At 33.9% G+C, this 69102-nt stretch overlaps 12 protein-coding genes and 1 non-coding gene across 18 annotated transcripts; 7 read left to right on the top strand and 6 right to left on the bottom strand.

Moving 5' to 3' along the window:
* The first annotated feature begins 10200 nt into the window (after positions 1-10200).
* Positions 10201-13965, top strand: LOC140865435 (uncharacterized protein ycf23-like). Its single transcript, XM_073270085.1, has 9 exons — positions 10201-10635; positions 10851-10916; positions 11474-11548; positions 12069-12131; positions 12246-12305; positions 12485-12574; positions 12670-12777; positions 13323-13445; positions 13560-13965. Exons 1-9 carry the CDS (start codon positions 10420-10422, stop codon positions 13689-13691), a joined length of 933 nt encoding a protein of 310 aa, XP_073126186.1. The 5' UTR covers positions 10201-10419; the 3' UTR covers positions 13692-13965.
* A 2120-nt stretch (positions 13966-16085) lies between these two features.
* Positions 16086-19498, top strand: LOC140863442 (3-oxoacyl-[acyl-carrier-protein] synthase I, chloroplastic). Its single transcript, XM_073266871.1, has 7 exons — positions 16086-16623; positions 17410-17841; positions 18048-18221; positions 18603-18716; positions 18841-18942; positions 19082-19148; positions 19239-19498. Exons 1-7 carry the CDS (start codon positions 16162-16164, stop codon positions 19304-19306), a joined length of 1419 nt encoding a protein of 472 aa, XP_073122972.1. The 5' UTR covers positions 16086-16161; the 3' UTR covers positions 19307-19498.
* A 3250-nt stretch (positions 19499-22748) lies between these two features.
* Positions 22749-24479, top strand: LOC140863315 (uncharacterized protein At2g34460, chloroplastic). Of its 2 annotated transcripts, XM_073266657.1 has the most exons (5): positions 22749-22868; positions 23063-23263; positions 23622-23741; positions 23837-24109; positions 24207-24479. In XM_073266657.1, the coding sequence occupies exons 2-5, from the start codon at positions 23063-23065 to the stop codon at positions 24369-24371; spliced, it is 759 nt and encodes a 252-aa protein (XP_073122758.1). In that variant the 5' UTR covers positions 22749-22868; the 3' UTR covers positions 24372-24479. The 2 variants fall into 2 exon arrangements, with proteins under 2 accessions (XP_073122758.1, XP_073122757.1); XM_073266656.1 differs by lacking the exon at positions 22749-22868 and having other exon boundaries at positions 22929-23263.
* A 187-nt stretch (positions 24480-24666) lies between these two features.
* On the bottom strand, positions 24667-25249 carry LOC140863317 (major strawberry allergen Fra a 1.06-like). The gene has a single exon (XM_073266660.1). The coding sequence runs from the start codon at positions 25247-25249 to the stop codon at positions 24767-24769; it is 483 nt and encodes a 160-aa protein (XP_073122761.1). The 3' UTR covers positions 24667-24766.
* Positions 25250-25669: 420 nt separating this feature from the next.
* On the top strand, positions 25670-26525 carry LOC140863316 (major allergen Pru ar 1-like). Of its 2 annotated transcripts, XM_073266658.1 has the most exons (3): positions 25670-25866; positions 25955-26294; positions 26400-26525. In XM_073266658.1, the coding sequence occupies exons 1-2, from the start codon at positions 25683-25685 to the stop codon at positions 26251-26253; spliced, it is 483 nt and encodes a 160-aa protein (XP_073122759.1). In that variant the 5' UTR covers positions 25670-25682; the 3' UTR covers positions 26254-26294; positions 26400-26525. The 2 variants fall into 2 exon arrangements, with proteins under 2 accessions (XP_073122759.1, XP_073122760.1); XM_073266659.1 differs by lacking the exon at positions 26400-26525 and having other exon boundaries at positions 25955-26393.
* A 1048-nt stretch (positions 26526-27573) lies between these two features.
* On the top strand, positions 27574-27646 carry TRNAR-ACG (transfer RNA arginine (anticodon ACG)). The gene has a single exon. It is a non-coding gene; the product is annotated as a tRNA-Arg (tRNA).
* Positions 27647-28685: 1039 nt separating this feature from the next.
* LOC140863115 (uncharacterized) lies at positions 28686-30937 on the top strand. 3 transcript variants are annotated; one of them, XM_073266284.1, is made up of 5 exons: positions 28709-28841; positions 29026-29111; positions 29289-29539; positions 30117-30347; positions 30438-30937. In XM_073266284.1, the coding sequence occupies exons 3-5, from the start codon at positions 29318-29320 to the stop codon at positions 30729-30731; spliced, it is 747 nt and encodes a 248-aa protein (XP_073122385.1). In that variant the 5' UTR covers positions 28709-28841; positions 29026-29111; positions 29289-29317; the 3' UTR covers positions 30732-30937. The 3 variants fall into 3 exon arrangements, with proteins under 3 accessions (XP_073122384.1, XP_073122387.1, XP_073122385.1); XM_073266283.1 differs by lacking the exon at positions 29026-29111 and having other exon boundaries at positions 28686-28841; XM_073266286.1 differs by lacking the exon at positions 29026-29111 and having other exon boundaries at positions 28686-28841; positions 30120-30347; positions 30438-30889.
* A 101-nt stretch (positions 30938-31038) lies between these two features.
* Positions 31039-32950, bottom strand: LOC140863114 (cytochrome P450 710A11). The gene has a single exon (XM_073266282.1). It carries the CDS (start codon positions 32680-32682, stop codon positions 31207-31209), a length of 1476 nt encoding a protein of 491 aa, XP_073122383.1. The 5' UTR covers positions 32683-32950; the 3' UTR covers positions 31039-31206.
* A 1811-nt stretch (positions 32951-34761) lies between these two features.
* Positions 34762-39331, bottom strand: LOC140861919 (la-related protein 6A). Of its 2 annotated transcripts, none has more exons than XM_073264921.1 (11): positions 39058-39331; positions 38146-38224; positions 37753-37847; positions 37578-37649; positions 37417-37496; positions 37245-37329; positions 35973-36020; positions 35804-35869; positions 35566-35700; positions 35215-35335; positions 34762-35133 (listed from the first exon to the last, which is right to left on the bottom strand). In XM_073264921.1, the coding sequence occupies exons 1-11, from the start codon at positions 39229-39231 to the stop codon at positions 35012-35014; spliced, it is 1077 nt and encodes a 358-aa protein (XP_073121022.1). In that variant the 5' UTR covers positions 39232-39331; the 3' UTR covers positions 34762-35011. The 2 variants fall into 2 exon arrangements, with proteins under 2 accessions (XP_073121022.1, XP_073121023.1); XM_073264922.1 differs by having other exon boundaries at positions 37753-37866; positions 39058-39103.
* A 1012-nt stretch (positions 39332-40343) lies between these two features.
* LOC140866288 (protein DUF642 L-GALACTONO-1,4-LACTONE-RESPONSIVE GENE 2-like) lies at positions 40344-43093 on the bottom strand. Its single transcript, XM_073271250.1, has 3 exons — positions 42829-43093; positions 41206-41706; positions 40344-41121 (listed from the first exon to the last, which is right to left on the bottom strand). The coding sequence occupies exons 1-3, from the start codon at positions 42953-42955 to the stop codon at positions 40526-40528; spliced, it is 1224 nt and encodes a 407-aa protein (XP_073127351.1). The 5' UTR covers positions 42956-43093; the 3' UTR covers positions 40344-40525.
* Positions 43094-47876: 4783 nt separating this feature from the next.
* On the bottom strand, positions 47877-48368 carry LOC140867492 (uncharacterized). The gene has a single exon (XM_073272564.1). The coding sequence runs from the start codon at positions 48366-48368 to the stop codon at positions 47877-47879; it is 492 nt and encodes a 163-aa protein (XP_073128665.1).
* A 9383-nt stretch (positions 48369-57751) lies between these two features.
* Positions 57752-58174, bottom strand: LOC140867488 (uncharacterized). The gene has a single exon (XM_073272558.1). It carries the CDS (start codon positions 58172-58174, stop codon positions 57752-57754), a length of 423 nt encoding a protein of 140 aa, XP_073128659.1.
* Positions 58175-64373: 6199 nt separating this feature from the next.
* Positions 64374-66259, top strand: LOC140865575 (gibberellin 2-beta-dioxygenase-like). Its single transcript, XM_073270255.1, has 3 exons — positions 64374-64991; positions 65069-65408; positions 65666-66259. The coding sequence occupies exons 1-3, from the start codon at positions 64579-64581 to the stop codon at positions 65915-65917; spliced, it is 1005 nt and encodes a 334-aa protein (XP_073126356.1). The 5' UTR covers positions 64374-64578; the 3' UTR covers positions 65918-66259.
* The last annotated feature ends 2843 nt before the right edge of the window (positions 66260-69102 follow it).

The raw sequence follows: 69102 nt of genomic DNA, 5'->3' as shown, positions 1-69102 counted from the left end.
AGAACTTCAAATCCAAGAGTCCTACCGCCGCCGATGACTTTGTAATTTTGACTGGACTACAGGATAGTCTACGTCAAATCACTCAACTACTTCAGCACTTCCAAGCTCTTAACAATGTCAAAACGACAGTTTCAGCAGCTTGTTTACAAGCTTATGTACTGGAAGCACAGGTGATGATGAAGACCTTTCTCACCCAAGATCAGGGTGAAGAAGACGTCTCTGCTCTCACTCCTTCAGATGGGATTCTGACCGATCTCATCACTGCTGACCTGTTTCAATCATCTGCTCTAAGATCGAGTGTGGCAGCATCTTCATCAGTCGACCCCTCCTCAACCGCAGTCCAAGCAGTCATTCAACCGGAAGCAGCTGTGATTGCTCACTCCTCTCCAGTGACGACCGCTCACACCTCTCCCAGTTGTCCACAAGATGTTTTAGAAATGATTGAACAAGAGATTCCTGTCACCTCTGTGACAGAGGCTCCTTGCAGTAGTGAAGCAGTAGTGTCCCCAACAGAGATACCAAGCACTATTGTATCACCTGCACCTCCAGAACAGCCAGTGACTGATGCTGATCCAGCGCTTCAACCGTCTCCATCTACTGAAAAGTTTATGGAAGATCTCATAATGGATGAACCGAGTGCTGATCCTGCTACTCCACCAACCATCTTGGCTGCAGTCGAGACTCTTACATCTCCATCTGTACCACTATTGGAAGGTCCATCAGGTAGCTCTCCAGCCAGATCACCCGCACCACATCATCGTGAGTCTAGCCCGGTTTCACCACGGAATGACCCACAAGGTCAAATGCTTCAGACTGATGACTCTTTAATTGAAGCCATGGCCGCAGCTCTGGATCATACCTTGATAAATAGGCTTCATGAGCTCATGCAAACGGTTCGATCCTTCTCTCAAGACATAACAAACTCATCCTTATCGGTTGATAATTCACGCCAAACGATGATTCGGCATTTCGAGACCGTGTCTCGAGACCTTGCTCATCTGTCCACAGAGATCACTACCCATCATCGCACTCAAATCAAAACGCTCTCTACCGTCTCCGAACAAGTTGTCAGATCCGAAAACCGCCTTCACAAGCAGTTGAATGATCGGATGGACTCTATGCAAGCTACTCTACTTGCCCAACTAGATGCAAAAATTGACACTATGCAAGCCTGCCTTGGCACTCAACTCACTGAGATCATCCTTCGACTCAACCAAGGTGATGCCAAAAAGGGGGAAGAAGAGCAACGTAGAGCAGCAGAGGCAAGAAGACGGGAAGAAGAATCCAGAAGAAAGGAAGAAGCCGACATAAGAAGAAGAGAAGGCGATAGGTCAGGAGGAGCCAGTTGGTTCAAAAGATGAACAACTTGTCTCATCTTTACTTATCGCAGCTGCATCTCATTTTGTCTTTCTTCAGTAGGTGTAATAAGAATGCGTATTGTAAATAATGAAATTCATTCTCTCAATGAAGTTCATGTTAATGCTTTCATACTGTTCTTGGAGCACTTAAGTTTTGTCATCACCAAAAAGGGGGAAATTGTTGAATCTGATATTTTGGTGATAACAAACAACAACTCATTGTATAGGCATGTGCTGCCAATCCTTGTATTTCAGGAATCCACTACAACTCCTACCGCAACCGCCTCTGTCTCTCGACCGGTTGAAGTCACAAGCCTATCGACTGGTTATTCAAACCAACAGAGGATAAATCTCTCTACCGGAAGCTTTTCAACCGCCTCTGTCTCTCGACCGGTTGAAGTCACAAGCCTATCGACTGGTTATTCAAACCAGCAGAGGACAAATCTATCTATCGGTAAAATGCCAACTGCTTATCAAGATATCTCAAGACAAGTACCTGTGACAAGATGTTCTTTTCAAGATCTTTTATTAAAAGCAGAACCGGCGTATCAGAAGATCTGTTGACTCCTGCAATCGAGACAACAGGTTGCACTAAAATGGCAAAAACGCAGAATGACTACAGATAAAGCATTCGACCGTTTATACCAGTTTTGGACCCTGGGAGTTGTCTGCATTTAAAGAAGTGTACGATCTTCATGCAGAATAATCAATGCATTTATGAGCATTAAATGTGCATTCAATGCGGCATCAGAACGTTCAAATAAAGACATTGATGATTGACCTATATAAAGGACAGATTGCTCAAGAAGTAAAAAAAAGAGAGACAAGCAATTCGAAAAATCTCAATCAACTCAATCACTTGAATCAGAAGTCCTCATCTGAGATACTGAAGCAATACTTGAGCACACTCACAAGATCATTCACTTGCTGCTCAAATAAACCCTCGCCTACAGTTTACATATCCGATCTTAAAGGATCCTTCTAGGGTTTTCAAGCCTCTCGACCGCTCTGCAGTTTGAGAAGCTCAACAGGACCATATTCATTACTGAAGAGATTTGAAGCTACTCTGAAAGCTTCCACCAGTCTGATAAAAACTGAGAATCTTATCTGTGTAAATCTAGGAGTTTCGGATTAGGCATTGGATAAGTCCTAAGTCTGAAGTGGGTGTATTGCAAGACGTTGTAATAACCAAAGTCTTCTAGTGAATTCCTTCCTAAGTGGAAGAAGTGGAGACGTAGAAGGATTAAGCCTTCGAACTTCCATAAATCGTGCTTTAGTCTTTACTGCTATTTACCTTACATACTGCTCATACATTGTGTTATAAACTTTGCATCACTAAAACCTCTGAACTATTTCCGCACTGTTTAAGTTGTTCAAACCGTTTTAGAAGTTGAGAAAACAGATTAAGTGAACTAAACTTCACTTGATCATTTTGAAAAGAAAGTAGAAAAGTTTCAGAGTGTATTCACCCCCCCTCTACCCTCTGAACCGATCCCAACAGTTGGATATGATTTGGATTTGATATTTTTGAAATCATTGTTGAGGCCATTGTTCCATAATATTTCTTGACTATTTTTGTGGGTTTGATAGAATTAGTTTTTGGAATTTAATAGTTTTGCTCGGGACTAGCAAAAGTCTAAGTTTGGGGATATTTGATAAGTGTATTTTATACACTTAATTTATATATGCTTTTAATTGTTAATTGCTTGTTTCGAGCAGATTTATGTGGGTATGTTGTTGTTTTTGTGTTTGTAGGAAAGTATGGAATTTATGTGGAAAAGGAGGAAAAATGAGAAAAATGAGATTTGAGAGAAAAGAATTAAAATAATTGAGAAAGAAAAGAAGAAGAAAGAAAGAAAGAAACGATCAGACAAGAGAGAATGAATAGTGATGGGCTTTCCTCTATTGTGCTTAAGGATAGCGCTAACTTAGCGCTAAAGATTTGAAGGAGAAGCGCTATCGCGCTTGTCAAGGAAAGCAAGAATATTGGAAGCCAGAGCCTCATGCGCGCCCTCCTGGGTTTTTAAGCGGGCACTTGTCGGGAAGTTTGAGTTTGGAAATATTTTATCGGAAGAAAACTTTTATATTTTGTGGGCTTTTGAGTGGGCTTTTGGGGAGACGATATAAAAGGCAATTTTTCATCAGACTAGAGGAAGGGCGGCCGCAACAATTAGAAGAGAAATCAGAGAGTTGATCGTGACAATTTTTCTGGGATTTTCTGAAGCTTCATCGTGAATAACGAAGACGGAGTTTGATCGACCGGACACGGCGTCGACGACGGATTTGTTTATTTTATATTTTATTTTATTCTGAACATGTTTGAATTTATGGATTATTATTGTTTTCAGAATTTTAGTATGAACTAATTTTTTATAGTCTAGAGGTCGGATGGAACCTGGTGTAGACACTTTCTTGAATTCTTGATTTTATTGGATTGAATTTCTTCTAGATTAATTGTTTTTTTTAGAATTGATTGTCTTTTCAATTATCTGATCAATAATTGATTTGTAATATTTATTTGAAATCTGACACTCGGAAGAGGAGATTTTGAATAGGACCATTGGAAAATACACTTTTAATTGTTTATATCGCTCGGGAGAGTGTATAATTTTAACAGAGCTTTTAAAGAGAACATAGTTTTGAATTGATCATTGCAAGTAGATTCTTAATAGGGATATTGGAATTGAATTGTAGTTGATATATTTTATTCGGCACTCGGAAGAGGGAATAATACACGTAAGTGTTCTTGGCTATTAATTCTTTGAAATTCATGAAGATTAATTAATTAGGATTGATTGTTGTTGAAACCAGGTGAAATCTATACCTCTAGACCATTTTCTCTGATTGATTTTTCCTGAAAGTTGTGTGCGTGCTATCTAAAATCATCTGATTATTTATTTTAATTGCAAAACTCTTGATTATTGATTTTCTAGATAAAGTTTGGACTATTCTAATTACAAGTACTATTATTTTCATTTTACTCCCTGAGGGATCGATACTTGATTTTATCACTATATTAAAACTTGACACTCGTACGCTTGCGAGGAAATTTTCACAACATGTGGGAAGAGATTGAAGTCATCAAAGGAGAAGGCAACCTCGAAGGGTAGACAGTGTCATGGATGTGGGCGTCGTGGTGTGTCGCATGACAAGCGCAATTGCCCAAATTTGCTAGACAAGTATTACTTGATTAATTTTATTTATTTGTATTTGCAAAGCTATAAATTCCATTAGTCACCTTTTTTTCATTTTTGGTTTACTAGGTCAAGTGCAAACAATTATAACGAAGATGACAGTTCAGATGAAGAAAATTTTGAATCGATAGATGGTATTTTAAATGGTTTAGTATTTTAAATTAAGTTACTCGTTCACATTATTTTAAGTTAGATGGTATTTTAAATGGTTTCTGATGTTATAACACTAATGTCATTCACAGTAACTTGATTGGTTTGTGCCAAAGTCAAGAGCAATAGTGACGCAGGGAAGAAGGCTATGTTGGTAAGCAATTTTATACCTTTCTTATTTTTTTTATATTCTTGGACTCTTATTTGTATATCTATCTTTGTTTCTGTAATTGTTTAATCGTCTGTTAGTCTTTCGTGTTAGCTTTGAGGTATTACTTGTGTACAAAGGTAGAAGAAAGGTTGTCTAAAAACGTTGCCAAAAAACATAAAGGGTAGTGCACATGTTTACTGCCACTGCATGTTATAGCTGGCTTTAGTCCGGAAAGTTGGGTATTGGTATCTATTGCTTGGTAAATGTAAAGCAAGGGTGATAGAGTATTTAAGGTTGTAAAATATGATTTATACTTTAAAACTTTATGCATGAAAAAATGAGCTATTACATTATGTGCCTTCAACTGCTCAAATGGTTTGATATCCATCTCTTACAGTGGCTTATATACATATTTTCTTTAAATATTTAGATTCCAGATCAGTTGTTAGTCGGTATAACAACATTCTTTCAATCGAATTCTCTGTTTAAGATGTGTTTCCTTTTATGTTTTGTAGTCTCAGATTTGGCAATTTCTGTCGGTTACAGAAGATTTGTCTATGAAGGAAATGTGGTGCGGGTTATCAGCTTGATCATCGGGACGAACCACATTGTAGTAGTGTAGGTGCAGCATACATACCATAAAAAGCGATTAGAGAGCATCATAATACATATGAAAAAGGATTGAATTGTAGTTGTATTTTGTCATGTTTGTACGGCGTTTGTTCTGGTTATGGCCTTGTAGTTGAAGAATTCAGTTTGTTAACATACATATACAACGGGTTTGTATCCTCTTGGACCATTCTTTTTATGTGTTTTGTAAAGCCTTGTTATCAGATTTATACATGTACATCCATATTTTGCTGCACTACTGTTTTTTTGCATTTTTTTTCTTAGCATTCTGAGTTCTGGTTGTACTTGTCCATCCATACCTTACTTCTCATTTCTCAAGACCAAAGTTGTTTAATTAGTCAAATTGTTATTTTATACATTTCGAGGAATGACATATTTTATATGTATATCTTTTACACAAATAAATAATTATATCTTATGCTTTATATTTTAATTAAGACCGTAGGCTAAAATAAGTTTGCAAATTCCTTAAATTGATGCAGCCCATGAGAATTAAGACCATAGAAACCAAAAAAAGACTTAACTAAAAAAAAAAAAATTATACAACAGACAATACATTTGCAAATTCCAAATGTGCTAAAGACAGAAGCGCACATAAACCAAACAAGATATAAATAGCATCGATCATCTCTCAGATTAATTAATAAATAGAATAGGGGAACAATTCAGTCATACAATGCCATAAATAGAACAGGGGCATCAATTTTTCCAACATTAACAGTTATATAATAAAATTCAAACTAGGAAACAACTTAGAATAATATTTCTAATTATCTTTGCTAATTCTTAGTGCTTTCAAATTCACTTCTACCATAGAGACAATCCTCTTGATTTCATCTAGGTTCTGTTGTATTTCCTCCAACTTAGCCATATTCTCTTCAGTCCTTACAGTAGAAGTTGAGTGTGAACTTTGGTTTCCAGTAGTCCGAAAGGATGCTTGAGTCCCTGAACTTGAAGATGCATGTGAACTTTGGTTTTCAGTAGTCCGGAAGGATGCTTGAGTCCCTGAACTTGAAGATGCATGTGAACTTTGGTTCCCTGTAGTCCGGAACGGTCCTCCAGTCCTTGAACTCCGAATTGAATTCGAACTTTGGTTTCTTGTATTCCGGAATGTATTCGATGCAGAATTTCTCACCATATATGCACGATAAACTTTTTCTGCTTCCTCTCTACTATCGAAAGATGAAAGAGTAGGTGCCCGGTGAGCCAACTTGTGGCTAAGGGCTTTGATGACTCTTTGTATAAACAATCTTTTGTTTAATATAATTTACACTTTTATTAATGGCAATGACTTTATCTTTCTTCATATTGTTATATTGTGATATACTATTGTTGTTTTGATAAAGACCTTGAATATACTATAGTGTATGTAAGATGTGGTAGAACATGGGGATGTCTATCATGAAACACATCTTATAGTCACTGTATATTCTAAAATGTTCCTAGTCGATTGAGCCGTCCGATAATAAGGATAAGGATCGCTCGAGTTTGAGACTAGCATTTGCGATGCAGAGTACCACGTTTCATTGGTAAGGAACATAGAGATGTTCGAAGCATGCAAATGGATATTCATATGATGAATGATCGAACTACCCTATCCGGACTTTCCAAGTGGTTATCACTTATCGAGTGGATAAAGTCCGCGGTTTTGGTTGTACACCATTAGTCCTTAATACTTGAAACATCATTGAGACTCTATATGCTAGTACTGTGCTTTGACTCGTTTACCGACTCTATTGGGGTCATCAGGTGTCGGGATTGGGTACAGTTACAACACATATAGGAGTCGATGCTTTGTTGTCAAGGATTCACCACATACTTGCGAGTGTGGATATCCTATGCGATCTGAGGAGATATTAGTCTGACGAATCTCTGGCCAGAGTACATGATGTGATTTAAGAAATGGTTTCTTAGTAGCACATGCGATGTCACTATTTGATCTTCAAGATGTATTGCATAGTTATCGAATCTCGAACGACTTTCGATATACCAATGGTTGTTGATTCGATCGGGATATATGGATGAAGGGACCGTACTGTACGCTAACCAAAATCTATTGGTTCTTGTAGGCACTATCAGTGATACCTAGGGAATCATGGGGCGATGTTGCTAGGCGCTCTTACCATGATTCGATGGGCAAGTCGGAAATCGTTGTTCCGAGTCACAAGGAGTTGTGAGCCCACGGCTAGCTGTATCCCTGAACCATTGAGGGTCACACAGAGTAATGGATTTTTAATCACCGTTGAGATAGTTAAATTTAATGAACAAAGAAGTTGGACTTCTTAATTATGAGTAGAGGAGTAAGATTTCCTAAAATGACATAGGGATGGACATTTTTGGAAACCACTGAATTCGGATTCAGAAAAATTTATCTTGACTTTAAAAGGTGCAGAAATGGTTTCTGTGCACATTGGTGAAATCGGTTTATCAATCGGAGTCACGATGAATTTTATAATAATTTCTGAACATGCGGGCTTTGCTTGTCGGGCTTGAACTTATGACTAATGGGCCCTAAGCTGTTAGTGGCCTACATTATAAATAAGTTATTGCAGTACAAAAATTACAAAAAAACAGGTCACAATTTTCGAAAACCTAGCTGATTTTCTCTCTGTGATTTTGAATTGCAGTCTGGTTTAACGGATCAAATTCGTTAATCTCTTCGTAGAAACTTCTGATAGATTTTTTAGTGCAATCTATCAGAGGGATTAAATATCCGTTCGTGGACCTGATTGAAGAACAGTTCGTCCATCAGTTCCAGGGATATACAACAAGAGCAGAGCAATCTGTTGGTGTCCAAAATCTCGATTCGAGATTGGAGGTAAAAATTTTATAATCGTTATTTAATTTTTACACACACACAATTTAATCGTAAAGGTTTGATACCCATTATGAAATCGTTCCATCTAAAATTTTTAAACTTCCGCTGCACCGGGTATCAATCCTAATTGATCTGGCCGCGTTCTCCAACAAAGGAGTCATGGACAACATAGCTATATCCAAGAACTTGGTCGCTTGCTTATGCCCATGTGTCATAAAAACCTGGCTCATGTCCAACGAATACAACGTATGTTCTTCCCTAGAATGAAAAATTAATCACAAACAATTTTATAATCTTGAATATATAAAATATTATAACTATACATACAATATCATAAAATAAATTAAAACACACCATTTCGAAATATTAAGAATCTCTGTTTTCAACTCTCCTGCAAAAGATTCAATGAACTCTCATAAGATTGAATCTGATAGTATATAATGACTTACAAACACAATTAATCTACAAACACAATCAATCTACAAACCCTCAAATGAAATCTTGAAACTGCTCCTTAAAACATCACTCCAAAATAGAGATGAAGTTTTACTTGTTAACACAAACTGAAATCTTGGACTCACATATATCGACCAAAGTGCAGCCTAAAAGACAGGAGGGAATGCAGGTTACCAAGGTTGTATTGCCTGAAGGTAAATGTGTTGATTAAAACTAAACTAACCGACATGTGCATGCATACAAACGAGAAAGACAATAGATTTGTTGGTAATTATTGGCTAAGTTAATGTTTCCATTAAGATTCAAGTCTTTGTGTCTAATTGTCCGTTCATATCTCTAGAATTCAACAATTACATGCATCATTTCTCAACTCTCAAGTACCAAAATAATGTCAGAGTAACAGTCACATCAGTTCTTCCAAACACAAAAGAACCACAGCTTCACAGTCAAAAAAATTGTATCATACTTTTTAGAAAAACACTGAAAAAACCATTTCCATCACCAAATCGAAATCAAATTCTACCACCAGATAACTCTTGCAAAATTTTAATAAACAAGATAAATTCCAAGAAAGAAACACATTTTATATTAGGCACCCACTAACCGTAAATCTTCAAGACTTAAATTCAATTAGCAATAATATTTCAAGAAAAAGGACTGTAAATGCTTTTTGGTAATAATAACAAAAAATTTCCGATATTCAACCGCAACAAATCCTTACAAAGCCGAGGCTGTCTTGGAGAGCATCTTGTTACAATTATACAGGAAAATCAGAAAGAAGTGCTCAAGAAAAGAGAATCAAACCCGTTTTTCCACTTGTTCGGCACTATTACCCTCGAAAGCTTCTTCTCACATGCACAAATACGGGCAAACACAATAAACTATCACAAATCCCCAATTTAAAATAAACAAAATTTATTAATCCACAAATCTTGAATATTTGTTCAAGAAAGATAATAAACAATCACATGCTTCGGGGCAGCTGAGTGAGAGGCGCGGCCGGAAGAAGAAGAAACGAAAGAAAAGAGCGAGAGGAGAATATTTCAGATAAACGGGGAAATATGAACTAATCTTAAAATCAAATACCCGATTTTCGTGAGATTCGGTCGTCGGATCTGCGTTTGTTCCATTTGCAGACGTGAAATAGGGGTAATAGGGTTTGCGTTGTATTTGGGGCTTTTGTCAGAAGATGAAGCCTGTGAAAGAGGAGAAATAAGACAGCCACGTGACAAATAAAAAAAAAATTTAATATGTACTTGGCGCCACGTAGGCTGGCGCCCAAGTTTGCCAGCACCCCTTGGGTGCAGGCGAACGCTATCGTATATATATATATATTATTTAACAATCACGGCTTACCGATTGTAATTATAACATGATCCTTGATTATTTTTTTATGATCATGATCGCTATTATAAAAGCCAACTCAACTGTAACTCTGTAAGAACTTCCGTTTTGGTTGAGTAGAGTAGGAATTAGTGTTTGCAATATTTATTTTTTTTCCCTCAAAATAGATACAGTTTTTACCACCTGATACTAAGAACAAGCAATTACTATTTTTAAATGTTTATCTGTTTATCTTTCCTCATTTGCTCTTTCTCGACTTCTTATCTACTCAGTTCGCTCTCACTCAAAGAAGAGGGGCAAATCTAAGAGCTGAGAAAGATGAATATTTCGTCCATTGCCAGTGCCACCCCTCTTTCACCCACAATTAATACCAGTTTGAAACCCAATCCAAATCCACTCATACTGATTCACACCACTTATCCAAAGCGAGTTTCGTGTGGCAGGGCAAGAAAATATATAACTCGGACCAAGGCTCTGCTTTCGGCCACCAAAGAGATAGTCTTGAAGGATTTCCAACAAAGAAGAGCCCTCAAAGTAAATTTTCACTTTTATACACAACTTTCTGTTTTGCATCACTGCTTTCCATTTCCTTTTGCTTTAACTAGAACGATACAGAAAAAAGCTTATATTAAATGGATATTGATTCAAAGTTGAGCCTTTCCCAATTTGGTATGTATGTATATATTGTTTTCTTGAGCAGGTGAAGCTAACTTGTCTGACAGATTTGTGTGATTTTATATTTCATGTAGATTATTTCAGGGTTGCAGAATTTGGATAAATATAATGTTTCTTCGGTGGTTATAGCTGCTGATAAGGTTGTTGTCTTTTACCTTTTTCGGCATTGTCCACTTCACTAAAATTAGTTGTTTGAGGACGTTAAAAACTCTTTGCTTTCATATGTCACGCGCTTGTTTTAATGAAACATGTATGGTAATGGGTATTTCAACAATCGTAGTTGTGACATTAACAGACACAGATGTTGCAACTCTTGCAAATATGTGATATTGATGTGAAAAAAAAGGGTACCTTGGGAACTTATTTTAGCATGCCCTGCCTGCTAGCTTAAATTTAGGGCGGTGTTACCTTTTATCTCTACCGTGCTCGGCTTGAACTGAACTTGAATTCCTTTCCATAGTCGTACCTCCGGTATACATAGCTTAATTCCTTTCCATAGTCCATGTTCTTCATCTTTTTCTTGCTAGACGGGAACAACTTTTGAAGACAAATGATAGTTGAGCCAATCCCAAAGAAATTGTGCTGTCTTACGTTATTTTCTCGTCTTTGTAGTCTCTCTAGCTCTACTCTCTCACACACGCGAAGTTTATCTATCCCATTCTTCTATTTACTATCCTGGTTTTGCTTAATTTGGCAGGGAGGTGCAACTCATGTGGATATTGCCTGCGACCCTGAGTTGGTGAAACTTGCAACTAGCTTGACTTCTCTTCCGGTAAAAACTAAGCTGATCATGCAGAGAATTTCATTTCTTTGTCACCGATTATTATAACTCATATACCAGCCTATGATATTGCTGTCAGTTGCCTAGACTCTAAATAGTAGTTGTTTGCTTTGTGCTATCAGTTCGTATGGACAACTTTTAGCCGGAGCTTCTGGACGTATGCCAAAACACTCTTCTGATGTAACAATATTTTGAGGAAATCTGTTCAAAAATCTTGAGAAAAGTGTCAATTGTCCGCATATGCGTGCAAATAAGTTAGACATGTTTGAAAAATATACATTCGCCTGAGAATAGTTTTTGCTGGTTTCAGCAAAGTATCAAATATTTTGTAAGACTTGCCTATTTTTTATTTTCTAGAATTCCATGCCATTTGTATAAGTTACGAAGTATGAAATACTTCAGTTGATGATGCAAGCTGCAGCTTAGCTGCCGAATGTTAGATTAAACCATCAATCTAATTTTAACTAAAGCCAACCGCCTACTGTTTAACTTCACGTTTCTTTATTTGTAGGTATGCGTGTCTTCTGTAGATCCGGCAGCGTTTCCAGCAGCTGTTGAAGCAGGAGCCGTGATGGTTGGAAACCAATTCTCTTTAATTGTTCTACTTTTGTATTGCCTTGAAAAATATACATCGAAGTCATCATAAACATGTTATATTCCAATCCAAGGTAAAATATATTGTTTTCAGGTCGAGATTGGCAATTATGATTCGTTTTATGAGATGGGTCTGACTTTCTCTCCAGAACAGGTATGAGAACCTCTCTGGTTGTGTAAAAACATCTCTTTGTTGTTATATTCATATCGACGTCTGGAAAAATCTATCTGAAATTAAATGTTTGTGAAGTTGGTTGCAAGGATATTGCAACTACTCAAGTTTTCCTCTGTATCATTTTTTGTTTTAGCATCTGCTATCCTTTTGTGATACAGATCCTCAGTTTAACAAAGGAGACTAAAACAATTCTTCCTTTTGTCACGCTGTCAGTCACAGTACCTCATACACTGAGCCTTCCCGACCAGGTTTTGTTCTGCCTTAACTGAGTATATAAGTTAATCAACTTCAAATCAAGCTTTTATTTTATGTAAGTGTCATCACATCATTTTGAGGGCAACAGGTGAAACTAGCTGAACAGTTGGAACTAGAAGGAGTTGACATAATCCAGACTGAAGGAGGAAAGTTTTCCAATCCATCAAAGCCTGGTGTTCTTGGTTTAATCGAGAAGGTATTCTTGCCCACACACCTCGAATTTTAGCATGTTGTTGCCCTTTCAGTCTTAAGGTTTGATTGAAGAACAATAGCATATTTTTGAAACCATATAAAATATGCTGAACATCTTTTTCTTAAGGTACCGAATGGATGATGGCCACTCGTTTACCGTTTTTAATTTATATAATATAATGGGAAATTGTATGCTACATTGTCATTGAGCAAAATACAGCTGATATACAATTTACAGTTGAATCATGAAATAAATTCGACCGCAAAGTATACTTCACGTGACATAATAGAACAAACTTTTTCTTTCATACTGCCATTTGATACTTTAATTTTCAAATTATGACAAAACTTCTAAAAGATGCTAACTTTAACAGTAGCAGGTTTCTTAAAATCTTGTCTTGCATATTTTGAATCAATCACGGTCTTCAAACACATTTCAAGAATTACGTACATAAATCTATGTGGCAGACTCCATTTTTTTATGTGTCATGGTTATACGAGTATAATCAGTGCAATTTGACTGCAACTGTTTGATGTTTGATACTATAGGCAAGCCCAACACTGGCAGCAGCTTATTCGATTTCACGTGCGGTAAAAATACCCGTAATGTGTTCATCTGGATTAAGTGCAGTCACTGCACCCATGGCAATCACAGCAGGAGCTTCTGGTGTGGTATGATTCAATTCTAACCCTTAAGTTTGACACTTACCATATTTATGCCATTGTGTTTTGTTCTCATTCCTTGTAGTATGTCCTGGAAACTTAGTTATCATCAATGTGTGACAGGGTGTAGGGTCAGCAGTGAACAAGCTCAATGATGTAGTGGCTATGATTGCAGAAGTTAAAAGCTTAGCAGAGTCATTGAACTTATCCACCGTGGGAAAAGTTTATTTTGAAGAGAGTGGTTTGAGGATATAGTCAGAAAGAGCTGCTGTAAATTTACGGGGGTTTGATCTAAATTCCCCCCATAATAATGCACGGTCCTTGCTCGATTTTAGGGTGATTGGGTACTAAAGAGTCAGAAAATTAGTCGATTTAGTTTTCTAAGTTGTCGGTTTGCTTGTTTGTTTTTTAAAAAAAACTTGTCGAAGTTATGTTTTATTGTTTTAGTATTATCGGTTTTGTTGGTTTTTGGTCATATTTCATCGAACACTGATGTAACGTTGGAAAATTATTGATGTATCTAGAGTTACATCTGTATTTCGTCGAACTAGGACCAAAAGCCAACAAAAAAGCAAAATTACATTACCAAAATATAATTTTAATTAGTTAGATGAGTAACAAACACAACCATTTAGAGGATTGAATTGACTACTTTATCTTAGGAGTCGCTAAACTTTATATTTAGTCTCTTAGCTTGACGCATGGTTGGCCAAACCAATTCGTTAAGATATCATTTTATAACTAGGGGCACGTTGCACGTGTTGCGTGCTTGCACAAAAGAAAACACGAAGTTGGGTCAAATTTGTATCTCTACTTACTTATATAGGGATGATTTTGTAATTAATATGGGTATTTGGAATTTTTTTGTAAAACATAGGGGTAGTTTGCAATTTTTATAAACCACGGGGTATTTCGATAATTTTGATATACTATAGGGGTGGTTCGGCAATTTCTATAATGACACACCAAATTTAGTTGAATTTTAATATAATATGTATAGATTAAGAATCCGTTTGGTTTGAAAAGTTGAAGGATAAAAATTATAACATTTTTTTTAATTTTAAAAAAATCATTTTTTAAAATAGTTCTATTTGGTTACAAAGTGTATTTTTAAAAGCTAACATTTCTAGTTTTTGGGCTTTTGTTTTTAAGGTGGTGTTTGAGATAGCTTTTAGGACGTATTTCACAGTTTTTTCTTAATAAAATTTTGGAAATTTTTATAAATTTTGTTAAGAAGAAGCTGTGAATTATTTTTTAGAAGCTCTTCCAACACTATGTAGCTATAAATGACTTTTGTTTTTGAAAAAAAAAACATTTTGAAAAGCTGAATTTATTCAAGAGTTTTTTAAAGTTTTCATCTTTTATATCCAAACCGATCCGAGTACAAAATAATGAAAGTCAGCCGCCAACAAAACCCAACGCACAAATGAAAAATGTATTTTTTTTTTTTCATTTTGATTTTATTTAATCAGTGTTTTGTATCATTTCACTATCACCATTAAATACATCTAACTAATTTCAATAATTTATCTATCCTATTAAAACATCCATTAATTAAAGGTAAAAACGAAAATTTCTTTTATAAAATTTACTCTTACAATAACTTTTATATAAAAACACCCGCACCTTAAAATATATATATGGGACGACTTAATTAATTAATTAAAACCATTCATTAAAAACATTAAAAGCAACACAAAAAATCTCATAACCAACAAACGTAGCACAAAAAGGTAGTAGTCAACCTTGAATCAGCACAAAAAATTGACAACGAGTCGATAATTATTAAGCACGAAACAATGAAAGCCAGCAGCTGGAAATCGACGACAAAACCCAACTCATTGGTTATTAAGCACCAAACAATGAAAACCCAACGGGCGGACATTTTTGATATAATAAAATAAATGGTTATAAATAGTTAATGTAGTCAATGATTATTGTAGATTTATAAATAACGAGATAATATCGAATATTAAAATCAAACTTATATTGAGAACTTAAGTTATATCGGGTCCGTCGTTCCTGTTGTCCAACACCTACTCATGCTTTCTTCAGGCACAAAGTTATCTCATATATGTAGGACGATGAATGTGGTTGCTCACTCGATCGCTTTTTTTTTTAATTTCTTTCCCTTCCCAGTCTGTATGAAAAATGAGAATTTTTCGATTTGATTGATAAATCTTGTAACTAAAGACTTGTTTATTGATTAATAAATTTGCAAACTTTACCATAAAAAAAAAGAAAATATAATATTTATAATCTGTCCGTCCCAATTATATGAACCACATTTTCTTTTTTATTTGTTTCAAATATACAGATTTACAATATATTTAATAATAAATTTTTATATTTTTTAACTAATATATCTCTATTAACTAAAATTTGAAACTTATGCAACTATTTTTTGAATACCTTAAACATAGATAAAATAAAAAAATTATATATGATTTACTTTTCAAATAAATTATGTTAATATGTATGAAAAAAAAATAAGACTTTATAATTTGACGACGGAACATTTAATACTAATAGCACCCAAAAAAATTTGGCTCGTAGCCTGGGATGAGGTGTGTTAATGGTGAGTCCTGTGTAATACATTTGTAATTTATTAACTTTTATTTATCCCCCAAAAAAGAGAAAAGGGCAATGCTAATACTAATGTGGTTCCTAATATAAAACTTGATTCTTCACCACATCGTTCTCATCGAAAAACTCGGTTCCCATCATGCAAGCAATTCAATCTACTGCGCTTCGCTCCTCCCCACTCGATCCCCTCCGCAAACCTCAGCACTCCGCCCCTTTACTCCGCTATAATGCCAAACCCCCAGCTAGAAGGCTTCCGTTCACTGTCTCCGCCTCCTCCGCCGTCGCCGCGGCGCCCAAGCGGGAGACAGACCCCAAGAAGCGCGTCGTAATTACGGGCACGGGCCTCGTCTCCGTTTTCGGGAATGATGTAGACGTGTTTTACGAGAAGCTGCTTGCTGGTGAGAGCGGCATCACTCTAATAGACCGCTTTGATGCGTCCAAATTCCCCACGCGATTTGGCGGACAGATTCGGGGATTTAAATCGGACGGGTACATTGATGGGAAGAACGATAGGAGGCTGGACGACTGTTTGAGATACTGCATTGTCGCGGGGAAAAAGGCACTCGAAAATGCGGATCTCGGGGGTGAGAAGCTTGGCACGGTAAGAGTTGATGGAGAGGATTTATTTTGTGGAAGATCCACTTGCTTTGATTTTTAATTCGATTCATTTTTAAGGTTTTGGATTTTTTTTTTTTGCACTGATTGTCTTCTGTGATAAACAGCTTTAGTTAAACTGCTTAAAGCTGAAAGGTAATCGAGTACATAGATCTTGGGGTTCCGGTGTATGAAATTTAACAATTCTCTATTATGAGTTAGTTTCTTGTATCAAGCTTTGGTTGTCTAATATCTATGCATATGTTATTGTTCATATTCTTGTGGTGAATGGTGCTCGCTCTTCATTTCAATTTGATGAGTTTTTCTTGAGTTTTTTGTTTGGAGTTTTTGATACGGAATTCTTTGGCACTTTTCTGAAACACAATCGCATCGCTAACTCTTTGAATTGTATAGTTCTGTCTTAATTGATGACCTATCCTCGGCTTATTACTTTACAACTATTAAAGGCAAACTTTCTAATTTCTATGGTTGAGAAAACTGGTATGGCAGCTGTAAATAAATGCTTTGTTAATATATTTACTAAGTCTTCTATGTTTTTTTTTTTTTTTATTTCGATACTGTCAGAAAATAGTTATGAACTCTTTGTTGCCTTTATGTTTATTTTAACTTGTTGCAGCGTTAATTTGCCACATTTTTGTACCTTGTTTTTAATATTTATTACATTCATTATAAAGGAGTATCGGTTGTTGTCGGGGTTCTATTTGTTTGTGGTTCATTTCTTTGAAGTTGTAGGCCGACCCTCTCAAATTATTTTAGTTTGGTATTATTGCAGATTGATAAAATTCGAGCTGGTGTACTTGTTGGGACAGGAATGGGTGGTCTTACAGTTTTCTCTGACGGCGTTCAGGCACTTATAGAGAAAGGTCACAGGAAAATAACTCCATTTTTCATACCTTATGCAATAACAAACATGGCATCTGCTTTGCTTGCAATTGATCTTGGTTTGATGGGTCCAAATTACTCAATATCAACTGCTTGTGCCACCTCAAATTATTGCTTCTATGCTGCTGCAAATCACATCCGTCGAGGTGAAGCTGATATAATGGTAGCTGGTGGAACCGAAGCGGCTATTATTCCTATTGGACTGGGAGGTTTTGTCGCATGCCGGGCTTTGTCTCAAAGAAATGATGATCCCAAAACTGCTTCTAGACCTTGGGACAAAGATCGAGATGGCTTTGTCATGGGTGAAGGTGCTGGAGTCTTGGTAAGCTTTCTCTCTCATTTTTTTTTTTTTTTCTTTTCTTAATTATAAATCTTGGACTTGGGATATTTTAAAACTGGACTTTGGGTTGTCCTCATTTTTGACATGGCACGTCGTTTAATTTTCCTTCCACTTTCATCTTCCGGAAAGAGTTATCTAATCAACAGGACTCCCGACCGAAATGTGATGTTATTATTCAATTTGAACAGGTGATGGAAAGTCTGGAACATGCAATGAAACGAAATGCACCAATAATTGCTGAATACTTGGGAGGTGCAGTTAACTGTGATGCTTATCATATGACAGATCCTAGATCTGATGGCCTTGGTGTCTCGTCATGCATCCTTAGCGCTCTAGAAGATGCTGGGGTTTCCCCTGAGGAGGTATTTGCTTACTTTATTTCATTAAAATTTAGTGACGTGCGGCCACAACTCCATATTTGTGGTACAAAAACAGAATGTGTCGAGTCTTAACGTATCTGCCTATTGATTTGTTGTCACTATACCCCAGCTCCAGAAGATGCTGGGGCTTCCTGTGAGGAGGTATTTCCTTGTTTCATTTCATTAAAATGTAGTACATGCGGCCACAACACCGGACTAGCAGTTTGAAAACAGAATGTCTCAAGAGTCTCAACATAGCTGCCTATTGATTTATTGTCATTTCTCATGTTATCTTTTTTGAGATTTCTAGCACTTCAAAATCAACCATTTATGGTGAAAGTAGATTTCTTGGAAATAACTTGTTTGGTCCATGTTCCATTTCAGGTTAACTATATTAACGCCCATGCAACCTCCACTATAGTAGGTGACTTAGCGGAGGTAAATGCAATCAAGAAGGTGTTCAAAAACACTTCAGGCATCAAAATCAACGCTACTAAGGTAAGATCCCCACTAGCGCTACCGGTCTACCCCCCACCAATGTATCCGCCCGCTTTGCCTGTTTTCTTCAGATTTCGGACGCAATGTGACATTACTCATGGTTGGTTTCTCATATTTTATACAGTCAATGATAGGGCACTGCCTCGGTGCTGCCGGAGGTTTGGAAGCTATTGCAACCATCAAAGCTGTTACAACAGGCTGGCTTCACCCTTCTATCAACCAATTTGTAAGTTGAAAGAAACTAGTTTGCTACGTGCCCACGACTTACCCTCTTATGTGTGCATCAATGGGAATCTTCAAAAAAACTGTTCAATTAGTTGGATTTTGCTTCTCCAGTTTACAGTATTTTATTATCATTAACGCAGAACCCAGAGCCTTCTGTGGAATTCGACACTGTTGCAAACAACAAGCAGCAACATGAAGTAAACGTTGGTATGATGCCTCTTGCTTCCCCTTTCTATATATAAACTCCTTGTAAATGAGGATTTTTTGCAAGATTTTAATGCTCTTTATCAAATGCAGCCATTTCAAATTCATTTGGATTCGGTGGACACAACTCCGTTGTTGCGTTTTCTGCATTCAAGCCGTGACCAGAAGCAGGCCGTTTTCACCACAGTGCCATTGAGTCTAGCGTCGGCTTTTTTGTTAATTTGGCGTAATAATTTTAAGTTTAGCTCTTCTAGGTTTGAAGCTTTGATAATTCCTTGCTTCAGATTTATTGAAGCTATAACTTTTCTTAATTTAATCAAAGTTCGTAACTTTCTCTGCATAGAGATTTAATAATAGTTCATACAACATGCACCTACATAAATTATTTCATACCAAAATTATATATTCGTGGAAAAATTAGATAAAAACAGCATTAGATATCATTAGTCAATACAAAAAAAAGGCAAATCACATGTTCATACGAAAATTTTCAAGATTTCACTTGTGAATTTAATTGGTTTGAATGACAGATATTATGAACATTATATTTTTGTAGATATTTATCAATTATAATTTAAAACATTTAATATAGCTTTTTTTTTTTGAAACTAAACATTTAATATAATCAGGTACGTATGTACTGACTATAAATGTAATCTATAATGAAACGATTAAATACATTCAAAATCAATTTCATACTTTTTGACTAATTGTCTCAAACAATTAAATAGTAAAATTTAATTTGGTACACGAATTATTGGTTAAACGTCAAATTGGTATGCGAACTTTTGTTAATGGTTTAATTGGTACATGTTCGCCGAATTTCGGTCAATTTTCGGTGATATTTATGTAAAATGTCCAATTTGCCTTTTATTACAAAATATGCACATTTTATTTTTATTTTTAATTATATATATTTGTATATTACATTTTATATGTAAAAATTAATTTGATTAAAATTTTTATTTGTACATAATATTTATTATATTATGTAGATTAATAGATTATATATTTCAACGAGAAAGATTAGATAAATTATATTAAGACATACAATATCTAAATAATTGTAAATAAATAAATGTATACCATAGAAAATAAATAAATATTTTTTTAGCTAAAATTCTGATTTTGTTATACATAATTTTTTTGATAATATTTTGAAAAAATATATTTAATAAATAGCGATTGTGATAAAATATTTTTTAATATTTTAGCCATGTAAAATTTTATTGAATATATTATTTGGATAAAAATATTACGTAAGTTCTACTAAAAATTAATTTAAATTTTCAAATTATATTTATAAGAAAAACTTATCAAATCACCAATTAAACTCCGCCATAACGTGCTACATATTTTTTAATCAACAAATAAAAATTTGAAAGTTTATTTAAACACAATAATTTTATAAGAAAACATGTGTAGTGACCCTGCATGATATCACCTACTAACTGGCAACTAATAGCATGCATTAAACTTAATACAACAAAATAACTTAACAGAGTAAAACATGAGGAAACAAAACCATAATTTACATATCAGCTTAGTAACATAATCCAGGCTTAAATCTGTAGTGATACAACCAAATCGAAACCTTAAACAGTAAACATTATACAGCTATATCGAATCCTGCTGTATAATAAAATCCTCAAGGCTCCTGCTCCCTAGTCCTGCCTTGAACTACCATCTCCGTCCATCCTGTGACCTGCCCCATGAAATAGGGTGTCCAAGATAACAACTAGGACGTGAGCACTAACGCCCAGTACATAGACATGAGTAAACATATGTATATAATGCATGCAACATGATGACTGGTATAGGGTCATCTGAAAAATCATGCTCAGAACCGGCCCCACATGAGTGCTTCCACCGCACGGATCAACCTCTGGGTGCAACCACACTCGTCTAGTACACCAGAGTAGACAGACATAAATGCCCCCGCCGTCGCGGTACTCTCAGTGACAGACTATCGAGTATAGAGCTGAGCGGCTCTATAGTCAGGTATAACAAGGTATAGGCTCAACGTGTATATGCACATGACATATGAATATAGAAAGCGGTAAATCATATATCATGCCATATAATAATGCCAAATAAATGCAACATATAAACATGTATACTCGCTGGCAATCTCAGTCAATGTGTACGTACCTCTAGGCTAGTTCAAGTATAGTAAGATCCTAGGTTCCAAGCCTATATTCAAAAGTTCACCGTATCACTACATAAATTCTATAAGCCTTAACTAAGCTAATAAGTACTCCCAAAACTTAAATAGATTCCCGGACCATACCTTCGTCCGTAATTAATCCTTTGGAGTCGCTAGTCCCGGATGACTATAACCACACCTTGGTTATTCCAGAACCTCTATTATAACCGATAGGGCCCTCAAGTGTATATCTCACACTTATATAACTGAAGAAAGAAACTCGGGAATTCGTATTTCAAAATGAAATTGAACGAGCCCTATTTATAAGAAAATTTCCGGACGAGTTCGGATCCTCCGAAGCTGAGTTCGGATCGTCCGTTCCAACTCATTGTCTGCATGCGAGACACGTCGAGTTCGGACCGTCCGAACGTCTCTTCGGGTCGTTCGAAGTGACCTAAATCCGACACTTGTCAAAACACCATGCTGAGTAATCCTGCTTGCTTGGCACAAGGGAGTTCGGGCCGTCCGAAGTCCTTTTCGGATCGTCCGAACGTGCCTTAACTCCGAAGTCAACAAGCTTACCTTCGGAGCCCCCGGTGATCAAGTTCGGGCCGTCCGAAGTCCTCTTCGGATCGTCCGAACTGGCTCAGACAATGAAATTTCGTTTCTTGCTTCTGAAGTCCGATTAAATCCCGGAATTGGTTAATTATCAACCCTTAAACATGTTTAACATATTATTATCTTAAAATGAGTTCTTGGTTACTACAACATGACTAATAAAAAAATTGATAATCGTTTTTGGTTTTTTTGATGAAAAAAATGACGAAGTTGGTTTTGAAATTAAAATAATATTATTATTTTAATTAATTTGTATTATCATAAGACCATTATACTCTTTTTTTTTATCGTAATTTGGTCAAAATCAAGTGGACATGTACCAATTAAGTCATTAACAAAAATTCGTATACCAATTTAACATTTAACCAATAATTCATGTATCAAATTAATTTTTACTCATAATTAAATAGTGATATTAGTTTGACTTGATAGCTTTTTAAAAAAAATAAATTAAATTAAATTAAATTCTTATTAATCAGTTGACTTTTATTAAATTCTCAGACCTTTCCATAATTCCCATTATTATGCTTCACATTAGTGAGAATCTTACTGGACATATCGAAAAAAGAATTTTAAAAAAAGAGTAATAATAGATGTACATTTTGTGTACACCTTAGTTTACACTCTTTCTTATTAATTATAAAACTTTCCTTGATCAACTAGAAATTTATTTTTTATCATGGGTATTTTGCAATTAATGAGAGAAATTAAAAAAATTTTAAGTAAAGGTGTAAACCAAAGTGTACACTACAAAGTGTACATCTAGCATTTTTCTTTAAAAAAAGTAATAAAATTAAAAAAATAGAGTGATTAATGCCACGTTGAGGCCCTATCTTGTGGCGGGTACAATTCCAACGGTGGCTCCAGTCACCAATGCTAGAGTCTTCCCGATCACCTCTCGTTTTCAATTCTTCTCCTTCACAGCCAAATCCAACTCTTTTTACCCGAAAGCTTCGACTGTAAGTTTCCTCATCTTCTCAATCTCTCTCGAATCTCCTGTTTCTTGATCGCATTACTTCTTTCTCTGTCTTGCCCGATTGTAATTTTCTCAATTTCTCTCGAATCTTCTGAGCTGCGCTATATAATAAAGTTGGGTTCTTTACGTCTTTGCATGTGCTCTTTCGTGTTTTATTCTATATTTGACTGAATGCAGATGGAGGGAAGTCAGGTTAAGGAAGAACAGCAGACGGGTTCTTCTCAGAAGAAGAAAATCTTTGTTGCAGGTGCCACTGGGAGCACCGGTAAAAGGATTGTGGAGCAGCTTTTGGCTAAGGGTTTTTCTGTAAAGGCTGGTGTCCGTGATGTTGAGAAAGCAAAATCAACTTTCCCCGGAAACAACGCTGATCTTCAGATTGTTAGTTAGAGTTCTTTTGCAGCTTAATCTTTTATGTTTCGATTTTTGAATGCTTATAATTTGATTGTTTGAAAATAGTTTCTTAAGTAACATCCTGAAAATTTGAAATTAAAAAAAAATATCCTGAAAAATCTTGTAGAATAGCTGTCAACGGCTGTTCGAGGATTTAGGATAATAATTGGCTGTTGGTTGCAATGTTAAAGCTCGTATGCTACGTAAACTTTATTTCTAAATTGCATCCTTTGCTATTTATGCAACCATAAAGCTGTAAATTTTGGAACCTGTTGGCTCCGATTATATGAACCTGCATTATTATTATTACTATTATTATTTGAGTGGGATGCACCTGTATTTTCAGGTGAAAGCAGATGTGACGGAGGGTTCAACTAAGTTAGCTGAGGCTATTAGCGATGATTCTGATGCTGTAATATGTGCTACTGGTTTTCGACCTTCATGGGATTTGACGGCTCCATGGAGGGTGAGTAAATTTCTTCAGTTTTTATGTTCTTGATTCTCATTCTATTACTCTTTGGATGCATAGTCTTCATGGAGTAGTGGAATCTTTTAATGTAGGTGGATAACTTTGGGACGGTAAACCTAGTTGAAGCTTGCCGGAAACGTGGTGTTAACAGATTTATACTCATAAGTTCTATTTTGGTGAACGGAGCTTCAATGGGACAGTTGTTAAATCCTGCTTACATTTTTCTGAATGTTTTTGGACTCACCTTGATCGCGAAGCTGCAAGCAGAGCAGCATATTCGCAAGTCTGGTATCAATTACACTATTATACGGCCTGGGGGACTAAAGAACGATCCACCTAAGGGGAATATAGTCATGGAGAAAGAGGTAACGACGTTGGATCCACATTTTTGAATTTTAGTAACAGTTGGAAGGCTTGATCCCTTGTTTACCCACTCAAGCCAAACTCTCTCCTTCCTTGCAGGATACTCTTTCTGGGGGATCGATATCGAGAGATCAGGTTGCAGAAGTAGCAGTTGAGGCATTGCTATGTCCAGAGTCTGGCTACAAAGTGGTGGAAATTGTGGCCCAAACAGAAGCTCCTCGACGTTCGTTTCAGGAGCTCTTCAGTTCCATCAAACAACGTTGACCATGTCCAAAGCATTAGCCTTGTTTACAATGTTATGTTTCTATATACATGTACTAGTTAAAGACCTCAGACAGATACTCAAATAAGTATAAGCAAGGTTCAGTGTTCTTTCTTTCTAGACGTATTCATGTCTCAATTCATCAAATTTCTCGAAACCCTTTATGCGAGATCCATGGGCAATACGAACGTGAGCAATTTTTGGTATCCTTCAAAGCAAACACAATCGCATTATTTGGAAGATAATGGCTTTATTTTGAGTTGACAGTTCTGAGGATAACAAGTAAAGAAAGAAAAGGAGAGATCTCAAAAGCAGAAATTAACAACATTCGAGACTCAGAGAAAATTTGCAGACAACATAAACCAAACGAAAACAAAGAGGGAAGAAAATGAGGAAATTATGCATAGGCATGAGGATTCTGGAGTAGATAAGCTTCAACAGCCTTGTACATTCCTATCACCTTTTCTTTTCCTGCCTTGACTTCATCTTCTTTAAGCATGAAATCCCCAACAGTGAAGTACTTACTTGTCACCTTAGACACTGAGCCACCATCTTCTGTTGCCTCAAACTTGACTTCATATGTAATCTTTTCAAGTTTATCTTTCAGCGCCTCGCCTTCAATCAACGTGTACTTGTACACAAGGGACTCTTCATCAAGCTCATCTACCCGATATTTCAAAGATTTAAAGTTTCCACCTTGAGCAAAATTAATCTGCTTGATGCTTCCGGCACCTCCATCACCTTCAGTAATCTCAATGCTGCTGACAGCTTGTGGCATCAGCTTTGGTATTAAGTTGTGAGAGTCCACAATGGAGGCCTTAAAGACTCTTGAAGGATGGATTGGAGAAATGTACTCGTCAGTGAATGTGGTAATAGCCATGTTCCTTGGTGATTTTTCTTACTCAAAACTTCGAATGTTGTTTTTGTTTGGCTAAGTTATCACCAGGAAGTGTGGTATTTATAGATTTAGAACATGAGGTTTTTAATTCATTTATGTTTTGTGGACGGCCTTATACATTCCGTTTCTTGTCTATTTGTGCTGCAAAGATTGCAGGATGCTGAAGTTTGTATTTAAGGAAAACTCCAGGTTACTCTGATTTTCCCATTTTATTATTCTTGTTTACTCGAATGATAATTTTACAGGAAAGAATATAATTTTCCAGACGAGATTCTGCAATTTGGAGCATTCGTATGGGATTTAACGAAGCTTTATCCTATAAATAGAATTCATAATCACATTGTCTCCAACACAACAATCTCATTATCAAGGCAATCAAAGCATTAGTCCTAAGAACCCTATAACTGTAGCAAAAATGGGTGTGCTTACATTCACTGAAGATCACACTTCTGCTGTCTGCCCAAAAAGAATCTTTAAAGCCTCAATCCTAGACTCCAACAACTTGATTCCTAAACTTCTGCCACATGTAATTAGAAGCATGGAGTTTCTGCAAGGTAACGGTGGAGTTGGAAGCATAAAACTGGTTAATTTTGCTGAAGGTAACTAACTAAAGATCCAAACTTCTGTATTATTATGTATAAAATTCTAATTCAATTTAAGAGATGCGTTTTAATTTTTTTTTTACAGGTAGTAATCTTAAATCTTTGAAGTATCAGATTGATGAACTGAACGAAGAGACGTACAGTTACAGCTACACGGTGATTGAAGGCGAATCATTAATGGACAAACTTGAGAAGATTACACACGAAATCAAGTTGGAAGCAGCACCAGACGGGGGTACATTTTCTAAGGTGACTAGCACTTATCACACAAAAGGCGATTTCTTGCTGACAGAGAAAGAGATAAAAGCCGGGAAAGAAAAAGTGTTGGGTGTATACAAGGCTGTGGAGGCTTATCTGATCCAGAACCCCAGTGCTTATGCTTGAGAAATGTCATCTTTTCTGTTCTTTAAGGTCTTCATGTTTGGGTAATGAACTTATAATTATGTTTGGAAATAAGGAAATCTTGTATGTTGATCCATGAATCGATTGTAATCTCTATACATCTGTGTAATAAATCACTCTGTTTTCAGAAACAACGAATCTTGAATATACCTCAGCACAACGTTTGAAATAGAAACCACATTTTCATCAATCAAGCAGAAGGAATTGAACATGTGTCAAATGGCTGGTTCAACATTAACAACAAATCGAAAAACTTAGAATCGCTCTGTGAACGAGATCTGTCTATAGGAAAACAACAAGCAGAGAAGCAATGGCAGCAGCCATGAGAGGAGCTTCCACAGAACTGTTTGATCCAGGCATTGGCGCCGGTGCTCCAACATCTTCAGCTTGAGCTCCGACATTTCTCGAAATAGTCATGTAGACGAACAAGACAATACCGATCAATTTTCTTGCCTGCAGCTCCATTTTCTGAAGTTAATCAACTCCTCTCAGTGAGTCTTGATACTGTGGTCTCAGGTCTGTGACAGGAAATTTATAGGAAAAGTCGGGGTGAAGAACACAAGAAAATACATTCGATGCAGCATTTGATCAAAGCAGAGATGGATTGTATACTTGTGTGCTGTAAAGTGATTAGATGATGAATCACTCCACTATATTTGTGTACTGCCGCTCAAAACTACCCATGTGATCGATCAAACATGAGTTAAATGGTTATGTAACTTTCAAGAAAAATAATATCTTTTGAGATACATACTAATGTATTCTCCCTACAAAGTGCTCTGACTCAGTTTAGTTTGGTAAATTTATTGTTGTTTTCTAGGTTATCGGAATTTTTTTTTATAAAAGTGTTTTTTATTTTTATTTTTTTATAAAATGTTTTCGATCTCCCATTTCTTCTATTTTAAAAATAGATATATGTTAGAACAATTATTCTATACAAATATTTTCACGTCATTTTCGCATTTCAAAAGTAATGTGTTTTGAACTTTTAATTCAAATTATTGCCTCATTCTACAAAACATTTAAAACAATCTTTAGTATCGTTTATTATGTTGTTTATCAGTGGTGGTATTCAAATACTATATTTGGTTGACACTTTTTAAAACATATTTTTCAAAAACTTTTTAAAAGAATTTTGTCCAAATACATATTTTAAGTTTTTTAATGTATAAAACAATACAAACGTTTTCTAAGTACAAAATCTAAATTTCGATTGAGATTTTATTTGCTTCTGCCCGTATGGTTCGATCGAGTTTGTCGAAATATTAAATGAAATAGAATTACGGGATCAAACAACGTAATGACTCCGTGGCCCAATGGATAAGGCGCTGGTCTACGGAACCAGAGATTCTGGGTTCGATCCCCAGCGGAGTCGTCGTCTCTTTCTCTGTTTTTTTGAAAAAAAATATTTATTTACTACGTTTAGTTTTTTTTATTTATTTTTTTCAAAAACAAAATTTTTGGGGTTTTCCAAATTGAATGTCCATGTTAATTTAGGTTGTTGAATTTTTTTTTTGTTAATGTTAGGAGAATGAGATCAAATATTTTGGCAACTTATATTGTTTGGTGGGGTTTATTTTCATTTTGTGTCATTTCTTTATTTAGATGCATTTCATATAATAAGATACTGTGTCACTAGGGTGAGTAATATTTCGGTTAAATTGAATTAACCGACCGAATCGAATGAATTCGAAAATTCGGTTCGGTTAATTCAAAAATTTGGTTTTAGTGTTTGAAAATTTCGGTTAATTCGGTTCGATTTTTGATTTTTTTAAAAAACAATTCGGTTAATTCGGTTAATCTGATTATAAATAATTAAATTTTGAATTTTTTTATTAGGCTTTACATATAATTTATAATATATTTTTAATATGTTTATATTTAATATTGTACTTATTTTTTGTTATTTTTATTTTTTTAAGCTTAATGTGTTTTATTATGATAAAAATATCATATTTCAATAATTAATTTTATAAAATTTTGTATTTTTTAATTTATTTTGTGAAAAAATTGGTTAATTCGGTTCGGTTCGGTTCGGTTAACCTAAAAATAATTCGGTTCAGTTTTTTATCGAATTAACCGAATGCTGACCCGAGTGTCACTCAATATTCAGCTTTGTTCATGTTGTTGTAATAAGTAAACTCGGAAACAAAGTTATGTACAACATATATCATGTACAACGATATTTACAACAAATATATCGTGAGATTTTGCTATTATATCACGATATTTTACATTCAATTTATCATGAGATTTTGATAAATGAAATTTTTGTATTAATTTTTTTGTATTGTACAAATTGATATACAAATTTGGTTATATATGTAGCATTGCTCCGTCTTCGAATTAATTATTAGTACATGTAATGAGTGGTAAGATTTTGTTTGGGCTTGGGCTTTACTGGACCCGGGTTACCCTTACACATTCATGTTCATCAGAATTCTATCCACAAGAAAAACCCCACCTCAAGATTCTCTCTTCGCCGTGGAGAAAGAAAGGGAAATAGAGCAGGCCAGCATAAAAATGATGGAATCTTGTGGGTGTCGTCAAATTCGAGAATAGCATTTGAGGTAAAACTCTTTTTGTTCTCGATAAATTGTTGTGGGTAATTTTTAGTTTCAATGGATGCGAGAACCATTTTTGGAATTTCAAAGAATTGAACATTTACCATTTTGATTTCTATAGAAAGTTTTTTAAGCTTTAAAGTGTAATCCCGACTACGTAATTGATCTAATGACGGATTCATTATGATAGGAATTGTCGATTTTTAGCCTCTAAAGGGAACTGCTTTGCAGCTTTGGTACAGTTAATAGAAATCGGAGGAGTTTTAGATTCATGGCGTGAGTTTCTTAATACATAATATTAGTTTTGATTATTCCTCTTTGAATTGTGTGAGAACTAGAAGTTTGTTTCAATGTGCAAACGAACTTGACATAGTTTGTACCTTGTTTATTTTGAGTTTGAGGGACGGGAGAGATTTTTTGGGATGAGCAATTTTAACTGCAGAAAATTTATAGGGATTATGAAGTAAGCCAATTGTGTTGAGATGAGTTGCATACACGTCACTGCCTGTCAGCTTGTTTATTCACCTCGGGCATTTCTAGCTCGGAATTTTCGATTGAAGGAGTCATCGAGAAATGCCACTGCATACTCGGGAATAAAACTTCCCAAAATCTCCCTGAAACGAACCTCTGCCACTACTAGATACCAGCGAGCTGCACCTGTCTGTTTGTTTGGTGGTGAAGGGAAATCAGATAATGCAGATGAGGTGACCAAGTTTTTTTAAATTTCCCACTGTTGTTTGATTCTTTCAAGTCATTAATTCTGATGATGTTATGCTGGTCACATTGTTTTGGCACAATTGTTGCTGTTGAATTGATTTGTTCGACTGAATGAACTTAATGTGATATTCTTCTATTAGTTTATAAAATTTGTCAAAATTTGCCTACTTATTTGATCGTAGAAACCTGTGTTTTCGAGTTTATGATTAACCGGAGAATGGCTGGATGTAAGAAATTTCGAAATGGAATCTAGGATTAGAAGATAAGATGTGTTTAGAATAGATGTAGTTGTTTTATTGGGATCTTGGAATGTTAATGGTTATCGATATGATTAGCTACTTGCTAGCTGATGAAAAGGCTCAGCTGCTCCAAATTTTTTCAGGGTTGTGCTTGTGTAGTGTCCGCACTCCGGCGAGATAAACAGTTTTCAGTTCTTACAACCTTTGAACTCGTTTTGGAAATCGTCGTGATATATATCTTAGTTCTTTTGATTTATTTATTAAATTAGGCTCTCTGGAATTTATTTGTTTAGGAAAATATGAATTTCACTTAATGATATGGCAGCAGGCTTCTCCATTGAAAGCTCTCGGGGATGCCATGAGAAATTTGAAAAAGGATCAGTCGATTGAAGATGTATTGAGGCAGCAAATTCAGAAACAAGAATATTTTGATGGTGGTGGCGGGAAACCGCCACGTGGTGGGGGTGGTTCTGGTGAAGCTGATGAAGGTGGTTTATCTGGAATGTGGGACGAGTTCGCACAAGTGATACTGGCAACGTTTGGCTTTATATTTCTGGTACTCTCTCTCTCCGCTCGTCCCTCCCTCTAAAATGACACTCTTGTGTGCTATAATCAGGTGACGATTTTATTCTTGCCTTAATTTCAGTACATCTATATAATTGAGGGGGAGGAGGTGACGGTAATTGCAAAGGACTTGATCAAGTTTTTGTTCACTAGACAAAAGAGTCTTCGCCTAGCACGCATCGTTAGCGATTGGCAGAGTTTCTTTGAAGAGTTAAATGAGAAGGAAGAGGTGGATCCATATTGGCTGGAACGTGAAATTATTAATACTACAACGGTGTATGACAGCCCAGAGAAGTACCGAAGGACCCTCGAAAAGGCTTATCTTGAATCAAAAGCTGATGACGACGAAGGATTGGGTGATGAACATGCTTACTGAATGATGTGTTTTCAAGCAATGGGTGACTTAAGTAGAGAAGATAATCGTTTTACCTGCCCTTTTGTATCTAGACTAGATACCATTGAACCTGTAACTCTCCTCCTTGAAACTCGGGTCACTACATAAAGTCACCTGTAGATGAACTCTTTCAAATTTTATTTTTTTTAGCTGAAAACACACTGCCTGAAATCTCTATGATTGATATACCTCGTAACAACATTGTTGAATCCATAGATTTACGTGCTTGGAGTTTTGCGTTCTGAACTAATGACCATGTTCTTCCATTGCGTGTCAACAAAAATATATATAAAAGAATTCACAAACTTGATATTTTATTTCTTTCCAATATTTTCATTAAATTACAACAATGGTATATCCAATGGCACCCAAATTCTTTCCAATTATATTGAACACTTGATATTTGATAATTTTTTAAAAGAAAACAATAAAGAAAGAAAAGAAAAACAATCACACTTCAGGATAGAGAAGGAAATCGCTTGCATCTGGGCGCAAGAAAAATCCTGCAATCGTCCTTAGGAACAATGGTGGGGACATACGAGATCTCATCACAACCGTCCATTCTGTCCCTCTTGAAATCAATCAACGTGGAGAACAAAGCAATGAATAACATCAGGTGATTAATAGCGTATCTCTGGCCCACACACTGATGGGGCCCGGCCCCGAACGCTAAAAAGTTCTTCTTGTAAACCCGGCCCTCTTCCCTCTCCTCCATGAACCGATCCGGGTCGAACCGCTCCGGTTCCGTGAACCCCTGAAACGACGAGTCCAGCACAGACGGGAACACGATGGTCCCCTTGGGGATTACGTACTTATCTGTCAGCCGGAAGTCCTCTCCCGCGATGTGCGGCACCATTGTAGCCGGAGCTCGGATCCTCACAACCTCACGCGCCACCGCCTCCGTGAACTTCATCTCCCTCAGATTCTCTCCGGTGATTGGGCTGTTGCTTTCCGGGACCCAGTACCTCGCCACCTCTTCCCTTACTCTTTGCAGAACGTGAGGATGAGAATCCAAATAAGCCACTGCCCATAGCAAAGAAGAAGTGGAAGCATCCTGTGAAGCGAATAGAAAGTCAAACAAATGGCCCCCGATTTCTCGGCAGCTGTATTCAAATGAACTTCCAGCTGATTCCCTTATATTTTCCAGCATCCAGAAGTCTATCAAGCACTTGGGTTCTTCGCCGGATTTCATTCGCTTCCCGCTATCCTCCGCGCAACCAGCGAGAGTCTCCACAAGTCTCTGCACGGCCAGCCTTGCGTTCCTGAAGGCAAACCCAGGGAAATCGAAAGGCAGTTTCATCAACCCAACGTTGAAGAAATTGTAATCTACGTTAAATTGTTCCCGCGCCTCTTGATCAAGGTAAGGACCCACGAAAACCGTTTGCGAAGTTTCCAAGTTCATGTCGCGGCAGAGGATACGGAGTGGGATCGAGCTGTTCCCCGACTGGGAGCACCAGGACTCCAGGTGCTTGATAATAATCCGCTGTTGGATGCAGGTGTATGTGTGTAGAGCTTTCGGGGTGAAATTTGGTGCAATCCGTCGCCTCATATCCTTGTGTTCTTGACCAAACATGTAGATTAAATTGTGGTCGCCGAAGAGTTTTTTGCCGAAAGGATGGCCGATGAGGTGGAAAGCATCCGGTCGAACATTGGAAAATATTTTGTGGGAGAGATCGGAAGAGTAAACGTAAACAATGAAGCGTCCGATGATGTAGTTTGCGGAAATTCCTAGAGGGGTGGACTGGGCGTAGGATGATTGAAGGTCCCAGAATTTTGTCGGGTTTTTTATCAATGAAACGGCGTTGCCTAGGAAAGGAAGAACAAGAGTTGGGCCTGGCAAGAATCGCTTCTTCCGGAGGTAAAAGATCTGTTCAAGAACAAGAACAAGAGCTATACACGAGATGAAGAATGGGATGAGCCAGGAGAAGTCCATTGTTTTTCCTTGTGTTCGTTTGCTGTTAATTTGACGAATTTATGTGGATTATGGTGTAGAATTTTCAAGAAAGGTGGAAGGGGAGGACAAAAGATGCATTGGGAGACCAAATCACAATTTTATTAGTGTGTGAATTCTGAAAAAGATTTGATCTTTGACTTGTAGGATATTAGACCGAGAGAGCGCATAGCAATGCATGCTCAAGGGAATGGGATTGGGGGAGAATTTGGTGTCATTTTGTAAAGCGGGAAAGGCACAATAGGGGAAGAAACAAGCATATTTTAGTTTAAATGCATTAAACTGAATTCTGGGAAACGGTTAATGTCTTTCCAATGTAGAAAAATAGCATATTATATATGACATAGCTGATGGTTTACAGGTACCTGACACCAAAATCAATTACGGCTGTTGGAAATCTAGTTTGAACAAACAACTGAAAAAACAGTTACCACACAAAATATGGTTCGAAATAACATTAATTATTTAACCTGTCCTTGTTCGCAAAAGAACAGCTGTCAAATCTCAGGTGACATTTGGTAATGAGAGAGGAAATTACCGTCAGAGTAAATTAGAGATAGCAAAAGATCGCAACATATTTCTATTCTCCTTTATTTTGTTCTCAAAACACACACAATGACACAAACATAGATTAATTAAAATAGTTGTATGCTATCATTGAACTAATTAATTAATTAATTAATCATATGTTAGAAGAGCAATCGAAAGGGTTAAATTTATAGAATTATATTTTGCTTTCCCGCAAGAAATATGATTTTAATTTGGTTCACCAAGCTAATTTCGGATACGTATGCTGCTTTTTAAATTTAGTTTCCGTGAAATTTTGTACCTCACATGTGAATCGTGATGATGCATTGATGCACATACTTGATGATTTTTAGGGGTGAAAAACGAAAAACAATTAAGATGTGATTCAACACGTTCAAATTCTCAAATTCTCCAACTTTTTTGTAGCATCCTCCAATTTTTTTATTTTTTATTTTTAAAAAGAAGGGGTCCATGACATTTATATTATTGGTGTTGACTGTTGATGGCATGTGTATTACGACCATAGGAGTAAAGAAACATGTAATTTATTCATGAAGAACATGCAGACTAGATTGCAAAGATCATTTGTTTGGGAGGATAACCTTCCTAGGTGGTTAAATTGTTTGGAAAAAATGATTGATCCTATGTTTTGTAATATAATTGCTTTTCCCGTAAAAAAAAAAAAAATGTAGACTAGATTGATGAATTAATTATACAGTAGTCAATCTTTGGAAAAGTAGATATATGGACAAGTAATTAAGATTGATGGTGTGCGAGTCTGAAATGTACAACAACGTTGAATTCCATTTCTCTTTATTTATTTATTCATTTTTTTAGAAAAAAAAAATGGATTTGTAGAATAAACTAAGTACTTGAAAACTGGACAACCAAACTACCAACATGACGTAGGCCTATTTTTGTAATATAAACGTTTGGAAGCAAAAAATTTCAGAATTCAACATACCATTGGAGTTAAATTCACAAAAAAAAAAAAAAAAAAAATTAGTTCAATAGATAATAAATATAAATACAAGCGTACAAGCATTACACTTCATACATGATACTATCAGATAAACAATATTTTTTAGGCTTGAAGCTTAGCATAAATCAAACATATCACAATGAAAATCGAACTGTGTTTAGGCCAGGCCAGACAAGTTAATGGAATCTGAAATCTTTATATTACACCTAACCATTTTCTCTTTCTCCATTTGAAAGGGCTCGCTTCAGAAAATTAAAGATATAAGAACACACTTTTCTCACCAATCGATCAGATTAATATTAGTTTCTAACAAAGCATGCAGTAGAAATTCAACCCATATTGATTCATCCAAACAGTCAAATGGTTAAATACCTCAATCCGAATCCAATCTTAGTTTATTCAAAGAGACAAAATTCTACGTAAATCTAAGTCGTTTAGAAAGTCTAATCAAACACATCAGCGTACCAAATGAATACATCACGTTACTTTCGAACATGCTCCTCCTTGCCCGAGTCTAGCATTGGCGTTTTTCGTTTGCTAACTAGCATCCGTCTACTTCTTGTACTCCATCGAGAGAAATTTTGTTTGAACCACCAAGAAACACTAAAAATCACACGGGTTTCAAATTTTACAATGTATAATGCCACTGCCAGCTATATTACAAAAACCACAGATACAGATTCTGCAACAAGATGGCCATCATGTATAATCACAAGTTTAGATTGTTATAGATACGTAAAACTTTCAAAACAAGGATTGCCAATCAAGAACCAGATATTGCAGCCTCAACACCATTAAGCTTCAACTGATAGTTGTGGGACGGCCCCTGCCCATGGCAAACCCTCTGGTTCCATCGGGCATTTTTGGGCCTGGTGGAGGTTTGGATGGTTCCATGCCATGGCTGGAAAGTTGCGTTCCATGTCCTGAGAAAAAAAATTAAAAGTAAAAATATAGGTTTACAAGACAATCTGGAGAAGTCATAATGACAAACTAGCTAAACTAACCGTGTCCACTTGGTCCATGGTGTTTCTGTCTCCTTCCAGGTGCATGGTTTCGACCCTTGTGCCCATTTTTCTCTTTAGCCAAATGCACCCCGTTTTTCTCTCTCGATGACTGGTCCACCATCTAAATGCATCACAACAAAAGACACATCAAGTCACCAAGTACAAGCTCGAGAACAAACCTAGTCAGACAAAGCTTCGGTGCATTAGCATTAAGAATCAGCGTTCAGAAGTTTTATCTTTCTCTCCATGTTTCAAGCATATAGGCAGAAAGGCCATGACCCATTAAGAACTTCAGTGAAATTAATAGAGTTGAACAACATTAAAAGTAACTCCAGAAGATTCAAGATGTACTTCTTCATCGTGTGATTCATGTTGCTCACTTGAATCACGATTCTCCTCATTCCCAGATGCCTCAGATGCTTGAACATTATTGCATTTTTCAGACTCTGATTCCCTCCAATTTTTTTTCTTCTGGCCTGCCTTGCTCTAGTGGATTAAAAAAAACCTTATTTATTTATTTTGAAGCAGATGCATGGTCATATATTTTACGCAATATGGAAAAAAAAAAAAGAGTGATAGAAACAACTACCACTTTTTTTAGAAGCTTAACCCGCAATCCATATCTCCAATCTTGCTCATTGTTTAACAATGTCACCTAAACCAAATTACCCACACTTAATCATTCAACCTAAAGAGAGAAAATATCACAAGAATGATGTGACATGATATGTTTAAAACAGACCGTGCTGCACACTTACAGCTTTCTCAGCAGCCTCCACAGTGTCGTACTCCACAAGAGCATGCAACTTCATATAAAAACCAGTCGACAATAACATCAGGTGAACAGAAATGAAAAATGTATATGCATAGTGCACATCAAAAAGAGAGAGATGCAAAAATCAAAATCCATACAATATTTTAAAAGAGGAAACCCCGTTAATGACTATCCATCTCTCAAAAATACAAACAAATTTTCTTTCCTCTAATACCCTTATTTTTAAGAAAAATCAGTGTTCTTAATGGCGGTCGCCCGCCTTAGTCTAAGGCGGTCTCTGAGGCGATCTGAGGCCATCCGGCGGCGGAGGCGGGCAAGAAGGCAGCCGAGGCGGTCAATGATTTTAAAATTCCAATCAACTATCAAAGTCAAATAATTTTAAAAACCAGTCAAAGTCAATCAATTTTAAAAATCTTAGATATAATAAAAACAACTCTCACTCTCTTTTGTATTTACTTTTGGTTTCAAATGTCCTCCACCATCAGCCACCACCTGCCTCAAACCGCCTCCATCCGCCCTCCGCATCTGCCGCCATCTGCCACCACCTTAATTATCTTGTTAGTTTGCATTTATATATTTATTTGCACTTTGTCTAGATTTTATATATTGTATGAAGTTTCTTTAGGCATAAACATTATTTAATTACATATATTACACAAAAAAATTGACTATTTGTAATTACATTGCATGATTATACATAACTGCCTATTAAAAATTTCTAAAAAAATTCAAAATTTGATGGAAAACCTTTGACCGTAAATAAAATTACAATTCAATAAAATTTAAGGTGTCCACATATTGTGTGAGATCAGGTCATTAGCTTGAATAAACTATTAACACCTATAATTGGTAAATAATTTCCATTTGTAGCCTCTGCATTTATTTATCATTCATTTACTAACAAGCTCCTGTTGCTTAAAACTTCAAATACACACCAAATACTAAATAAATTTGTGCCATCCAACGTGCAAACAAAACTATTCGAATACCATCCAATTCATTTCCAGAAACTCCGCATGCCACCCAATTTATTTCCAGAAACCTTGACGGTGACAGTGTCTTAATTGATAACTGGTCACTTCAAGTATAATTTGCTAGCATTCAAGAACTGAACAACCCCTCCCCCCCACCCCCACCCACATTCAAGAACTATGTTACATTTGCAACCTCACTCAAAATAAAAACCATAAAAGATTAGTCCATAAAAAAAATCAAGTTTAAGAAAAAAATATATATAAAAAAAACTTTGGCATACCTTCCCACTAATCAGTTTCTCTGCGATTGTGCACCTTTTTGGCTCCTTCGCATCATGTGGATCACGGATTGTAATATTCTTTATTCTAGAGTACAGGAGCAAAGATACAGTTACTTGACTAGTAACAAGATGATCCAAGTAAAAAAATGAAAAAAGATTAAAAGATGCATACATTCCAGCTTCACCGAACACTCTATATAGGTTTTCTACTGAATGATCTTCTGGAAGATTCTCCACAAGTATAGTGCAAACCTACAAAATTAATAAGACTTATGAATCTTATTGAGTAACACGGAAAAAAATAACATCAAATTCATCAGAAGAAGAAAATACCATCGGATCCTTCAGATCAGCCAATGGTAGGGGATGAAGCCTCTTCACCTTTTTCCCATTAGAACTAACCACCTGCAATCAACAATCAAATCACAAAACAGCAGCTTAGGACACACTCACTTTTATTATCAATATTGTCAGAACCATTGTTCTTTCAAAAAAAGCAATGACTTACAACAAGAGCAGATTCCTTTAGAGCAGCCACTATCAATGACATGTCCCTCGTAAGCTTCTTCATTTTTCTAAAAGAAGCAATAACTCCAATAGGAACTGGAAGATAGAAGATTCCCTTTAAGACATGGGAGTAGGATCACTATGAATGACAGTTTCATTGATTCTCGTCCAAGTATCATAGCAATTTAAACAGACATAAAAACTTAAATTTCTAAGTCTGATTATCATTTAAATGGAAAAACAAAAACAATAATTGATAAACCAAAAAAATCGAAATATGATGTAAGACTAAATGTATCAAAACGAACAGAAATCAAAAACAAAAATGATGTTGGAAATCATGCTGGACTGGACCAATTGATCTCCGAAAGAGAGAAAATACTATGACACTCACCATAGCCTTCATTTCTTGTAACATACTTCAGTAGGAACTTGTCGTTGGGCAGATTTTCATCGCTGAAGTAATACTCTACCTGAAAAAATGGAAAATGTTCTGATAACAAAGATACTGCTACAATCACCGTGCACCAATGTGAATATCACCAAAGATCACACAGAATTCATTTTCTTGTGTAAGGCATAATACATTCTAAAATTAGAGAAATACATATTTAATCAAGCACATCTTACAATCAGACAAATATTTGATCGAATTCAGAAGTCACCAGGTCATAGATAGAATTGTGGAACAAAGATCTCTAGCTTACTAGCAACAAAATAATTAAGCACATGCCCCCTTATCTGCACATTATTCCAACACTTTACAGACACAATCAGACCCTCGTGGTTCATAACAAGACACAGAATTACATAAGAACCATAGAATAACATGCAAATGCTAGTGTATATGAGACCAAGACCAACAAACCAGCTCGAATAATAAACTAACAAGTAAATTCCAGGGCATACGTGCCCAAAATAGACATACCAAACCCAATTACACTTTAAACATAAAGGCCCTAATCCAATAATGCACCCCAGACAACAAAACTTCGGTTAAGGATCAAAGAACACAGAATCTTTCAAATTGGGAACTATAACACTGAACACAAACTAACCAAGAAAAACGCAAAAAAATTTATTTGAACTGTAAGCAAGTCAAGAAAGACCTCCACACTTGATTAACCAATGAATTTAAAACCATAACCGAGCAAGGAAAGCACATAAGACCGCTCACCTTTAAATATTACACAGAAAAAAAAAAAAAAAACTGAACAGGTTAAATACAACAAAACGTGAATCGCAATCAAACCCCACGGAGCCATGAAAAAAACAAAGGAAGAAGTTGAATAAAGAAAAAAGGCACCTGCTTGATAATCTTGCAGCGAAGATCATCAGATAGCACGGCAGACGGCGAAAGTTGAAATCCTGTGACATCCGGAGATCCAACAGGCGGTGAATCGGGATGATAGTCATCAAGATCAGAATCTGGGGATAAAGAGGTGGGGATCGGAATTGCATACCCCTCGGCTTTCTCCATGAGAGGAGAGACGGAGAGAGGGGGGAGTGGACGAGGTTAATAATGGAGAAAATTCCTCTTATTTCCCTTGTCTTTTTCTTTCTCCCAAAGAATGGTTTTTTCACCAGTCCCTCATTTTATACAGTCCCCATCCCATTCCCAGTTAACCCTTACGCTTTTGTTTTTTGTTTTTTGTTTTTTCGTTTTTGTTTTTGTTTTTTTGTTTTTGCGTTATTATTATTTTCTTCTGCGTTTTTACCATTTTATTTATATCTAATTAGTGTAGTTTTTGACTTTGTGTTCGAATTTTTATTAGATTTTCTCATAAATAATATAATATAAACATATATAACTATATTTTTATTGATTTTATGTATTAAAACTAATGTGGCATCTCATGATCAAAAGCGACGCTCCGTCGCGATTTATATTTAATCAGATGTATGTTTCATTCAAGTAAATTGATTTATTTTTGGATTTATTTTCTCTTTTTGATATTTTTAATTTGTTGGTTTCTCCCACTTCAAACAACTCTAGTGATTTTTTTTTTAAAAAAAGTAACAACTCTAGCATTGTTTAGTTTATTTATTATCTAAATATTAGGTTATACCATCAAAATTAACTTATATAAAACTTCTTGGAGTTTTTTTTTGTATTTAAGGCCTCTCTAATCGGGTGTCGTGGGATTATTTTATACTACACCTGGAGTATTTCTCTTCTCATGATGTGATCAAATATCAATCATTGGATCATCAACACATATGTCAAATTTCATAAAAATATATGGGTCCCACGTGATCTAATGGTATTGAAATAGGAGAAAAAACACTCCCGATGTAGCATAAACTAACCCGATGTCGTGTCTCCAATCAACGCTGAATTATCCAGTCTTTTTTTTCCCTCATTATTATTATTATTATTATTATTATTATTATCATAATTATTTCAACTATTTTAGTTAATACAGTACATGTTTTTTTTTTTGGTTATATAGTAATGTTACATCTACAATTGTAACCTAAAACTAGTTTTATAATAAATTAATATGTAAAAATTTTGTGAGGGAAAAAAAAAAAAAAAGCAAAGGTAAATTTCTTTTAGCCTTGGCCAGAAAATTAAGACTGAAACATTTTCCTTATCTTCAAAAGGAGCACTTAAAACACAAGATCATCAATACACATTTCATTTCCAACACCTGAAAATAACCTTGAACGCACGTAAATCATCCAACATGGGGACTCGGTTTTCATTGCACTCTCTCAGGCCACAGGCAAAAGAAAATTTTGACCAAAAAAAGTAGAGAATCCAAAGCTATCTAAATCAAAGCTATCAACAGCAGCTGAAAGCCAAGGACCAAGACCAAACCCAATCCCAAACCCCCAACCTTGATCGAACCAGATAGCTCGACCCTCACGTCATCAACAACTGGACCACACAGCGAGCTCATGTCATCGGTTCTCGTATTGTAGTACACACTGTAGAAGGCGACACGAGTCCTTTCGGCCTTGGCTGTAAAGTTGACACCCTCGGTTTGGAAAGTAGAGTTTGAGTTGGGAGTGTAGTGTATATTTTCAGCCTGATCGCCTGCAAATGCCATGACAGCCAGCGGCTGCTTACAGGCGTCCCCGGCATGGCCTAGGGAAAACGTTAGCCTGTACGGATTGTTTGGCTTAGTTTCCACCATCTGTGAGATGATGCCTTCTTTCCCCGAGAGAAGTTCGATGGCTCGTTTCCCCTCCGGGACAGTGAAATGGTAAGAATCGATGTATCGGACTGCTCTGTTTGATTCGACTATCCAACCAGGTAGTGATGATGTCTCCTCATCAAGATTGGTTGGGAGCAGTACGCCAAGTGACTCGTTTCGGAACATCCATGGGCCTTCTTCAAAATCACCATTGACAACCGCATTATCTGCAGATGACGTTCATGTGAATATAACAAGTGATCATCAGCAAATGGAGACTTTGTTACAAATTTCAGTCAGGCCAAACTAACCTTTGGGCTTATCTGGAACAAAAAGCTTCTTGACTGCAATGTCATCGATTATGGGTCCACAAGTGGGATCATCTTCCATTCCAGGATTTCTGAACACAACACGAACATCGTCCTCCTCCACTTGAAAGGCAGCAGCATAAGTGTCCGAGCCCTGAACGCTGTAAAGAGTTTGCAAATCGATGTTCTGTGATGCCGGGGGGATAGAAACATTGAGTGACTCTAGCTGGGCGCAAGTGCGAGCCGCGCTGAACGTGACAGAGTAAAGCGAGCCCTTCTCCACTTTGAGTTCTTGGCTGATTTCAGCATCATTTCCTAGGCGAACGGCATGCTCACCCTGTGGAACGATGAGGATCATCCCACCCTGTTTCTGCCCGGCTTCTACCAGCTCCACCGTGCCATTGGTTTTCCAGCCGGGGATAGAATCCGGGCTGTCGGAAATCCCACCATCAGAAGCAAAGCCCCCGGATGGTGGGGTCTCAAAATCACCATTGACGAGTGTGCCTGCGCCAAAAGGTCCAACACATATTAGCCAAATTCTGTTGGAAAATATACAGCTAATAATTCAAAATAAATTTAGGAGATGCTAAAGTCTAAAATCAATCACTTTAAAATCTTAGTTACTCATAAGACCCGAATGTCCAGTCAAATTAGTAGTTCATACAAATTGAAACGGGCCCCATGAGATATTATTGAGGGCCGGGGCCATTTTTTCTCACATGGCATGTAATGCAATGCAATGCCGTAGCCACACCAAATACACTGTAGGACAAGAAAGCAGCTATTGGTGTGGCAACTTTAGGCAAGATCAAGAAGCCGCGTTAAACACTCTCTCCCATCCCGATATCATTATGTTATTAAATAAAATATTAGGATTTTGGGCGGCGGGAAATCAGGCTGGAGCAATTCTATCTCCTAAATAAAGCAAATATAATTATTCTTGATAAAATTTAAGTTCAGTAGTAAAAAACATAGGGACAAATTCTGAGTCTTTTTGTTCAGCAAGCATGCTACTTCTTCATGATTCCGGGATTACTCAGATCAAACACAAGGACCCACATGCATAATTAAGTGCAAAGGGGTACGACAAGAACTATTTTTCTTTGCACACCTCTACCAAAATCCAGATGCTACTTTCACTATAATATCTTGTAAGTTACAGCTAACAACTGCGGTACAGTAACAGTTACAAGTGTCCTGTGAGTTTTATCTATTGAGTTGGATGCCAAATCAATATGGGTCATATAATCACTACAAAGTACCAAATTGCTACAATGGAATCGATAATCAAATGGTTTATCTATCAATGTTGCTCAGAACACATAAAGGAAAAGAAACACAACAATGTCACTGGGTATCAGGTTAAATATACATACGATGGTGTTAATTTGTAAGTATATTTGGAAGATGCAAAATGGATTTTTTTTAATGTATCTGCAAAGGGTACATTTATCTACGTTCACAGAACCACGAGAAAACTCAGTTCACGTCTTTCAACACAGTTCACTTTCTAAGATCCCAAGCTAAAATCAACCCAGAAATCCACCCGGTGACATTCAAATAAATGTATCTGAAACAAGTTCGCAGAGAAACATATGATGGAGCAGAAAGAGACGAAGAATGTACCATCTTCGACAGCAGTATCAGCACCGCCATGGCTGGAACAAGCTAGCAGAAGCACAAAGACAGAGACCCATTTGCAGCGTATCGAGCCGCGAACCATCTTTAATGCCAAACCCTCTCTCATTCTCATCTATCTATCGATCAAAATGTATCTAGCAGTGAGTACAGTGGAGTACTGGAATCAGAAGTATGGAGAGAGAGAGAGAGAGAGAGAGTGGAGGATAAAGTGAGAAACTTGGAGAGGGAAAAGACAGAGCAAGTGTTGTTTTTTATTCAGGATTGAAGCTGCTCTGCTCTGTTTTAGTTTTACTTTTTCTCACTATCTTTTTACTTACCAAAGCCCAAATCAATACACGCGCACAGTACAAATATATTTATTTATGCCCTTTGGTTTTGCTTTTTCTAATGTTTTTTCATGTCAAAATAGTTGATTTTAGATTTTAATTTTATGGGGGGGGAAATTTTAGATACATACAGCATGCAACTATATTTGTAATTATTGAATTTTGTTTCCAAATTAGATATAATATTCATTTATTATTTATTAATACACGGCGATTTTTATACAAATTTCTTGTCAAATCGACTAGTGTCGGTATCCGTTCAAATGCCCGCCTGCCTTGTCCAATCAAAAATCAAAATGCTTGTCGTGTTTTGCTTATTTTAATTATGATGTGATATGCGGAAATTAATTTCCAAAAAAATAAAGGAAAAAGAAGAAGAGGAAGCTGAAGAGTGTGTTAATTAATTAAACCTGAAAAGAAATGGCAGAACACAAAATTGCATGATTTCATTTCATGGAAAAGGCTATATTCCGTGATTAAATTCCCCAGGGGCCCACCGCCGCAGAAGCATTTTCCGACAATATTATTAAAGTAAGGGGGAAACTTTTAATCGGTGGAATTCGATTGGATTGGGCTTTCACGATCCACGAGGCCGGGCCATAGTGCTGTCAAAAGTTGGACTTTTTGCATCTTTAATTCACACCATATTATAACTTTCATAAAAATAAATTAAAATTCACACACAATATAAGAAGAAGATGAAAATGCTATAATGTAATAATGATCCCCAATTATGTATATGCTAATTTAACTATACTTTTTGTTTATGTAGATCACTATTTTATATATAACGTGTATAAGGGTAGGGGTGTGGATCAAACCAAATCAACCTGTAAAACTGTGTCAAGGTGTATGATTTGGATTGGTTTTTTAGTTAATTACGATTTGGATACTAAATTTGACCGAAAATTCGACACTACCGTCCACATGATATGCACCAATTACATATTGTCACCTATCCAATAAGGTAATATCCATGGGGTAGGGTCGAATCAACCCAAATTTGACCATGTTAATGTGACAAAATTTAATATAATTATTTAGTATACAAGTATTTTGTTTGATTATTAGTAAATTTTGTTAGCATTCCAATTACATAGAGAATTATTTGTTGTATATTTATGTCCAAATAAACATAACCAAATACCTAAACATTTAGAAATTTTTTTATAAATTGCAAAAATTTGTAACATGCATTAGTACTTTAATTTATGAAACTTTACTTATAATAATTCTAGTATATGATTAAGAGGGTGTTTGGGAGAGCTTAAAAGCTCTTACAAACAGCTTATAAGCTGTTTTAGAGCTTTTAAGCTCTCAAATTTTGTTTGGCAAAATTTTTTAAAAACAACTTATAAGCTGTCAAAATAAGCTGTTTGACAGCTTATAAGCTGTTTTTAAAAAAGTAAGGGGAAAGGTACTTTTTTCAAAAAGATCTTATTTTAATATTCTATTTCTCTAAAATATCCTTGAATATTTTCATAAATTTCCATCATATCCTCCACCCATTAAATATTAAATATTATTTTTAAAAAAATTACAAATCACATAAATTTTTTTAAAATAAAATAGTAAAATAATTTTATTTTTTTAATATATTTTTATTCTAAAACTATTTTCGTATGTGTATAACTCAAAATTTTATGTTCATTAAATTATACCATTTTTGGTATAATACCAAACATATCAACATCTTAAAGTTGTTTAAAATAAGTTTACCCAAACACTTTAAAAGCTTATTTTTAAAATAAGTTCTAACAGCTTATAAGCTCGTAAAATAACTTTTAAGCACTAGGAGCTTATAAGCTCTTTTTAGAGCCCGTTTGGATTTTGTAGTGATTTTTTAAAATAAGTGCTTTTAAAAACTATAATTTTGTGCTTTTAAAAAAGCTCTAATCTTGACTTTAAAAAGTGCTTATTTAAGCACTTTTTTGGTCAACCAAACACCTTTTTAACTGAAAAACACTTAAAAAAATACTTTTTTGGCCTGACTTTTGAAACCAAACGGGGCCTTAATTGTTTGGAAGAGCTTTTAAGCTCTTAAAAACAGCTCTCCGAATTTGTTTGATAATTTTTTTTAAAAACAGCTTATAAGCTGTCAAAATAAGTTGTTTGACAGCTTATAAGCTGTTTTTAAAAAAGTAAGGGGTGAGGTACTTTTTTCAAAAAGATTTTATTTTAACATTCTATCTCTCTAAAATATCCTTAAATATTTTAATAAATCTCCACCATATCTTCCACCTATTAAATATTAAATATTATTTTTTTAAAAAAAATAACAAATCACATAAATTTTTCTAAAATTAAATATTATAACAATTTTATTTTTTAAAATATATGTTTATTCTAAAACTATTTTCATATATGTATAACTCGAAACATTATTTTCATATAATTATACTTTTTTTGGTAATTTTGACGATAAAAAGATCTTATAATACCAAACACATCAACATCTTTAAGTTATTTAAAATAAGTTTATCCAAAAACTTCAACAACTTATTTTTAAAATAAGTTCTAACAGCTTATAAGCTCGTAAAACAGCTTTTAAGCTCTGGGAGCTTATAAGCTCTTTTTAATAAGCTTAGTCAAACACCCTCTAAATAAAATGTTCACGCTTTTATCTATTGTCAATTGCAAGCTATATATACTTTTCCAAATAAAGATCATGTGCACGAATAACGTATAAATGAAACTCAAACTTCAATTTATAATGCAAAGCAAATCGAAATTATTGGGTTGGTTATAAATATTTCATATATGCACGATTTGGTTAGAAATTTTGTAAAACCCATAAACTATTTAAATATAATTGTAAAATTCAATTATACAAATAAATTTCTTTTTTAATCCTTATTTAATGACTATTTTAACATTACATATATTGTTGGAATTAATTAATGTATTTGCAATGCAATTAAGGTATATTGTAAAACAATAGAAATATTACCGAATATGTACACTTGACTATACATTTGAGATTTTTTTTTAAAAAAAAATGTAATTACTTATACATTTGAGACAGGTTAATATATATCCCGAAACACAATTTGTTTAATGTGGGCTATGATTCCCACTCCAGTTCCAGGATTAATGGTTACCAAAATTTGATCCTCGTTAACATATCAGATTTTTTGATAACGCGTCTAACTAAATTAATAAAGATTTAAATTTCTCTTTCAAAAAAGAAAAAAAAAAGAAAAAAAAAGAAAATGAACACACTCACACATTATATAGATAGACTGCGTTTACTTGCTATGATAAGTATAGGACTAATTAATAATCCTATGCAATCACATGTTTACTTATTTTTTGAGGTCTCGTATTAAATATTAACTCATAAAGTTCATTCATATTTACCAATTTTAAATTTTAAATTTTGATGATTTATCACAAATAAATGGTGTGACAAATAATTATTTTTAACTAATTAAGTTTCCAGTTGAAAAAAATTACACTAATATCCTTAATTTACTTCCAAAAAATAATACATGAAAACCCCATTTAAAAAAATATATAACATAGATATAAATTTCAAATACTTTAAGATATATTAATACATTTCATTTGATTTTAATATACGAAAGATCCATTTAAAAATTATAAAACATGAATAAAAATTTTAATAATTGAATATATGATTAATAAATTTAATTAGATTTTATCCTTATTCATGGGGGAAAAAAATTTAACTCAATTTATTAATTTTTGTTTTAAAAAATAAATAATATTTATAGTCAATAATTTTGGTCAATTAAAATAATTTACATGTGGATTAATAATAATTTACATTTTTCAATAAAAATCACAATATCAATTTTACAAATAAAAACTAAAAATAAGATTATATATTATACACAAAGAGCAAAATTGTAACTCGTCACTTAATCATAATATCAATAACAAAATTGATTAATCAAAGTAAACATGTGATTGTTTATGCATCATTATTCAACATTTATCCTATAAAATTAGTTTAATAGTCTTAATATTATTTATCTATATATAATTAATCTCACTAAGTAAACACGCCCATAAAGTTTTGCTTTAAATTATAGTTAATGAAAAAAATGGCAAGAGTACTACATCTAGTTCTTCTCTCTTTCCACCATGCCAATTTTCGTTGGCATGATGATGATGCATGTAAGATTAATCATCGCACAAGCCTAAATGAAATTTTTCATAAGCATAGGTATGTGTTGGAGATTCAGACTTCGTTAATTAAATTTGGATCATAATTTAATAGAAAAATAACGAACAACTCAACAACAATCATCATACTTCAAATAGCTAGTATTTGCAAGCAGCAACCATATAATATACTGCTTTTCATGGAGCTATATGATCCTATAATCAACCGCATCTGTAGATGACAAATTACTCGCGGATCATGAGAAGAAGTAAATGAGTGAATGCAGAGATAATCTTCGTTTCATACGAGATGTCACAATCCAAGATGATTGAATATTGTATAGAGCATAATTCATGAGTAATATATCAATCTAACTATATATAAAAGCTAGGAGAGTATTAATTTAATTGAAAACTAGCTCTTTTGTGGTATATGCTTATAATGAGGACTTATTAAGGCATGCACAAACACTTTATTAATAATTTTTTTGTGTTGGCCAACCGCAAAGATCGATATATAATATATATAATTAATCAACCAGCTTGATTGATGATCTATTTCTCTTCATCAAATAATTAGTCTTCCATTAATGCGGAGATGGGATGCACACGGTATAAACCGGAGGAAGTAACGATCTTGACCTTATCATGAGACGGGGATCCAACGATCATCTCGCAAATGGTCATGGGGATCAGCCGCGCTTTTGTCTTGACTCCGGTGAGCTTTGTCATGCGACGCTGCTCGACGAAAGCCGTGACTTCCACGTCGTATAGTATGGTATCACCAATCTTCTTGAACTTGTGTTCTGTTTTCTGCTTCTGTTTCAACCAGAAGAATCCATTGCTTCGGTTGAATCCTAACTCCATAAGCTCTTTCAGTGGCAATATGCTGGCCGGCAATGAATATTCCTCTAGTATCTGCCCCATTTTCTCTTTGCACACCGCCTCTCCGTGGAATATCTCAGCTCCTAATTTTCTCTCAGCTTCGATCAATTCATTACTTGTTGCCATTTTTTTCTTTTTCCTCAAAATTTTGTGAGGATCGATGGATGGCTTGTGTTGCCTCATTTTTCTATATATATAGGATCAATAGTATAATAGCTAGCTAGCTAGTATATACTGCTCGCATTAATTCACTATTTAGTGATACTCTTTAGCTATTACCATCCACGTACCAAACCTCGTCCAGAATATTATATAATTCATTAATTTATATTATAGTTTGAAAAGTTTAAATTTGTTGTGAAAAAGTAAAAATTTATGGTAAAAAGTAAAAATTTTAAAACTCAAAATATATCAAACTCTACACTTTATAATATTTTTCTCTCAACTCAATTGTATTTTTCATCATAAATGAAGACCTATTTATAGATCCACATTTGAGATTAGTCCAAAAATTATTACATCATCATCTACATCATCACACACTAATTTTCCACATTTTACAACTCAATATTCAACATTCAACATTCAATATTCAATATTCAACATAATAATAATAATAATAATAATAATATATTTTTCAACACTTCCCCTTGTGATGATGATCGTTATATGATGACTGTCTTCATTACATGTTTTATACTGCCTCGTTAAAAACCTTACTAGAAAAAACCCAGTGGGATAAATACCATAGTAAGAAAAAAAAGTGCAGTCACGTAAACTCCCCCTCATGTTAACATGAGTGATTCTTCACATATTCCGTAGATTGCGCATCCCAATGTTGTATATATGCTTTCTGAATATCGTCGTGGGAAGTGCCTTTGTGAAGAGATCTGATGAGTTCTCACTTGATTGAATGTAACATATATCAATATTTTTATTCTTCTCAAGCTCTTGAGTTTAGGCAAAGAATTTTGGGGGGATATGTTTGGTTCTGTCACTTTTGATGTATCCTTCTTTCATTTGAGCAATACATACAGCATTATATTTATATAGTGTCACAGGCTTCTTGTCTACTGTCAATTCACACGATATTTGAATATGTTTGGTCATTGACTTTAACCATACACATTCACGACTTGCTTCATGTAATGCAATAATCTCGGCGTGATTTGATGATGTTACGAGTGTTTGTTTCTGTGAACGCCAAAAAATTGCGGTGCCTCTACGAGTAAATACATATCCGGTTTGGGAACGTATCTTATGTGGATCAGATAAATATCCAGCATCAGCATAACCAATGATACTTTGATTGTTGTCTTTTGAGTACAAAAGTCTCAAATCTGTCGTTCCTCGTAGATAACGGAATATATGTTTAATTCCGTTCCAGTGCCTCTTTATTGGATATGAACTGAATCTTGCCAATAAATTTACAGCAAAAGATATATCAGGTCGATCTAGTGCAATTTGCAAGATACATAAGGGCACCAATGACACTTAGATATGGTACTTCTGGACCAAGAATAACTTCATCATCTTCACATGGACGAAATGGATCCTTTTCTATGTTTAATGATCTTACAACCATTGGAGTACTTAATGGATTTGATTTATCCATATTAAAACGTTTAAGGATCTTTTCTGTATAATTTGCCTGGTGAACAAAAATTCCACATTCTTTTTGTTCGATTTGCAAACCCAGACAATACTTGGTTTTTCCAAGATCCTTCATTTCGAATTCTTCCTTCAAGTACATCATAACTTCTTAAATTTCGTTATTCGTTCCAATGATGTTTAAATCATCAACATATACAGCAATCATTACACATCCGAATGTTGTTTTCTTGATGAAAACACAAGGGCATATTGGATCATTTACATATCCTTTTTTTTATCAAGTGCTCACTTAGCTGATTATACCACATTCGGCCGGATTTTTTTAACCCATATAATGATCTTTGCAATTTTACAGAATAAAATTCTCTGGGTTTTGAACTTTGTGCTTCAGGCATCTTAAATCCTTCAGGGATTTTCATGTATATATCACTATCAATTGATCCGTATAAGTAAGCTGTAACAACATCCATAAGACACATTTTTAAATTTTCAGACACGGCCAAACTAATCAAATATCGAAACGTAATTGCATCCATAACAGGAGAATACGTTTCTTCATAATCAATTTCAGACCTTTGAGAAAAACCTTGTGCAACAAGTCTAGCTTTATATCTGACTATTTCATTTTTCTCATTTCGCTTTCGAATAAAAACCCATTTGTATCCAACAGATTTTACACCTTCAGGTGTGAGGACTATAGGCTAAAAAGCATTACGTTTATTCAGCGAATCCAATTCAACCTAGATGACATCTTTCCATTTGGCCCAATCATGACGAGTTTTACATTCACCAAAAAATTTAGGTTCATGATCCTCATTTTCATTTATGATGTCACAAGCCACATTATAAGAAAATATCTCATCAATATCTTCTATGTCTTTTCGGTTCCATATTTTTTCAGTATTAATATAATTGATAGAGATTTCACGATTCTCGTCAGTTTGTGGTTCTGACAGAACATTTTCATCATCAGGTGTTTCTTCTGGAACACCATTTTTTATTTTATGATCATCGTGCTTCTCTATGCCTTTTATTTTTCGAGGATTTTTATCCTTGGAACCGACTGGCCTTCCACGCTTCAAGCGTTTTATGACATCATGAGTGTCTTCAATTTGTTTCTTTGGAATTTCAATTCGAGCAGGGACATTTACAGCATGTATATATGATTTTGTTACCCCTTTTGTGTCTGCAAATGTATCTCGCATTTGATTTGGAATTCTTTGCAAGTGCACAATTTGTTGTACATCTTTCTCACATTGTTTGGTCATTGGATCCAAATGTAACAATGATGGTACATACCATGTGATTTCTTTTTCGATGTGTTTATTTTCTCTCCCTAACATTGGGAAGATTTCTTCATTAAAATGACAATCAGCAAAGCGTTCTGTAAACACATCGCCTGTCTGAGGCTCAAGATATCGAATGATTGATGGACTATCATAACCGATATAAATACCGATTTTTTTTTAGGACCCATTTTTTATCGTTGAGGTGATGCAATAAGCACATACACCATACATCCAAAAATTCTCAAATGAGAAATATTTGGTTCTTTACCAAATGCAAGCTGCAATGGGGAGAATTTATGATATGCACTTGGTCTGATGCGAATTAATGCCGCAGCATGTAAAATTGCATGTCCCCGGCCATATAGAAATAGAGAGTTTTGTTCTCATAATCATTGGTCTAGCAATCAGTTGTAGACGTTTAATCAATGATTCAGCTAATCCATTATGTGTATGAACATGCGCAACAAGATTTTCAACAGTAATTCTCATTGACATACAATAGTCATTAAAAGTTTGGGAAGTAAATTCTCCAGCATTATCAAGTCTTATTTTCTGGATTGTATAATCGAGAAATTGATTCCGCAATTTTATTATTTGAGTCATTAATCTTGCAAATGTCACATTCCGAGTTGACAATAAGCATATATGTGATCATCTGCTATAGACATCGATCAATACCATATAATATCGAAATGGTCCACATGGTGGATGAATTGGCCCACAAATATCACCGTGAATGCGTTCAAGAAATATGGGTGATTTTGTTTGGATTTTAGTTGGCGATGGTCTTATAATAATTTTTCCAAGAGAACATGCTTTACATTGAAACTTATTATTCTGAAAGATCTTCTGGTCTTTAAATGGATGACCATGCGTATTTTCAATAATTTTTCGCATCATTATTGAACCAGGATGTCCCAATCGATCATGCCAATTTGTTAATATTGAAGAACTATTAACCACCATATTTTATTCGATTGGACTTATATGTGTATAATGCAATCCAGTAGGAAGCATTGATAATTTTTCAACCACATATTTCTTTCCTGATTTATATGTGGTAAGACACATATATTTCTGATTTCCATCAGTTATCGTCTCAGTATCATATCCATGAGAATATATGTTATTAAAACTTAACAAATTTCTTTTCGATTGTGGTGAATATAAAGCATCATTTATCAGAAATTTTGTACCATTTGGTAACAAAAATTGTGCTTTACCACAACCTTCAGTCAATTCTACAGGACCTGATATTGTATTCACCATTGTTTTTGTTGGTTTTATTTTCAAGAAATATCTTTCATCTCGTAGAATAGTGTGCGTTGTACCACTATCCGATATGCAAATTTTCATGATATTATTTCCATGTTTGCTCATAGAATTTTCCATATCAAACTTCACAAAAATGCAATAAAAAAAAATTAAGTACAATACAAATGCAAAATATAACATGCTTTATAATACAAGAATGCATGAAAAATACAAATTTGTTACAATCTAGTCTCACCAATCTTTTAATCAATGTCTTCGAAATCATTCAAAAAATCTACAATATTGAAACTAGTTGAACCAATTAAATGGTCACTATCTTCAACAAAATTGGTCTCTTTTCCTTTCCCTTTTGTCGGTTCTTTATAGAGCTTACATAGGTGCTCAGGGGTTCGACAAATATGTGACCAATGTCCTGTAGTGCCACATCTATAACAAACACTCTCAGATCTTTTTGAGTGATTTTAATTTTCACTCGTATTTTCATCTGCCTTTTTGGTGGGTGGTTCGTGACGTTCTTTTGAGATGAGTTATTGAAATAACTATCTCGATTACTTTCATATCCACGGTCACGACCACGACCGCGATAATTTTTACGTCCACGCCCACGCCTATTTCCTCGACCTCGTCCACGACCAAAATCTGGTCTATGCCTTTGATTTTGGTTTTTATTTTTCATTACGACATTTGATTCAGGAAATGTCATTGATCCAGTGGGTCGGGATTGATGATTTTTTATTAATAATTCGTTGTTCTTTTCCGCCACTAGAAGACATGCAATGAGTTCGGAATATCTCGTAAAACCACGCACTCTATACTGTTGCTGTAGAGTTATATTTGATGCGTGAAAAGTGGAAAATATTTTCTCAAGCATTTCCATCTCCGTGACTTCAAGTCCACAGAATTTTAATTGCGAGATTACTCGATACATCGCAGAATTATAATCACTGATTTTTTTAAAGTCTTGGAATCTTTACGTATTTCATTCATCACGGGAGGTCGGAAGTATCACTTCCCTTATATGCTCAAATCTTTCTTTCAACCCTTTTCATAAAATCATTGGGTCTTTTTTCTGTGAGATACTCACATTTCAACCCTTCATCAAGATGTTGGCGTAAGAAAATCATTGCCTTTGCTTTATCTTGTGAGGTTGATATATTAATTTTTTTGATGGTATCACTTAGACCCAATGACTCAAGATGCATCTCTACATCGAGAGTCCATGGCATACAATTCTTTCCAGTGATATCGAGCGCAATGAATTCAATCTTTGCCAAATTTGACATGGTGGTACTAGAAAAATAACAATGCATTTTATTAGTTAATTTCCATTAATATGACAATACAAAATAATGAAAAAACGAAGATTACAAGTGCGTGTACAAATAGAGAAAAAGTATGTGGTGGAAAATTGCTGGCGAGTACAAAACTCGTGAGCATGATAATCATAATCGTTATGAAAAATAGCCTTAGAAATGACATCATCTTCATCTTCGAAAAATCGAGGAAAAATTATTTTGAGAGAAAGAGTGAATTTGGTGTGATTGAAAATGAGTTTGAGTGAACATATTTATAGGGCAAAAACTAGCCGTTTGTTACCGCTGGGGTAAGAAAAAATCGAGTATGTGTTGAATAAAAATTCGTGATAATCATGTGATGCATATAATGATAATCATAATTAAATATACGCAATAAAATATATATCATATCACGTTATTATAAGGTCAGTGTCCTAGACAACCTCTTATATAATAACATGAAATTATGTATTGATATAGTTAGTATATATACATAATAAATATATATCATATCACGTTATTGTTTAAAAACCTTAGAGGCTTTTATACTTGTCGTATCCCTTACTGGGAGTGTGGGATGTCGTCTTAACATCCTCCCGGGATTTATAACAAGTTTTTAAAAAACTAAATTTTTTTTTCTGATAATAACATGATATTATATATTAATATATACACAATAAAAATATATAAACAGTAAAATAAAAATTCTTACTTGTTGAATATTTTTGACTTATTCTTGTATTTTAGAGCGTCGGAAATTATAGAGAACCTTCGAGCGATCGTGCTGATAACGTGTTGTGAAAAAGTAAAAATTTATGGTAAAAAGTAAAAACTCCAAAACTCAAAATATATCAAACTCTACACTTTATAATATTTTTCTCTCAACTCAATTGTATTTTTCATCACAAATAAAGACCTATTTATAGATCCACATTTGATATTAGTTCAAAAATTAATACATCATCATCTACATCATCACGCACTAATTTTTCACATTTTACAACTCAATATTCAACATTCAACATTCTGGAAAATTAGCATTTTGGTCCTGTATGTTGGCTTCTTTTTGGTTTTGGTCCTGTATGTTGGCTTATTTTGGAAAAGATCATGTAACTCGATTTGTTTTTTGGATTTAGTCCTATATGTTGGCTTATTTTGGTTTTGGTCCTGTAAGTTGGTTTGTTTTTTGGTTTTCGTCCTGTATGTTATCATGTTTTGGAATTTAAAAGTTGATCTCTAATTATTTTTGTAATAAATATTTTTTATTATTTCATGTTTTATCTGCTTATTGGTTTGAGATAATTACAACTAACTAATAAAAAATAATTTTTACGCTTAAACTTTTTTTAATCTAAATAATTTAATAAAATCTAAAATATGTTAATTTAATGTATTAAATGTAACATACTTTTGTTTTTTTAAAAAGTAACAAACAAACATTCATTTATATCGTTCTTAACTGTAATTTCGATTTATTTATTTATTTGGCACTAAGTGTTCGCCCACTTAGCATCTATTAATGATCATATATATAAGTTTCAACCTAAATTAACAAAATTAGCTAAAAAACTAAAAATATATTTAAAACATACTTTCGTTCTTTTAAAAAGTAACACTCTAATATTTTTTTTTATCGTTCTCAACTATGGTTGACTTTTTTTGTTCCGCTTTTCTCGAAAGCAGAGTTTTTTAGGTATGTTTCACTTTTATCACGCTTAATCGTCGCTTAAGCGTGCTTTTTTGAACACTGCAAATAAGCAAAATTTTGCTGCTCTCTCCAGTTTCGGCGACGGAGGAAAAATACAAAAAAAAAATAAATCAAGTTATTGTATATTTTAGAACATAATTATTATTTTAAAAAATAATTAGAAGGTCAACATCTAAATTTTAAACCTAATTTATTTGATTATAAAATCATAAAAAATATTTATTATAAAAGCTTAAGTGGTGAAGTTGGAAAGTCAACTTCTAAATTCTAAATTTAATTTATTATTTTAAAATAAAAAACATAGGCGCTTATTCTAACTTAACCAAGCTTAATTTGGTCAAAACCGTATCTTTTCCATGACCAAAATAAAAAACAAGTCAACTAATAGGACCAAATCCAAAAAAAATCCAAATTCCTGTACTTTTTTTGAAAACACAACTTTGTATAGGACTAAAATAAAAAAAGTAAGTCAACTTATAGGACCAAAACCAAAACAATCAACATGTAGGACTAAATCCAAAATAAAAACAAAGTTACATGATCTTTTCCAAAATAAGCCAATATACAGGACCAAAACCAAAATGAAGCCAACATATAAAACTAAAATACTAATTTTTTCTTCAACATTCAATATTCAATATTCAACATAATAATAATAATATATTTTTCAACAAAATTTAATTAGATGCAGTCTATTCCTATATAGTCTATTCCTATATAGGACGGCAGCTTTATTATTATTATTATTATTATTATTATTATTTCATGTATATATACATCTCGATCGGGGAAAATTAGGAGAATAACGTTAATGGTCATTATATTTGTTTAAAAAATATAACCCTAGAAATTAAATAGGAGAGGATTAGGTGTATGGCAAGCTATGGAGTGAGGCCAGGTACGTACTGGGAAGGATTATATTCATCAATTGTATATATATGTAGCTGCAAATTAAACCTTTCCATAAATTTAATTAGGTGATATATATATATTATATAATCTATATATTTGGACAAGTACGTAAAAAACTTTTTTAGTGTTTTATAAGTTTAAAAAATTTAAAGTATATATTTGGACAAGAATTTTGTAAAATAATTTTTAAAAGTGTCCTTAAAGTATTTTTAAAGAACAATTTTGATTTGTTTTATTATGTTTTTAGAATTGAAATCAATATTGATATTAAGAAAACAAAAATAAAATAAAAACAAAAACAAAAACGAAAACGAAAACGAAAACAAAACATACTACTTCTTAGTTGTAAAAATGTTTTTATACAATATATGTTCAAACACATAATTATTTTTTAAAAAAACTTTTAACGTATTTTATAAAATTTTTAAATAAGAGCAAAACACTTTTATAAAAATATTTTATAATTATTTATCCAAACTAAGCTATATAATTTTCACACATTTATCAAGTCCAAAAAAAAAGTAAATGTAGTTCGTTAACTTTATATATTTTTAATTATTTTGTAGTTATGAGAATCAATTACATGATGATTTTTTCCCACCTAGCTAGTAAATGGACGGTATTGGATATAAAAATTAACAAGCTAGAGTGATTTGGAATTAGAAATCTCGTTTTGAGGTTTTAATGCAATGAAAAACGAGATTAATATTATTTGGTGAAATTTGATATAATTAAGTAAATGTAATTATGTCTAATAAAATTGAAAGGATTTAATGAATTTCATGTATTTTATATAACTTATAATTAATATTTGATAAAACATGCTACTTTTTAATTGTAAAAATGTTTTTATAGAATAGTCATCCAAACGCATATTTATTCTTAATTTTTTTAAAAAACAAAACAAAACACTTTTATAAAAATATTTTATAAATATTTGTCCATTAAACTAAATGAAACCCAAACAAAAATAATAAAAGATTTCATGATATATATGTGAAACTCCTATCCCACATGGAAAAAATCAAAAATTTAAAATGGATTTAAAATGGGTTACAATGGACTTGTATAGCAATTTGGGTTAATCATTTTCGTAAAGCGATGACGAATACGAAGTAGTTGCTATAGGGGCCCATTGTGCATTCGCGCAGGCGCGGGCCTGGACCCCGGGGCGTGACAATATATGTAATGATATTTGATATAACTACTTAGCTTGTCCATGTCAACTAGCTAGTATATTTAATGGTCAGCTAAGATTTTAATATATGATCTCATTTTTATTTTCTTTTGAATTAGTATTCAAACAACATTGTACATATGACATATTTAAAAAAAAAAAAAAATCAAAATTCATTCTTATTATAATTCCGATCGAACATGATCAATCAAACAGCAACATGGAACGAATGAAAGAAGAGCACAAAATTTATTAACAAATTCCATGGGATCAGTCAGTCTCATAACGACTCTTTCCTATTCAAACGCCGAGGCTGGAAACGACCTGGAGATGCCACTTCCCGTGGCGAACGTGACATTCCCGGAACTTGGATCCTCCATCGAAATATCAGCAATGGTCACCCAAATCAGCAGCTCCTTGCTCTTCACACCTGTCAGCCTCATCAGCCGACGATCGTCCACGAACGCCGTCACCTCCGTATCGTACCACACCCGGCGGTCGATCTCACGGAACACGTGTGTCTTGCTCTTCTTCTGCTTCAGCCATATGAACCCCGACGACTCGTCGTGGCCGACTTCGACGATGCCCTCCAAGGGGAGAAGGCCTCTGGGAAGGTTGATCTTGTCCAGCAACTCCATTGATTTCTGCTTGCATATGTCTTCGCCGGTGTACACCACTGCATTTTCTCGGAGAGATGAGATCTGATGCTGAGACGACATTTTTTTTTGTGTGTGTTGCATGGAGTCGTGGTCTAGGGCAGGGCAGGGCAGTGATATAACGCTATGGGGGCCTGCATTTTTTTTTCGTTTCATCATTATTGGGCTTGGGTTTTTTCATCATCAGCCCAAATTATTAGCCCATGCTTTGGCCCTCTTAATAATAATAATGAATGAAAAATGACAAAATGGTGCACCCACATGAAATCCATATGGCGAACACGTGGGCTTATCCAATACATCACCTTAGCCACGTGATGCATGCTGACTCCACTGGATTTTGGATTTTCAATTTCCCAAGAGTTTATTTTTGTATCAAATGAAGAGGACAAATTAATACATATTTTAAAATTTTTATTATATATGTTCCAACTTATCTATATACATATTTTTAATTTTATTTATTGGTTGGGACACTTCCATATGTTGATTGATGAATTTAATTTGCAAATGGGGATAGTCATGTGAGTTTGCTAGTCCAGTTTAAGCTTGAAATTTTTAAATGAAATTATTATTATTATTATTATTATTATTATGTATTTTTAAAAAATAGATTGTAAAATACAATAATTAGAAGTATCTGAAGGTGCATGGGAGGCATGTGAAGCTCTGTTTTTCAGGCAAAACAACATACACCAATATTGGCGATGCATGCTTTCGTGGAGATGGTTTACTCATGTCAACCTCTTTTTAGTACATATGGCAATCATGCAGGGGAATCGAAATCAATTTTCTCTCTACTAATTTATTATTAATCTCTACTAATTTATATATATTTTATTTTATTTCTCCGAAAGTACTGTTGCTTTTAATTATGAAGTTTTTAGTAAATTAACAAAAGTACATACAATTAGCTAGTTTTTAATTATATCAATTTACTATACATCTGAATAAGACAATACTTATAAATTCTAAAAATAAATAATTATGAATTCAACAATCACATCTAAAAGTGTATCATCATCATGTCCCCTACAGTAGAAAAGAGGAGACCCCTTGATTTTCATATGTGTTAATTAATGATAAAGTATAATACTATCATCATTATAATCAGAAAAGCTAGAGCCACTCTTGGGAAACATTGAACCTGGTATTATATCATGATTTGTCACGAGTCAATTAATAAATTAAAATTTTATATATATAGATATTCTCTCTGTCTATTGGTTGGTATGTGGTTAAAACGTGACATTTTATGATCATGATTATCTGATTCATGACACTAGATATATTTGTTTTATGAAGATAATTAAATTAGCTAGCAATAAATTCAGGAAAAAGATAGGAACGAACAACTATCATTGATACCACATGATATTAATTGAGAAAGGCGTCCCCATAGAGAAATGACTAGTAGTTTAATTGAGCCTTTGCAGACTGCAGTGTGCATTTAATTCACTTAGCTTTTTAAAATATTTGTTAACGACAAGGATATGACGTTCAGGTCGACTCAGTTTTACGAAATTTATTCGATTTTCAGTTTTAAAAATATGTCATTTCGTATTCGAGCCTTTCATTGAGTTCAGTTTTTTTTTTTTAAAAAATAAAATAAAAACGGTAATTCGATTATTTTGGTTCGTGTCAATCTATATAGTACACACACGTATAAAATGTATTGTCCGTTAAATGTGTCCTTCACCATCCCTATCCGCCTGCTCCCGACATTGACCACCCCATTTCAGAACCATTATTATTTTGGGCCCTCGAGAAAATTTGATCAGAAATTAAATATGGCTTTAAGCCTTTATATTTGGTATTGATAATTAATTTTTTAAAATATATATGAAATAATTATATAGTTCGTCAGAAAATTTGATCAGAAATTAAATATGGCTTTATAAAGTTAGGGCTATATATACATAAACTCGTAAAGTTTGAGGCACTTATAATTAATAATTAATTTAGTTCGTCAACATGAGTCGATGTCACCAATGTAAAATTATATGTCTAGCTTATAAAATTCTAATTTATTTATTTTTTTTAGGGAAAATTCTCATTTGTTTTTACTGATGAAGGGGCAAATTTCAAAATCAAAATTACACTATATTTACTAACTGATGCAATCCATTTTAATCCCCAATTTAAAGTTTAAATGAATTTTTTATCAATTTTTTTCGACGCAAGACATTTTTTTTCATTCGAAATCTTTTGCAAAACATGGGAAGCCTATTACTTACGGCCTACCTATATATGTATGTATGTATCAACCTGAATATATCCTAAGATTTAAAGCACTTGACTTAATTAACCTCAAACCATTAATTAATTGGATGTGACTTGTGAGAATTAATCGGTCATTATTTGAAAGCATATAATTTTGAAAATCGACATGTTTTAGCACTGAATGATTTGGTCTTGAAGAACCTTGGTCGTTTAGTACAAACGATAAAATATATTATTATATAATGAATAAATAAACTTTAATATATATATATATATATATATATATATATATATATATATATGTTTTAGAAATCCATAGCTGTTTAAAATCATAAGCAAATTAATATGGGTAGACAATAAAAGGCATGCAATTAGAAACAGGGAGACGGCATGAGGGAACGGAGAATCACATTTTTCCTTATTAATATTGCTAACTGCAGGAGGTGTCGGAATTAGTTGTACCTTTCGGTTGTAATAATAATAATTAATTTTTTATTATATAATAAATTAATCTCTATGTCGATTAATTATTACCATTTTTATTGCACTAACCACCTAATTAAAAAGAACAAATATGCTCCAAAATTGGTACGCACGATGTCCTGATTGGGTCAACGTACTTACTAACGTTTTTATATTCACATCATCGTCGCGCATGTATTATCACACTCATTGACTTTGTTTTTTCCATATTTAAAAAAATAATAATGATCTATCCCAAATATTTATTGGTTTTTTTTACCAACTATAATTCTAATAAACTTGTAAAATTAATTTAACTAAAATGGAAGAACATACCTATTTTTTCCAACATTATTTTGATCAGTTCATCAAATTTATCACTAAATGTATATATAAGTTGATTTATCTGGGGACATGTTTTCCCAGGACGGCCCCTTATATCATATATTTTCATTTTTATTATTATAATTCTGATTTTGAAAAATTAAATATAAGAAAATTGTGCTAACCCAAAATCCATATTATATAGATCTCTTTTTAATAATAATAATAATAATAAACTGTATGCTGCAAATATTTATACGTACGTGTTGCAATTAACTAGCATGAAAAATAACTTAAATAACGTAAGAAAGATAATGCGAAAAACAATCAAGGCCATAAAACCCAAAAAAAAATAAAAAAATCAACTCCTACATATATTGTACGCATATATATAGAAGATAATGATGATAATAATAATAATAATAATAATAAAATAATAATAATAATAATAATAATAATAAAAAAAAAAAAACTATATGTTGCAAATAATTATATGTTTTGCAAGTAACTAGCATGAAAAATAACTTAAACAACATCAGAAAGATACTGAGAATTAAAGACCATCAAGACCATAAAACCAAAAAGACAAATAAAAAAATCACTAAGAAAAACGGAGACATTTTTGTAAAATCACAATCCCACTTGTAGAGATAAAAGATATCCTCCTATTGACCTAAAAAAAATAGAAGTAGAAATAGAAGTAGAAGTAGAAGTAGAAGTAGAAGTATAAGAAGAAAGAAAGAAGTAGATTATCCTTCTATTATAAATATTTTTTCATTTATGTTATATTACGAGTGATACGGGGTTCTTATATCTCTAGGCTCCGCAATTTTAACTTACTACATATTGACAATTGCAGTCTTACATACATTAAACATGGATTTTTATGATGACATTCGGAATGTATGAGTATAATGTTTAATCTGAATAATATTCAAAAGTCGAAGTTTAAAAACTATAGAATAAACCAATATATATGGTTTTGATCATATACACCATATGGTGCATGAAATTTGTAGACAACTACTAAAACACATAAGTGTATATATCTAACCTTCGAAAATTTCCAGCACTATAAGATACACAATAGCAAAATTAAATTATATATATGGGAAAATTGCTTTTTTGATCCTATATATTTGTCACTTTGCGATTTCAGTCCTTTATATTTTTAGATTTCAGTTTTAGTCCGCTATCTTTATTTTTTGGGCAGTTTTAGTCCTTTTTCCGACGTGACGCTGACGTGACTACAATTCAATGCTGATGTGGAGCTGACGTGTACAGTGCCACGTAAGCATTTTCGAATAAAATGACTAAAATTGCCAAAAATTGAAACATGCAGAACTAAAACTAAAATATGAAAATATAGAGGACCAAAATTATAAAATGACAAATTTATAAGACCAAATTTGCAGTTTTCCCATATATATATATATATATATATATATCGGACGGACGCAGTTTTGTGGTTTCCAATTGGACATTGACTTGTAGCGGTAATGGGCAACAACGAGTCAACAGCCAAGCCGGCATCACAACCGGCCATTCACTAAATTAATATTTTCCCAAATGCAATGTTTTGGGACAAATTAAACCTCATTCAACTTCACGTGCAAACTTATTTAGTTGACTCATTTAATCATTATATACATGAGACTATTTTGTGATTCGTTTTAAGAAATATATACTATTTGTACAACAATTTTTATTTTTAATTAACGACACTCGTTAACAAATAATGCACATAACACCATTAAACACACACACACATCAATGCAGATGGCAAAATTATAATGAACAATATATATCAAGTGTAGCTCACGTAAAAAAATTATATACCATGAACTTGAACCATTGTGCATGGAACGAAATAATAATAATAATAATAATAATAATAATAATAATAATAATAATAATAAAGGTCTATTCATTGGAAATTTAATTTAGAGAGCTCCTTTTTACTCTGTTAACTTTAGTTATAAATACAGAAAGTACACATCTAATGTATACATATATATTGAATAGTGATACTGATCTAGAATCTAGATGTTTTACGACACTTGTTTTAAAATTTTGACTTCAATTTTTCATATCATTCTTAGAACGTGGTTCAAGAGACAAAAAGATGGCAGTGGAGAAATATTTGTCTATGAGAATTATCTTATTCCAGACAAATTATTGTATATTGATCAAAGATTTATTTATGTCATCTAATATTGCCTAAAACAAGTGCTAGCTTTTTAACTCGTTTAACGTTGAATGTTTAACTTGTTAGAGGAAATGTTTATTTTTTTTGACCTAGTCATAAGTGTCCTTAATTACTTTTAGAGACTTTTTTTTTGAGGCATCCCATTTATTTATGTCATATAATGTTTACATTCTTAAAAGGGTTGACCTCGAAGGAATTCCATTCCAAATGATTCAAAGATCAATATCGAAGGATGTGCACGAGCGGCAGAGACCTGAAGGAGGGAGCAACATGGCCTAACCCTCAGAGCATACGGGGGGTGGTTTTTCGGTATAGCTTACTACAAATATTGGTATGAAAAAAAATTCATATCGATACCGATATTAAAATTCCGAAACTTTGGTACGAAAAAATCCATATTGATACCGTATAGATACCGGAAAAAAATTCGGTATACCAAAAAAATGTCTGTATATCAAAAAAATTTCGGTACGGTATGCCAAAATTCCGGTATTTCGGTACGGTATGCTAGCCCTAGGCATACCATACAATATTTCAGCAGGGAATATGCTCCACACGAAGATCGAACCCGCAACGCTGAAGAATCTTTTCTCACGTCACCTCAGATCTTACAAACTCGCTATGCCCTTGTGGGCGTCATATAATGTTTACATTAGGAGAACCCTCGTAAATTAAGGAGAAATCATTGAGAGAATAAATTTTTTTTAAAAAAACAAACGGAGTCAATTATTCAAAACATTGTCTAATCAAAAGACAGCCAACATATTTTAATCCAAGTATTATATATGTTATAACTGGAAGTTTCATATTTATTTTATTGTAATATTGATATGATTATAAAAATAAATACAAGAAGGTTACGGGTTAATTAATCGGTTCGATGCATAATAGTGAAGCGAATGACCCCACCACCATTTAATTTATTAATTTCGGAAAAAAGAAAAAAAAAACAAAATAAAATCCCCGCCCCCTTTTCTTGATTTAGTCATTTTAGACGAGGAATTCCCCCTCGATACCATAAATCTCCTTGCTTACGCACCAAAGCCAGATGTCTCTCTATAGTTTCGCACGCCTTTTTTGGTGCTCTAAACTTTTTCATGCATCAGAATTCCCAATAATTTCTTTATATATATAGATCCACCCCAGCATCAAATTTACACATATAAATATATTCCCCTCTTATCTTCTCTGTTCAAACTTCTTTTTCCAGCACAGCAATTCGATCGACTTGCTAGCTATAGCTTATACCATGGTCGCTTTGTCACAGCTATTTCTTGATAATAATTTATCAAATATAAGAACATGCAAGCCCCCGTCAATTAGCATTTTGACAGAGATTCCGGTGGTGGACCTGTCTAAACCCGACGCGAAAACCGCCATAGTCCGAGCCTGTAAAGAGTTTGGATTCTTTAAAGTGATCAATCATGGGTTTTCCACGGAGTTTCTGGCCCGATTAGAAGCTGAAGCAGTCAAGTTTTTCAAATTACCCCAGCTAGAGAAGGACAAATCAGGGCCTCCTAACCCTTTCGGCTATGGAAACAAGCAGATTGGACCCAATGGCGATGTGGGCTGGGTCGAGTATCTTCTTTTCTGCACAAACCCCGAACTCATTTCTCAGTACAACTCCAAGCCCACTTGCCCTGGAATTTCAGAAACCTTAAGGTAATTAAACAAATTAATTCTTGATTAATTATCTCTGCATGCTCATTATGTCTTTAATGATTAATTTGTACATGCAGGTGTTTGGCGAACGAGTATGTTTCAGCTGTGAAAGGAATGGTGTGTGAAGTTCTTGAAATGATAGCTGAAGAATTACAGATTGAGGCGAGGGACAGTTTGAGTAAGGTTGTAAAAAATGAGAAGAGTGATTCTTGTTTCAGGCTCAATCACTATCCGCCATGCCCACAAATGAGTGGTCGAAATTTGGTTGGATTCGGAGAACACACTGACCCACAAATTATATCTGTTGGAAGATCCAACTCCACCTCAGGCCTGCAAATCTGTCTCGGGGATGGTACATGGCTCTCTGTCCCACCCGATAACCACTCCTTCTTCTTCAATGTTGGCGATTCATTGCAGGTAAATTTTCTATCATTTCATAGTGTTAAAGAAACAAATAGCATCATCATAAACAGAGCAATTGCTTAGTGTGGTTTATGTGACTAGCGTAGTTGGCAGACTATTGCGTTAGTTCGAAGGTTTATTCAAAGTCGTTTTTTTCGGACGGGGCTGGTTTCCACGTACATAAATAAAAATAAAATAAAGAAACAAACAGCATGATCATAATTACTTTTAATAATTTATACTATAATATGATTAATTATATGGTACTGCAGGTGATGACTAATGGCAGGTTTAAAAGCGTAAAGCACAGGGTTTTGGCACATAATTCTTCATCAAGAGTGTCGATGATATATTTCGCGGGGCCACCTTTGAACCAAAAGATCACACCTTTATCATCATTAATGGAGGAGGGTGAAGAAAGTTTGTATAAAGAATTCACATGGTCTGAATACAAGAAATCAGCCTACAAGACAAGATTGGGTGACAATAGGCTCAAGCTTTTCGAGAAATCTCCCGTCAACTAGTTTATATATATATAATAATAATAATAATCATCATTTAAATTTGGGGCGGAATTAATTAAATGGTCAACAGCCTCTCGTAATAATTAATTAAATTAAACTCTAATCCCAAGAACAGGTTTGCATTGCCAAGGAACGTTGACTAGATCAATTAATTAAGTACTTGGCTTAGGTGGAAAAATATTAGCTAGCTATAGGTTTCTTCGCCTTTCTTTAATTTAATTAGTAATTAATAATATTATATATAAATAATTAATCCATTTCTTTGATTACTTGATCAGGAAAAATATATATGTAGTGGGTTTTTTTTTTTTTTTTGTTGAGTTGTAACTAGCTAGCTAGCTGCTGCTATCTTCTTTGGTGATCATGTTAATGCAAATGCATGTTCTGTATTCAAGCTGTGGATGTGGTGGGGCACTCTTTAATTTTGGGCTCTGCTATATGTCTATAATTTTATGTTGCTATTATACATAATTTAAGAATGTAAAAGAACATCTGAATGTGCAAAAAATTAAATTAACTGGAAGTTTTATGACTATATATTAAATTATATATCCTAGTAATATTGTACGTCGACCCACCATACCCGTAGATAAAATATTTAAATGACCGGGGACCATATATCTCAAAAAAAGTAAGCGATCTGGCTGCATAAATTAAGTCGTCCAAGCAACGTTCATCATATTCACATCAACTCAAAAAACTTCGTTGTGAGAACATAGAAACGTTACATATACATAAAGTGTTGTACAAATAGTTATGCATAGTTTTGAGATTACATAACTATCTATGTCTACGTTTCTTAACTTAAAATGTGTTTGGAGTAGTTTTGTGCTTTCTATAATAATATATAGTTGTATGTAACGTAATATTCATTGTACATATAATATAAATATGTAGTATATATTATATCTATATCATTAAATATCATGACATGGAAAAAGTAAAGGTACCAATAATAAATAATTAAAGAATGATGACCGTTGATTGGGTTTTCTTGCTTTGAATATATAGTTTTGGAGTTCCAGTTGGTTCGCATTGGTGGAAAACGACGTTCTGGATTCCTACAAATCATTTCCACCATGCAACACATACGTTTAGCCGTTGGTTGGGCGGGTACCCGATTCCATTCCTGGCCCTGCCCGGCCCGTCCGCCCTTTTTTATTCTACATGACTACATTATTCTTTGAGAAGTACTATTCCAAATTTCCATCTATATTCCAATAATAATATGGATCCATGGAATCATTAAATTCATTTCATTTCTAGCTGGGTTAATTTTTTTTATTTTTTTTTAATCTTACCTTGGTCAAAATTTTTTTTTTTTTAAAAAACCTCCTACATGTACTTGAATTCTTTAAATACACTTGATAATTTTTTTAAAAAATGTTTGATCGAGCATATTTCCCAGTTCCCCGAGTAACTGACTGACCTTGAATTGAGCCCTCAAAATATATGTGGGCTATTTATTAGCTTACATTTGTTTATCCAAATTTAGTTGTATGTTTCACTCTATGCACGAGCCTTAACAAGGAATATTAATCAATACGATCCAGATCACATGGTAAGATTTATATGCCAATTAATTTTAAAATACTTGCATGCATGCTAAATATTAATATTCAAAAAAAATTGGAACACAAGAGAGTGAAATTTCCAATGTTTAAAAAAAATTCAGAAAAACTAACACGAAATTTGAAACAGACAAGTTCATCGATCACATCCACCATATTCAAAATTGTTGTGCAACCTGCAATAAATTTGATGCAGTCCCACCAAAAAATTATTAATCGACGGACCCGATATGTAGGCCTACATGTTTGCAAAATATGCTATCGACCCCAAAACACACATTATATATAACAGTGTCATAATTCACAACGTTAAAAAAATTATTTAAATTTTGAAAAAAAAAATAGAATAATAAGATTAAAATTTAACAATACAGAAAACTGAAAAATTACAAAGAGATAAATATAAATATAAAAAACTAAAAATACAATTTTACCTTTTTTTTTTTTTTATCACTTTTATCATTTCATTTAACAGATGGAGCAGAGCATAGCATGGCATGTGAGACTCAATTAATTAGAAATATATGTATGTGGTACTCTCATAATGATTGTAAGTACAATAGGTCGTGTCGAATGGTTGTGGAACGAAGAATGAAGATTACAAATTCAAATGGGTCATATATTAAAAGAAATTGTGTCCATAAAATTAAATACATTTGAAAAATTTTCTTTACACCCTTTTTTGTTGTCAATTTGTATACAGGTTAAACACTATTTTGAACAGAAGTGGTGAGCCGCACTTGAAATAGTAAAACTTCTAATCATGCCTCAACTCCAGTCCATCTCTATTGAAAGTGACAATATATTATCATTATCATTTATTTTTCTTTATAAAATAAAATAACGACATGTATTAATAATTACCATTTTATTTTTATAAATATGTCATAATTATAATTGAAAGATGATGGTATTCCTCACATTACAAATTCTTGTGAAACGATAAATAATGAAGATATCTAGTAATCTTGATTTTGACGAGAACAAAAGTTGTCTTGCTAATATATTTCATTAAATGTGTAGATATTAGGGATGACAATAAGTTGGGTCTAGACTCGATCTTGCATTAAAACCGCCCTCGTCCGTCCCGCCAAAGTATATCTATGTATATATATAAATATAAAAAATATTTGTGTAATATTAATAATATATCATTATATTTTTATGCTAAATAATTAATACTTTATCCATAATTTGAGTTTATAATACTATTTTTTTGATTGAAATGAATTTATTTTATTATGATATGCTATATATATATATATATAATTTGGAAGTTTTGAGAAGCTGAAACTTGAATATATATAGTTTAGCTAATTAATATCTGATTGAGTTGATTGTTTTGAACTTATCTTATCACTTGGTGATCCAAATAACCAGCAACTAAAATGTTTGAACAGTCAACTAAAAATATTATAAATAATATTTCTATCAATCGAGTGGATTCTGATGTTAACTAGGTGAAATATCGGTCATAATATACAGTTGGATGTATTTGAAATAACAAAAAACTTGATACATACGGCCAGTTTTGGTATTTTGATAATATCTCCCACCTAGATTATTAAATAGAACTATTCAGCGTGTCTTACATAGCCAAGACAATTATATACA

This window comes from Henckelia pumila, chromosome 4, assembly GCF_033568475.1.
Source record: "Henckelia pumila isolate YLH828 chromosome 4, ASM3356847v2, whole genome shotgun sequence".
Classification (NCBI taxonomy): Eukaryota; Viridiplantae; Streptophyta; class Magnoliopsida; order Lamiales; family Gesneriaceae; genus Henckelia; species Henckelia pumila.
This window is presented reverse-complemented; position numbering and strand designations above follow the sequence as displayed.

Excerpts from the sequence above, each read along its gene's own strand:
- LOC140865435 (XM_073270085.1), top strand. The coding sequence starts at position 10,420 with ATGAATATTTCGTCCATTGCCAGTGCCACCCCTCTTTCACCCACAATT. Across the intron at positions 10,917-11,473 it reads TGGTTATAGCTGCTGATAAG|GGAGGTGCAACTCATGTGGA; the intron begins GTTGTTGTCTTT and ends TTAATTTGGCAG. Across the intron at positions 12,132-12,245 it reads TTGAAGCAGGAGCCGTGATG|GTCGAGATTGGCAATTATGA; the intron begins GTTGGAAACCAA and ends TATTGTTTTCAG.
- LOC140863442 (XM_073266871.1), top strand. The coding sequence starts at position 16,162 with ATGCAAGCAATTCAATCTACTGCGCTTCGCTCCTCCCCACTCGATCCC. Across the intron at positions 16,624-17,409 it reads GGGGTGAGAAGCTTGGCACG|ATTGATAAAATTCGAGCTGG; the intron begins GTAAGAGTTGAT and ends GTATTATTGCAG. Across the intron at positions 18,717-18,840 it reads TCAAAATCAACGCTACTAAG|TCAATGATAGGGCACTGCCT; the intron begins GTAAGATCCCCA and ends TATTTTATACAG.
- LOC140863315 (XM_073266656.1), top strand. The coding sequence starts at position 23,057 with ATGCAGATGGAGGGAAGTCAGGTTAAGGAAGAACAGCAGACGGGTTCT. Across the intron at positions 23,264-23,621 it reads ACAACGCTGATCTTCAGATT|GTGAAAGCAGATGTGACGGA; the intron begins GTTAGTTAGAGT and ends CTGTATTTTCAG. Across the intron at positions 24,110-24,206 it reads ATATAGTCATGGAGAAAGAG|GATACTCTTTCTGGGGGATC; the intron begins GTAACGACGTTG and ends CCTTCCTTGCAG.
- LOC140863317 (XM_073266660.1), bottom strand. The coding sequence starts at position 25,249 with ATGGCTATTACCACATTCACTGACGAGTACATTTCTCCAATCCATCCT.
- LOC140863316 (XM_073266658.1), top strand. The coding sequence starts at position 25,683 with ATGGGTGTGCTTACATTCACTGAAGATCACACTTCTGCTGTCTGCCCA. Across the intron at positions 25,867-25,954 it reads ACTGGTTAATTTTGCTGAAG|GTAGTAATCTTAAATCTTTG; the intron begins GTAACTAACTAA and ends TTTTTTTTACAG.
- LOC140863115 (XM_073266283.1), top strand. The coding sequence starts at position 29,318 with ATGAGTTGCATACACGTCACTGCCTGTCAGCTTGTTTATTCACCTCGG. Across the intron at positions 29,540-30,116 it reads AATCAGATAATGCAGATGAG|CAGGCTTCTCCATTGAAAGC; the intron begins GTGACCAAGTTT and ends ATGATATGGCAG. Across the intron at positions 30,348-30,437 it reads CGTTTGGCTTTATATTTCTG|TACATCTATATAATTGAGGG; the intron begins GTACTCTCTCTC and ends CCTTAATTTCAG.
- LOC140863114 (XM_073266282.1), bottom strand. The coding sequence starts at position 32,682 with ATGGACTTCTCCTGGCTCATCCCATTCTTCATCTCGTGTATAGCTCTT.
- LOC140861919 (XM_073264921.1), bottom strand. The coding sequence starts at position 39,231 with ATGGAGAAAGCCGAGGGGTATGCAATTCCGATCCCCACCTCTTTATCC. Across the intron at positions 37,650-37,752 it reads TAAAGGAATCTGCTCTTGTT|GTGGTTAGTTCTAATGGGAA; the intron begins GTAAGTCATTGC and ends TGTTGATTGCAG. Across the intron at positions 36,021-37,244 it reads AGAAACTGATTAGTGGGAAG|TTGCATGCTCTTGTGGAGTA; the intron begins GTATGCCAAAGT and ends TTTTATATGAAG.
- LOC140866288 (XM_073271250.1), bottom strand. The coding sequence starts at position 42,955 with ATGAGAATGAGAGAGGGTTTGGCATTAAAGATGGTTCGCGGCTCGATA. Across the intron at positions 41,707-42,828 it reads TGATACTGCTGTCGAAGATG|GCACACTCGTCAATGGTGAT; the intron begins GTACATTCTTCG and ends CTTTTGGCGCAG. Across the intron at positions 41,122-41,205 it reads TGTTCCAGATAAGCCCAAAG|ATAATGCGGTTGTCAATGGT; the intron begins GTTAGTTTGGCC and ends CGTCATCTGCAG.
- LOC140867492 (XM_073272564.1), bottom strand. The coding sequence starts at position 48,368 with ATGAGGCAACACAAGCCATCCATCGATCCTCACAAAATTTTGAGGAAA.
- LOC140867488 (XM_073272558.1), bottom strand. The coding sequence starts at position 58,174 with ATGTCGTCTCAGCATCAGATCTCATCTCTCCGAGAAAATGCAGTGGTG.
- LOC140865575 (XM_073270255.1), top strand. The coding sequence starts at position 64,579 with ATGGTCGCTTTGTCACAGCTATTTCTTGATAATAATTTATCAAATATA. Across the intron at positions 64,992-65,068 it reads GGAATTTCAGAAACCTTAAG|GTGTTTGGCGAACGAGTATG; the intron begins GTAATTAAACAA and ends TTGTACATGCAG. Across the intron at positions 65,409-65,665 it reads ATGTTGGCGATTCATTGCAG|GTGATGACTAATGGCAGGTT; the intron begins GTAAATTTTCTA and ends ATGGTACTGCAG.